This window comes from Bacillus rossius, chromosome 6, assembly GCF_032445375.1.
Source record: "Bacillus rossius redtenbacheri isolate Brsri chromosome 6, Brsri_v3, whole genome shotgun sequence".
Classification (NCBI taxonomy): Eukaryota; Metazoa; Arthropoda; class Insecta; order Phasmatodea; family Bacillidae; genus Bacillus; species Bacillus rossius.
In genome coordinates this window covers 81,183,920-81,256,008 of record NC_086334.1, presented here as the reverse complement: position 1 = coordinate 81,256,008, position 72,089 = coordinate 81,183,920, and the positions used below count along the sequence as shown (strand labels likewise).

Below are 72,089 nucleotides of genomic sequence, written 5' to 3'. Positions count from 1 at the left end.
GTGTTCTCTGTGATTCTTCATACTACATTAATCACATTATCATTGTGATAACATTAAAACACTAACGATTTGCTAGTTTTTTGCAACTATTCTGATATTTAGCAATTATTGTATTTTGTTAAAATGTTAGATGAAAACAAATTTGAGACACTCTCACAACAGTGCACTGCTGAATATAATAAACATTTATTTTTCATTTAAAATTGTTTACCTAAATGTAAAAACAAAAGTGGGTTGTCTGTAAAGTTGGTTTACGGACGATAATTTTACGTGATAACGTCATAAGAAAACATTGATGAAAAATTGCAGACTTTTTATTTTCAATTATTATTTAGAGTTTTTGCAAATTTAATTTAAATAATTTGTTTAAATATAATCAGGAACAGAAATTTACTGAAATATAATCAATGTCAATAAATTGTTAATTATAAATGACGAAATCGGACAGCTAAAACAATTTTTTTTTTAAATTGCTGCTTTTAAAAAGCCCGCCAAACCTGCTTGATATAAGCTATAGAAGATTTTCTCGCACGGTGGTTGGCCGGTTCTTACACACTCGGCTCAGGCGGAACGTGATAATAAGTCATGCTTTTTCGTGTGTGCAGTCGGCGTTCATCAATTTATAGGATGTTATCACGTCAAAAAAATTACAACCAAGAAATTAGCTACACAATCAGTAAAATAAGCCGAGATGACACTTGTAACTGCAGCATGATGGATGACGGCAGAGGACCAGCGGTCTTACAATCCACAGAATAAAGATTACACTTGTGACTTGAGCACGAGAGCCACAGTCTTACCATCCACAGGATGGAGATTACACTTGTGACTTGAGCACGAGAGCCACAGTCTCACCATCCACAGGATGGAGATTACACTTGTGACTTGAGCACGAGAGCCACAGTCTTACCATCCACAGGATGGAGATTACACTTGTGACTTGAGCACGAGAGGCACAGTCTCACCATCCACAGGATGGAGAGCGCTGCTCCGATGAGCTTCTGGCCCTCCTCCTGCGGCGAGCGCACGTAGAACATGACATAGCCGATGATGTAGTTGTAGAGAGCGAAGGCCGCCTGCTGCGGCAGCTTGGGCACGAAGCGGATGAGGTGCCGCAGGATCTTGAACATGAGATCCTGCTTGTCCCTGGTGAGTCGCTCCAGCACGTAGCGCAGGAACAAGGCGCTGTCCTCCACCAGGCAACTCCAGATCACCTGAGCAACAAGGCACATTGCTCTAATATCCCATTACAGCCAATTCTATCCTGTATGCACATTCTCTCCTGCTTTACAATAACACAAATTTGCGTTCTATGCGCACTGTAGTAGGTTTAATTCGTAAGTTCTGCAGCAGGGTGCTGGGTGCGGGTCAGTAACCGACCGCCATATTGGATTTCAATGTAAACCTTCACGTTTTTAATAAAAAAATAACAAAATAATCCTTAAAACTTTTTAAAACTTAGATTTTTTCAAGGAAAAATTCCCGTTTTAAAAAAAACGTTTCCCATTTTCCTCCTCAAAAATTTCAGAGGTGCCAAATTGCCTCAGAGACTTTCTAGAGTCTTTTAAATGGGAAATATATCCTTAAATGTCTACCTTCAGGTCCGAAAGGTTCCGATGACTTCCGAATGAGGGATTGAGAAATACTGACTTCGATATCTCGACGTTGGTGTTAGTGCCCGATCGTAGCGCGATCTACTGGGGACTGGCCGAACCGAGAAGTCGACTCCTACATATCGCACGAGAATACTTCAAAAGCATTGGGCTCAAGGAGGAGACTGGTGGAGCGCTGTACTAGCTCGGGGAAGAATGACATGTCGATGTTTGTTGCATGAGTCGCCAGGGGGCAGGGTGAGATTAACAACCGCTAGGAGTAGTTGATAATTTTGCCAATAGGGGTCAGAGGCGGTACGTTTGAACTCTAGAGTCCAGACCTTGATATAGGCCGTCGCTGGCTGGGGTTAAGCACCGGCCAATGCTCTGGGCGGTGATTCGTGGAAAAGAGGGAAGGGGTATGCTGGCTCGCGAGAAATGGTTTACCGAGAGCACCTACCCATTCTTGGGAGCCCTGAAATCGTAGAATAGAGCATGACAATAAGTGCTCACCTCATATGAGCTCTGAGAAACTGGCTGCCCTGTGAAGCTGCAGCCACAAGCAGACCTGATATCAGTGACAGACTGTGTTTCTGTGACCAGACGTGCGCCGAAGCGAGGATAAGATGTGCCAGAATGTTGTCTCGTGAGATAGTTGACAAAAATCAGATACGGTGCTAGGAACGATATGAGAAACTAGCCTGAAAAATGAAGTGGGAGTGTACAGTAAGTGGAAAAAGTTTAAGTTTTGGCTACAAAGTTATTGTTAATATTATAATTTAAAAATTAAAATTTATAATTGTGCCTAAAAATGCTATTTAGCAGCACAATACCATATATATTTAACGAGTCGAAATAATGACACAAACTATGGATTATAAAAAGAATATAATAAAACTGTTCATCGGTGCTTAAAAAATAGACTTTACCAGGAAATATCGTATGTGTAAAATAATACAAAACACATGGTACTGCAGGTCTGCACGAATTGCCGTTTTGCAGGGAACCTGAAGGCTCTTCTCACAAAGATTTTAAAAAGTTCAGAAAGCTTCTAGGATTGACTTAAGAGCATTTTCGAGATATCGACCCAGAAATTTGCATACATAATAATGAATATTATAAATAAAATTGTCATTCTTACCAATCTCTTCAGTAAACTAGCAGTGCAGGTTTAGAAGAGCTAGAAAGTCCTCAGAACTTCGACCATGGGTATTGGAATGCCCCAAAAGATTGATCGACGGGTTAAGACATTTACATGCTTCGCATTAGTATGCAAATTAATGTTTTGGTGCAGGCTTCAGGCTGAGGAGCAGAAGAGACAACCACCATCTTGGATGACATTGAACTTAACCTTTGGCCTTAACCATGACCTTGACATGCAAGTTTGCCAAAATTTGCCCAAAATTCGCCCAAAATACGTCAAAATCTACAAAAATGTTAAGATTTTTCGAAAAACAATTCCGCCAAAAAAAAAAACTGAACGCATTTGAAAAATAAAAAAATTCTCGATTTCGCGGGGGAAAATTCCAGTTTAAATGAATTACCCGTTTTAGTCCTTAAAATGTCATGCACTTTAAAAGTCCGTAATAAGGATTAAATTCCATATCTACACCCTCCGATAAGCATCTGATGTCATCTTGGATTATGGCGTCACCGTTGCATTTTCTGTTACGGCCGCCATAAGAAAATAATAATTATTATATTTTAATGAAAAAATTCCAAAAAATTATTAAATTATTCATTAAAATTTTAATAAAGTATTTTTTAGAAAGCGTACTTACATCATGGAGTACTCGGTTCCAAAACAGTAAAAGAAAAAAGAAAAATTAACAAATGTCGGGTCCTTCTTCCACTGAAGCCACCGAAAGACTGACTTCCCATCACTAATGCCAAGATATATATATATCGGCTTATAGTATGATGTCATTTCCGCCAACAGGAAAATCTATAATTATAATTCTAGAAAATCCACAAAAATCAGAAAATTCATAATCAAATTTGTTAATAAAACATTTATAAAAAAACATTTCAAATATCGTTACGGCGCCCTCTTGAATTCCAGAAACGTGGCACATTTCGTTCCGCCCGCCATCTTGGACTGTATGACATAATAGTAGCGCATTTCGTTACGGACACCATCTTGAATTCTAGATCGTTGCAACTTCCGTTGTTGCCGCCATCTTGAAAATCCATAATTCAAATAGGCCTACTATAAATTCAACAAAAAATCACTTATTTATTAACAGATTGAATTGTTGGAATCCTATCCTTGCTTCGATCCTTGTCCGGTGAAAAAATTTTAATTTTGTGTAAAAAAAAAACTTATTAATAAAACATGTTCAAAATCCTAAAAGAGGCCTCATTTTCTTATATACCAGCCTCCCAAAAACCGTCATGTCCCCTATCTTGTAAATTGTATTTATTGACATAGGTAATTTGGTAAAATTCCATAATTCATCAAAAAATCACTTATTAATATAATGATTGACGCGTTATATTTCCATCCATGGTTTGATTCTCGGCCAGTGATAAGGTGATAAAATATGTGGTCACTTTTCCTAACACAGAAGTCAAATTTTTTGATACTTATAATACAATTCGACTAGTTCATTTAAAATGCTATACATATAGGCCACAATTCATGATCAATGTCAGTTGTATAGACCAATTATTTCCGGACCATGAGGCCAATCATGTTCTGAGTACAGACAAAACGATCGACAATGAAAAAAGGAAGCACAATCAGAAGTAGAATAAACGAAAAGGAAGCACAATAAACAAAAAGGAAACACAAACAGAAGCACTATAAATGAAAAGGAAGCACCATCGGATAAAAATGAGTCACAATCGGTAGCACAACCAACGAAAAGGACGGACAATTGGAAGCACAATCAAACAACAGGAAGCAAAATCGGAAGCAAAATCAACAAAAATAAAGCACAATTGGAAGCTCAATCATCGAAAGGAATCACAAATGGAAGCCCAGTTACAAAAAATTCTGGTTTGTTCTAGATCTCTATCCCTGCTCAATAAGGGAAAAGTTTTCAAGCTGGCAAAATCAGTTTTGTAAATTTTAATCATTTAATTATGATTTTTTTTTTAACTTTTAGCTGTGTTTTTTTTGTATTAAGGAAAACGTTCTTTAGTTCTCTTCGTCTGTTTCATGTTATTTCTGTCACTATTTTGATTTTTTTATGTGCTCCTGATTATTCCTGTGGTTTCTGAAAAATATATCTCTGCATGAAAATTGTTCTACTTAATGAGACATGCAATTTTATTTTTGATTTATATTTAAATTAAAAATTTATGCTAACAAATTACATAAATAAAAATATTTTTCATCAGTTGGCAATCAAAAAAGAATCATCCATTACTCCGTCAAATAATAGATATGCTTTGATACAGCTGAGAAGCACTAGCATGCAAGACGAACTACCTTCTCCTTGGTGTCTAGCGAAGCCATCCTTCTCTTGCGATCGTTAGTGAGCATCCCGCATCCCACATTAAAGAAAGAAATATTTCTACCTCAACACAACACGTGACATCTGTTGGAAAGAATCGTTACTACTTGCAACAAGTTCATTTGCATGAGATAAATTAACTCTGGCTGATTCAATATTTAAAAAGTTCTATTTAAGATGTTTGGTTACAATTTAAAACTCTTAGTGGACAGCTGCTATTAGTGTCAGTAACTAATATGGATCCTTGTTCGGTGTCTGCCGCTGTATCGATACAGGTGTCAGATTTGATGCAAGAATTTTTTTTTTTAAAGAATTGAAGAAAACACGAGAAGAATGACTGTGTTAAAAATTCAATGTGGAATATGTTAAGATGTGTTCGTTGTAGCAAGTCGTTTACGCAAAGAGGGATCTTATTAATACATGATAAAACTTGTCATGCTAAGCCTGCATACAAGCTAGAGGACCAAAATAGATCTACTAATATAAAAAAAAATGCTCTGCATTACATCTAAAATTTTTCTTGTCTTAAAAGATATTATGTCAATAGCTCTTCCGATCTCAACAAAGAACATAAATTGAAGGACGTGGAAAATTTATGGAATAATGACGATAATGGAAAAATCCTTAATATGAAAAGCGATAATACGTTCAAGCCGAATTCAACTAGATCATCCGTACATTGTAAATAAGGCGGACTTTTAAAAAGGAAGCTTGAAGAAGCTTCGACATCAAAGATTTCTAATTCTTACAGTAATCCGGGTGATAAAGTCCTGAGAGCGCATCACTGGAAACATCGTGATAAAATAAATATTTCTGATCAAGCTTGTGATCAACACTGAGAAGATAGTAATCTTAAACAAATTAAGAACTGACTTTGCACTAAGATGGTGATAGAAGAAGAGATTGATTATATGTCTTGGGGAAGATCCTACCTAACATATCAGATGATTGCCTGAGACTGTTGGTGGCATCTGTTCGTAGAGGAAATTACGCGCACATCGACGAAGTAGCATCCATTAATAAAGAACTGCCGGAAGCTGGCTACATACAATAATCACTGTGTAACTTTCAGGTGTATAATATTTAAAAATAAATCAACTAATTAGATTTTTAAAAAATGTTTAATTTTTTGTAAACTGACATCTAACTAAGCCTTAGTTTTTGTAATGCAGCTACCTCTTCGATCATTAAGCTTCCAAATGTGCTTCCTTTTCAAAGACTGCTTCCAATGGTGCTTCCTTTTCGTTGTTTGTGCTTCCAATTGAGCTTCATTTTCGTTTATTGTGTTTCTGATTGTGTTTTCTTTTCGTATATTGAGCTTCCTTTTCGTTTATTGTGCTTCATATTTTGCTTAATTTTTCATTGTCGATCGTTAAGTCTGTTCTCATGACATGATTGGCCTCATGGTTCGGAAATGTTTGGTCTATAATCTGACATTGATCATGACCTAGTCTCGTGGTCGGAAGACACTTGACTTATACGTTTAAAATTTTACATGAACTGTTCTGAATTAATTCGAATTATCGAAAAATTAAACTTCCATTTTACTCATAGCGACCACTAACTTAATTCGTGGACAGGTTATTTTTCTAGTGATTATTTCGGTAGAGTGAAATATGAATAAACGCCACGAAAGGTAATGGGAAACTTAATGTAACATTTATTTTTATCATTAGTTAAATTTATCACTGGTCGAGAATCAAACCATGGTTGAAAATCTATCGTTCAAATATTTATTTTAAAAAATGAATTTTTTGATGAAATATGGAATTTTCCCGAATTTTGTAGGTCAATAATTCCAAACTTCCAAGATGGTGGACATGAGGGTTGATGGGAGGCTGGTGTGTGAGAAACTTAAGCCTCTTTTTGGATATCGAACATGGTTTATTAAATTAGTATTTTTTACACAAAACTACAATTTTTGCTTCGGTCAAGGACCGAAGCATGGGTACGATTCCAACAATTCAATCTCTTAATAAATAAGTGATTTTTTTGTTGAATTTATAGTATTTGAATTATGGATTTTCAAGATGGTGGCAACAATGGAAGTTGCAACGATCTAGAATTCAAGATGGTGTCTGTAACGAAACGCTCAAATATTATGTCATACAGTCCAATATGGCAGGCGTAACGAAATGTGCCACGTTTCTGTAATTCAATTGGGCGAACATAACGATATGTGCAATGGTTTTTTATATAAATATTAATTAATAAATTTTTTTATGAATTTTTAATTTTTTCTATTTTCTAACATAATAATTATAGATTTTAAAGATGGCGGACATGACATCATTCCTTGGCATTAGTGGTGGGAGGTCAGTCTGCCGGTATCTTTCAAGGAGGAAGTACATGATGTATTTTTTTTATTTTTGCTCTCGCCGGGTGCGAATCAAGGACTCCATGATGTATGTATCGTTTGTTTTAAATTTTATTTGATTAAAATTTTAATAATTTATTTGGGGAATTTTTGATTTTTTTCATTAAAATTGAATCATAAATAAAAATTTTCAAGATAGCGGCCATACCGGAAATGGCAACGGTGGGTTCATAATTCAAGATGACTTCAGAGGCTTATCGGAGGCTGTACATTTGGAATTTAAGCCTCATTACGGAATTTTCAAGCCGTTGGTATTTTTAAGGACTTGAACGGGATATTGTTTTTAAAGCGGTAATTTTTTCCGTGAATTCAATAATTTTTTTTTCATATTTTTTATGATTAATTTGGCGGAATTGTTTTTTAAAAAATTGGAAATTTTGGCGGTTTTGGGCAAATTTTGGAAAAATTTTGAAGGTCAAGGTCATCTTAGATGGCCGCCGTGATGTCATAATCCAAGAAGGCGGTCAGCTTCTCGGCTTCTCAGCCTAAATCCTGCGCTAGAACATACATTTACATACTGCTCTTCGCTTAGTGCAGGAAACTATTCGCATATCAACGCATTAGTCTCAATACTTAAAAAACTACGGGAAGCCAGCGTCATACAATTAGTCGAAACAGAATCGCTCTGGAAATTCATGCTCCTGCAAGACGAAAATACATTCGGCGCAAAGTCGTAGTGCGTGGGCTTAATGATTAATTCCAAACGAACCTTGTTGAGATGACACCATATTCCCGAATGAATAAAGGTTCCTCGTACATTTTGATGGTCATATATGTGTATAGTAAGTTCGCTTGGACCAGATCTGTGAAATCGAAGAATGCAATTCACATAACCAAGCCAATGACAAGCATTTTACATGATGAAAATGTACCATCGCCCTTACAAATAGATCTCGGCAAAGAATTCTACAATGTGTCTTACAAGGTTTTGATTAAGAAGTTTGGCATAACTACTCTTTATTTAGTTGAATAGTTTTTGAAAGGTTTAAAAGAACTTTGTGTATCAAGATGTGGCGATAATTCACGGCAAACAGAAATTACGAGCGTCTGGATATCTTGCCGAAACTAATAAGCGAATACAATTACATGGTGCACTCTACCACGAGAATAATGCCTAAATACGTGAAGGACTATCGCCTGCTACAAACAGTGTCTTCCAACGCGAAGAAAAAAATATCCACAAAAGTCTAAAGCTAAGGTTGGTTTTTATTGTGCGAATCTCCAAACAGAAAGGCATTTTCGTGGAAAGTTTTACTGCGAATCTGAGTCCCGAACATTTCCGTGTGACCCACATTCGCGAATGAGAGCCTAGAACCTACTACTTGGAAGATTTAGAACACAAGCTTCTAAGCCGAAGAGATTCAACCTAAAATGTATCCTAAAATTTACTTGGTATAGAAGTAGGTAATTATAGTATGTTCTGGGACACCGGTGGGTGGTGGGGGATTCAGGGATTCGAGGCGGCCATCTTGGATTACGTCACTTCAGCGGCCATCTTGGATTACGTCACTTCCGGCCGCCATCTTGGGTTACGTCACTTCCGGCGGCCATCTTGGATTACGTCAATTCCGGCCGCCATCTTGGATTACGTCACTTCCGGCGGCCATCTTGGATTACGTCACTTCCGGCCGCCATCTTGGGTTACGTCACTTCCGGCCGCCATCTTGGATTTGACTTTAACCTTTGACCCCGACGACCATTTTGTTTTCTAGAACATTCCACCTTATTATGATGTCATGTCCGCCATCTTGAAAATCCTTATTTATTATCCGATTTTAATTAAAAAAAATAAAAATTAATAATTTAATTTTAATTAAATGTTACAATTATCTAGCACCACACTCCTATACATTACGTTTACATCATCGAGCGCCCCACTCTTCTACATTACGATTACATCATCGAACACCCCACTCATCCCTGTCGCAATTTTTCGTAACACCACCATCTTTTAAAATAAATTTATTATAAAAACAATAATCTAAACCATTATCGTCTGCTGGAGGCAGCCATCCTGGATTCCGCCATATTGATTTCATCCGATGATGTCATCACCATCCTAAAGCACCTTAGTGTATGTAAGGCCGACTTTCTATCCCGTACCAATGTTGTTATGATCCTTATAGACCATAAAATCCTCAGTTATTTTGTTGTTGTGACAACCATTTATTCTTAAAGGCATAATCATTTACAGGTTTTAACTAACATATATGTTATTATTTCATTGCTGCGGATGCGATAGTTAAAGTAATTATAATTTTAAAAAAATATAAATTTATTACTCCATCTTAGCGGACCAGAAATTTTTCAGAGTCCGTGTTTGCGTACTCGTGTTTAAAAGCTGCATGGAAGCAGATATTTTAATGTTTGCGTACAATTTCACATTTTTTAAATTTTGATTAACTTGAATAAAGGTTCTATATTTAAAATAATAAGCAGTATGTAGGTAAAATTATATTTATTGAAATACAGCTAGACCTTCCTCCACACTCGAACAGGCATGCTCGACATAGCTTTCGTGTAAAGACATGCGTCTTTTTTAGTATATCTCCCGTATCTGATACAACTGAAGCCTGCTCCTAGCCGTCTACAGTTATATGACACCCCTTCCCCCCACGCCCCTCCTTGTTAGACCTGTCTGAGAACGTGCTCCCCCGTGACGTACACCCTCTGACGTACCTACTCCTGCCCTGTCACAGCCCTTCAACGCCCCTAATAGCCCGACCCTGTCGCCGCTCGTTCCAGCCTCCTAATACCATTTTAAGTACCACCCGCAAGTGCTCCGACGCTAAAGAAAAAGGTTTATACAGTACGGAAATAAATAAAACAATTATTTACAACATGTATTTATTAAACGTAAATATTACAATACATAAAAATGTACAATATTATAATTTACAAAACATCAGTAGTTTTTATCCAGCTGTTTTCAGATTTATCAAAACCTAACCACTTCACAAACAAACTATCATCTTTACGTCTTATTACTTTTTCTACTAAATAATCATTCAGGTACTTGGTAGGTTGAATTTCTTCCTCGTAGAATCCACCACGTATCAGTGAACCTCGTAAATCTTCCAAGTAGTAACATCTCGGACGGTAATTACGTATTTTAAAAATACGAAAGATCTCAGTCGACCAATTAGGAGTGTAACCTTTCTCAAATGTACGTTTATATTTAGAAATGCGTACAAATTCCCCAACTTGGGCTTTTGGCTTTTTAAACTCTAGTTTATTTATGTTAGAATAAATCGTTTTCAGGAGCGAGTTGTCTTTTACATCAGTCGGAGCCATACCAATTGTTCGATGTTTTCTGCTGTTATATTCATTTAATAATGACGGTAACATATCAATCCACTTATAACTGCCTTTTGCTGTGAACTCCCTCCACATAGCTTCTTTTAAAGTACGATTAAAACGTTCGACCACTCCACCTTTTATCTCGGTGAACGTAGAATAATGGTTGATTCCGTGTTTTTTCATAAGAGCGCGAAATTTACTATTATAAAATTCCTTTCCTGCATCAGTCTGTAAGTTCTTAGGTACGGAACTTAATTTTAAAACGCGCTCCATAGCTAAAGTCACATCATTAGCGTTTTTACTTTTTACAGGCTCTGCCCACGCTCGTTTAGAATAAACATCTATAACAGTAAGAAGATACTTATACCCACCATTCACTTTAGAATAAGGAATCATTTCAACCAAATCGGCCTGAAATAAGTCTAAAAGCCCTAATGTCAGAATACTTCGTCTAGGAAAAGTGCGTCGCGCAGGCCTATGTAACTCCTTTGCAATGGCTCGACGGCTCATTTCGAGATGTATCCGTCTTCCTGTAGTTCTTCAAGTATGGATATTATTTCGTTTTGATGAGAAGTATTCCCTGCTTCTTTAGAAGCTAGCAGCAAGCGGAGACGATTTACCAGCTCATTCGGGTCATTCCAAAATATGTAAGACAGTTTTTTATTATCAAATAATTTACTAACTAATCCCGATCCTGTTACAGTACCTACTTCAGGGAACATTTTAGATATGACATCGTATTTTATATGATTCTCGTCTTTAAACGAATTAGTTTTCGAACAGTTATTTTTGTAATGAGCACTTGTAGTTTTCAACATTTGCTTATATCGATCTAAATCTTCATTAGTATATCGCTGAGGATCTTTAAGAAATAGCAAATCATAAAGTCCAGGTGTCCCGGTCGTAGTAAATCCTCCTACTTTAATATTATCACCTGGTAAAAAATGCACTTCTAATTTTCCCATATACCACTTCTTATTACGTTTAAAAACACCATAAGTAGGATCACCTTTGCGTGAAGTACATGACAAGTATGTAGAAGCATTTTCTGACGAACGTATTTTTTTATGCTGTACTAAATATGAAATAGGAACATCTTCTTCGTTTACGTGTACGATCTTCCGCTTTCGACGTAAGATTTTAACAGGTGGTTTTTCTTTAGCTTCAGTTAAAACTTTCTCAGTTTTAACAAGGGTAGGAGATATGTTTTCATGTTTTATATTATCTAAGCGCGAAGTAATTGGCTCGAATATTCTTTCATTAATAATATCACAACCTAATTTTTCCTTCTTAGCAAGTAAATATTTTTCACGAATACTCTTGATTATATCATGCAGCTCTTTCGTAGATTCAGACATGGTAATACAGTGCGGCTTAAACTAATCATCGTCCATTTATATACCTTTTATGAGACTTACTTTCTTCCCTTTTGAGGTAAAAGTTTAGAATCTTGTAAAGGCTTATTAGCCACATATTTTTCCAACTTATCCATGCGAACACTCATTTCGGACAGAAACTTTTCATGTAAATTCATAAAACCTTTTTCAATTACAGGTTTCATTTCATCATTTTGTTTAAGTATCGTTTCACGCATGTGTTCGCAGTGTCTAAATAATTCGTCATCATGACTCAGAGCCAATATTTTCTCATTTAAGTCATCCATTACAATTTCAAGTTTTTTGGTTAGAATTTCATCAAACACATTTCTTATGTTAGTAAACAAACGTACAAAATTTTCATTTTGTTTTTCATTCGTAGAGTCCACAACTAGTTTCAGCCCTTGTAGTGTTTGTGAGTTTATTTCCTGCACGTACTGTTTAGTGCTAGCATCGTTAGAATGTACAGGCTGCCCTAGATTGCGTAATAATTTACCATTTGCCGACAAGTTCCCATCTCGCATTTCTGTAATACTAATGTTTTCACGCACGCGTTTCATGGCACTATGTCCGAACTTACTTATGGAGTCAGTCATCTCTAACAATATACTGATCCAATTGCCTTCTGAAACGTCCTTTATATAGTGGAAAATCCTTGAAAATCGAGAGGAAACCGTACTTATCACTCCAACACACGGAACACATTGGTTTAAACTCGTTAAATGTCATATCGCTCGAAATGTGGTCTTCGTATGCATGTTTAAGGTTTAGATCATCCATTTTGAATAGAATAATAATGTTCGCATTATCTCTTAGAAGATGTTTCGGTATTCTGGAGTATGTTTGACACAAGTATATGCAATCTACGTGCGAGTGTCGACCCATTGAAAAGTATCTTTGAATATTTCCCTGCTTTTCGCTAGCCACATCGTCAAAAATAAAAACAGAGTTATGTTTAGCTTCTTCGGGGGGAATGATTGCATCGTTATCGCTATAAGGATAGTACCCCATACCATCAATAGATTTTAGTATGTAACCGAGCCGTACATATTTAGGCTGTTGTAAGGATTTCGAGTAAATGTAAATGTTTTGAAAACGTAAACCATTCGGATGTTCTAGCAAGCTCATGAGCACACACGTTTTCCCGCACCCAGAGGGCCCTGCAATGATACATCTTACAGTATTTGGAAGTAAGCTGCCATGTCTACAATGTAGAGCACTACTATATCTTTTGTCGACTTCTGATATTTTCACAGGTAAAGTTAAATTAGGTTTTATAATTTTCATACCGCACCCTAAACTTTCAGTTATTACTTCATCAATGTTTGAAATATGATGATTAGTATTTGAGACATGAGTGTCAGAAATACTACACTGCTTTTGCTTATCCGTACAAGTAATACTATGTTTTCGCAAGTTACTAACTCTCTTGAATTCGCGGTAACATTTAGGACATCGAAACACGCGGTACGAATAATTCTTTAAACACACGTGTTTTTCATGATGGGAAGCATTCTGTTTTAAACCAAAACATTTCTTACAGTATTTACACAAGTAAAACATTCTGACTCAGGTGATGTAACTACTTCAACAATTAGTTTGCAACTGATCAACACAGGTATATAAGGACCTGTATTTATATGTTTCCCTTCAGTAAGCTTCAATGACTTGTGAGAGTAAGTCTAAACTTGGTGGCGGATTAGTTAATAGTTTGATAAACAAACTACCATTCGAATTACACATTCCAGGCTATAACTACTGTGGTCCGGGCACGAAATTAGCTAAGAGACTTAGGCGAGGAGATAAAGGTGTAAACAAACTTGATAATTTTTGTAAAAACCACGACGTTGCATATAGTAAAAGCGTTGATTTAAAAGACCGGCACGAGGCTGACAAAATCCTATCGCAGGCAGCGGAGAATTTGTACAAGGCAGGCGATACTAAACTAGGCGAAAGGCTAGCTTCATTTGCTGTTTCGAAAATCATGAATTCAAAAGTGAAACTTGGTATGGGACTCAAGAGAAAACGAAAAGTAAAAAAAAACTATTAAGAAACGAGTCAAGAAGGGTGGATTCTAACCACTTCTACCTGCTATTGCCGCACTAGCAGGATTGGTCGGTGCGGGAAGCGGTGTAGTTAGAGCAATTAACTCGGCAAAGACCAATAAAAAAAACTTGGAAGAAGCCAGACGCCACAACGAGAAGATGGAGGCACTAGCTATAAGTTCAAAAAACGGAAAGGGGATGTTTCTTCGTCCATATGCAAAAGGAGGTGGAAAAATAAAGAAAAAACATCGGAAAAACAAGAAGTTATAAACTCAATACCGACTCGAGCATTATCAAACACAGAATTAATAAAATATGCTCATAAACTAAAAATAAAGAACTTTAGAGGAGTTTTTATGAGAGATGGAATGCCAGAAAAACCTAATGTTAACGAATCTTCAATTGTTAATTTAGATAGTAACAGTAACGAAGGTACTCACTGGACGGCATATGTGAAACGAGGTAAAAAAGTAATTTACTTTGATAGTTTCGGGGATTTAAAGCCTCCAAGAGAACTCGTAATTTATTTAAAAGGCGTAAAAATATCATACAATTACAATAGGGAACAAAATTTTAACTCTGAAATTTGCGGAAAACTATGCTTAATATTTCTGTCGAAATATTCGTGAAATATTTCATGTAGCAGCCGCAGACAGTCACCAGTGTGTCGTCACCAAACCTTACGTGAAACATCTGCGCGACTAATGATAGTCTCCGCAAACTGGGGTGCGCATTCCGCAACTCTGACGTACACGAAATACGCACACGTTCCCCGACGAGCTGTGACACGCCAGGAGGTTATTTAACGACCTCTCTAACAACTTTCTGCAACCACAGCTTGCTACTTTATTTCCTAGAGTGCTGTGATACTTTGAAAACTCTACAGGTAAAATTTTTCACGTGTAAAAAAAGTATATAAACAGCTGCATGTAAATTTATTAGTCAGTTAGTTACAAACATGAGTATTACGGCGATATTGTCTGGCACGAGCAGCGAATTAAGTTCTATATTCTTTCCACCAATACAACTGTACGGAAACTGGTCAGTTGCGCTGACGGATTTACAAACTTTTAATTCTATAGCTAATGTCGACGAAACGAATAATGTTTTCAGATACAGACAGTCTGATGAAAACAATTTTAAAGAAATAAAAATACCCGTTGGATGTTACGAAATTAGCGATATTGAAGATTACTTAAAAAATATTTTACAACCGAATGAAACAATAATTCTTACCGGGAATATAAATACCATGAAAAGTATTTTAGTTAGCAGTTGCGATATAGATTTTGAAGGTCACAGTAGCATAGGATCGCTTTTTGGCTTCGAGCCTAGAATATACGAGTCGGGGAAAGTTCACGAATCTATTAATTCAGTAAATATTTTATCAGTAAATGTTGTTCGAGTAAATTGCAATTTGGTGGGGTCTTCCTTTTTAAACGGTAAACCAACTACAACGATACACGAGTTTGGAATAAATGTTCCTCCAGGCTACCGTTTGATTGAAATACCAAAAACTGTAATCTATATTCCGGTGATAGTTAAGTCAGTCAGTGAAATTACAGTTCAGCTCGTAGATCAAAACGGAAAACCAATACATTTTAGAGGAGAACAGATTACTTTGAGACTGCACTTGAAGAAAGATGGGAATTAATTTTAACAGAAAGTATAAAAGCGCGAACATAACTAAGAAAATAGTTAGTTTGCGAAAGAAGGTCAGAGGGTTAACAACTACTAATCAGACCTTTCTACGCGGTCTAGGATATAAAGTAAGCAAGTATGGAGTCAGAAATCCTCAATCTTAATGAGGGAGTTAGCTTTGATGATTCAATCACAAAGTCGGAGATACATAGCTACTCTCCTTATATTTCAGGACCGTATTTACAATCTTCCGAAGTTATAATAACTATTCAGAACGAAGATGTGTATACTCTTCCGAGTCAGTCTTTCATTCGAATAAGAGGTGTGCTTTTAAAGAGTAATGGTCAACACCCGACAACTACACGAATCATTCGAAATGGTGTTCTACACTTATTTTCTAAAATATCATATAATTTAAATGGGATAGAACTTGATTCTGTCAGGGATCCCGGAATTACAAGTACTATAAAGAATTATTTAAATCTTACGAGGAATGAATTGTCTGTAGCAAAGATGTCGGGTTGGGGTATCGAAGAAAATTTCAAAGTAGCTGTGTACGAAGGTGGTAGATTTGAAATTTGCATACCGCTAGCCACAATCCTAGGATTCGCAGACGACTACAAACACATCATAATAAACTCAAAGCAAGAACTAGTATTTTCTCTTGCAAATACATGGAATAATGCCGTACTAGCAGCTGAAGAAAATCCAGAAAATATGATTTTATCATTATTAACAATCGAGTGGATGATGCCACATTTGGAGGTTAAAACTCAAGAACGAATAAGACTGCTAAAGTTTGTAGAAAAGGGGAAAGATATTGAAATTGCTTTTAGATCGTGGTCGCTGGAAAGCTATCCGAGTTTACCTCAGTCACATAGCATAAACTGGAACGTTAAATCTACGTTTGGATCAGAGAGACCGCGATTCATTATATTAGGTTTTCAGAAAGAGAGGGAAAACACGATAACAGCCGATAAGTCTATTTTCGACCACGTTAATATAAAAAATGTTAAAGTGTTTCTCAATTCTCAGGCATATCCCTACTTGGATTTAAATGCTAATTTTAATAATGGTTTGTTCCTAATGGCGTATCAAATGTATTCAAGATTTCAACAAGCATATTTTGGTAGACAAGCATCTGCTACACTTGACCCGGAAAAATATAAGAACATGGCACCCCTTCTAGTTTTTGATGTTTCCGCACAAGACGATCGTATTAACTCAAATATAATTGACTGTAGGATCGAAATTACAGCCTCTGAAAATATTCCTAGAGACACGAAAGCTTATGCTCTCATAATCCACGATCGTTTAGCCACAAATAACTCGAGGGATAAAATGGTTAAAATATTAGTGTGATTACATCAGTCGTGTCTAAACACCCGAGCGAGCATGTACTGTAACATACAAGCCTTCCAGTCCCAGTTTGGTATTGTAGTGAAAGAACTTAGTGTAACTTACAGCAACGGAAATTCAATTACCTGTGTATTCAAACCTCCATTTGAATGGAACGACTTGGACAAAAAATCAAAGTCTACAAACCAATGGCTTACGAAAAATTTTCATGGCCTCAGATGGGACGATGGCGATATTCCACATGAAGAAATTAAAAACTATTTCAATAAGATTTTATTTGGTGATGTACATGTGGCGGGGATCGAACAAAAACGCCTGTTAAATAAGTACTGTAAACCGGAAATTAACATAATAGATATTCAGAAGGAGTATGACTGTCCCTCGCTTGCACAACTTCGAAAAGAATACTGTGGGCAGGTTGAAACAAGCTCGCGGATGAATACATGGGTTCTGTGGAAATGGTGCCAAAAAAAATAGTTCCGTGGTTATATAAGAGAGCGAATTCAAAACGGATGAGTCAGTATCAGAATGACGTGTAACGTGCAAGGACTGAACTCACAGAACGGGTTCGTTCTTAAAGAACTTGCATTTACGGGTAAAGATGGTGTGACTACAGTAAAAACATTTAAGCCACCATACGACTGGAACTACCTTCATCAGCGATGCAAGAAAACCAACATTCGACTATCCTGCACTCAACATGGGCTTCACTGGTGTCAAGGTGAACTTCCATTCCGCAAGATCGGTAACACTGTAAGAAATCTACTAAGTGGTACGATCTACGCGGCTGACCGTCAACAGAAGTTCTGGCTGCAGAAAATTTGTCGAGGTACTGTAAATAGTGTTAATATTGTCGACCTACAAAGCGAGTTTTGCTGCCCGCCACTTGCATACCTTGTTGTGAAATATGCCGATAAATTACATGAATGTCAACGGCGTAAAAAGAGGTTGCAGTGTGCAGAGTGTAACTCGAAAGCTTTGGACGAATGGCTGGCCGATAAGCCGACTTGGGCTGTTTCTGACAACGAGGACGATTCCAGTTCCGACAATTCCATGGATGTGTCAGACTAACCTGATTGTGCAACGACAAAAAATGTGCTACGAAAAAACAATGTCTGCCATTCTAGCATTTGGAAAGTGTGGTATGCTTACTGAACTCGACAAGACAGAAGAACTACCCTACTTACCTAAAGAATTTTTGCTGGTGTATGCAGCCAATCAAATAAAGTGGGTATTCGACTACTTGTCTACAAATTTGAAAAATGATCCGGACATAGTGGATTGCCTGCCGTGCACCGAGTGTTTCGACATTGACAGGCCTGAACAAGACACACCTTCAACACCGCACAGTCGTGGATGGTGCAAGAAACTACATGAAATTATTTAAAATAATGTGTGTTAACGAATAATGTCTCAGTCTGTAAAATGTTGCGCTACAGTGAGGACATGGATTATGTTATTTTATTAAAGTGATATAAAACTGTTACTTATAGTTCGGACGGATATGTTGTGTTCTCCGAACAGTGTAAAGATGGTTGTCATGTTGGTTATTTACATGGAGAGAAATCGGTAATAAAAATATTTGAAACTAAAACGTGTGATTCTTCAAAATGTCCTGTTTTTAATATTAATACTTTAGATAATGTACCTAATACAGAAACAAGTTCTACAGAAATTAATTGTTATTGTAACTGTCATCCCCACTATCATGGTTTCTGTGAATGCATTCGCCGACTGTTTGCATATATTTTTAAGCGATGAGTCATACAGACAGGTTTTAACCGGTTATATGTAAAAGCCGATCGGTAGTATATGTAAAAAGCCGGTCAGTACGAGTTTGGAAGCCTCAGAATGCAGACGTTTCATCCTGCTAATCCGTACGTCAGTGTGAAACAAGCTTTATCCCAGGTAAGCTACTCTTACTGGAATGGCGGGGACTTAAAAAGCTATACGGAGACATGTGACGGACTATTTCATACTATAGTTTCCGATGACTTGAATTCATACGAACATTGTCAAAATATTGTTAGCTGTCAAATTTACGGACAGTGCCCCGTGTTTTACATGAGGGAACAAACAGTGCTACCGAGTTCTATCGATCAAGTAATTGAGTTCGCCAAGAATCAAGAAAGACTACCTCTTCATTCACCTGAATGTGCTACTATACAATTCTACAATCCTGCAACAAACTGTATTACTACGAGTGAAATTGGTATTCAAACCACGAAAGAACAAATTTCCAACGTGCGAAAAGTGTACCAGAAAGAAAAGAATCCTCGCAAGCCTGCTAAAAACAATTTGAAAACTACAAGTACTTTCTTCGGTCTCGAACCAGCAGCCCTGCATACTGCGGATGTTCAACGGATTGTACGCAATGAAATGCAAAAGATTTTAAAAAGTATGTCGGAGATAGTAAATGTAGAATAAATTTTTAATGTTTTAGTTTTGTAATGTGTTCTTACTTTTAATAAATGTATTAAACTTACCTGATTTATTTATTTCCTTACATATCTATAATGAGTATTTAGCTGCTCGAGTGTCAGCTGGCGCCACAAAGTCGCAGACCTTTTGTAGAATGTGCGTCATGACTGCAGCTCGAGTGCTTGGACTGTTGACGAGCTGTTTGTGGCAGGCTCAGACATTCCTGAGCACCTCATGGCGCCACAAAGTCGCGGACTAATGGACCTGCTACGACATGCACGGTCACGTATATTGTTCGGGCCCCCCTCAGCACTGCGAGACGACATTCCTGAGTGATGAGTCACGATGCATGCAGTGCCTCGCCACCTTATCACCTAGGTCATTAGTGGTTTTACCCGACTCACCAGTGGTAGGGTATCTGCTCCACACCTCTCATAGACCTGCCACGACCTGCGCATGAGTCATGCCGGGTTTTTCCGAAGACAAAAGTACTTCCCCTCCACATACTACATTCCTATTGGTAGGTTCGGTAAAAATACTCTGTTCCTATTGGCTGTATTGGGAGGTCCGCGACTATAAAAGGACAGGATTAGAGGGTCGGAGCTTCAGTGTGTTCTTGGAGTTTGAGTGAGTTAATTCGTGTGTGAGTTTCGCTGCTATCACGATTCCTACCGCCAACGCTACATCGCCTTCTACAGCTCCACTGCACCATTTTCTGAGGTATGCTACATGTTTCGATATGTTTCTCAGCTTAAACTTTTTTGTAGGTTATCAGCTTAAACTTCTTTTAGGTTATTAGCTAATTTTTTCTGTATACTTTAACTTTTATGTATGCTAGCAGGAATATTTTTTTCAGCTTTGGATTTTCGACTAATTGTTTCTCTGTACTTAAACTTTTGTATAAGCTAGCAGGAATATTTTTCAGCTAACTACTTCTCTGTACTTGAACTTTTGTATAAGCTATCAGTAATATTTTTCAGCTAACTACTTCTCTGTACTTGAACTTTAGTGTATGTCAGCAGGACTTGGACTTAAACTTATGTGTGGGTAACCAGGAATTGTTTAGCTTAAACTTTTAACAGCACTTTAAATATTCTAGCATTGTTAGGTTGTGCATTAGACTAGTTTTGAACATGTTAAGTTAACATTGAATAATTTTTCAGCTTTAACTTTAATCAGTACTTTAAATATTCTACCATTTTTTTAGGATTGTACATGAAGGAGTAGCTTTAAGGTTATGTTTGTAACTTTTTTATTTAGTAAAATTGCTAACAGGTTAGGCTAGTAAGCTTGAGGACTAGAGTTTTGAGGGTATGTTTGCAACTTTTTTTATTTAGTTACATTGCTATCAGTTTAGGTTAGTAAGCTTGACGGCTAGAGTTTTGAGGTTATGTTTGAAACTTTTTTATTTAGTAACATCGCTATCAGTTTAGGTTAGTAAGCTTGAGGACTAGGGTTTTTGAGGTTATGTTTGTTTTTGTGTTAACATCTAGCATGATTGTATTCTTAATTATTTTGTTACAGTTCTCCGTACGTCGAGCTACCGTTACGTGTTCCGTAGGTCGAGACCGGACTACAGATAGCTGTGATGGCATCAACCATGCAGAAATGCCGTTTCTGTCCTGCTGTGTTTTCGCTGGGACACAACCGCTACCGGCACGAGCGTCAGTGTGCTGAGAATCAGCTTCGTGACTTCCAGCAGTGCCACCTGTGTGGGAAGATGGTCGCACGCAGCGACAAGATGCAGCAGCACCTTTCAACATGTACTGGTGCTGTCGCCACGACATCAGGCACCCGGTGTAGCTTCTGCTATAAGGCCTTCGCCCGTGCTGATGTCACCAGACTACATGAGAAGTCGGCTTGCGGACTAAACCCTAACCGCAAAGCACATTCATGTGAAAACTGTGCTAAGGAGTTCGACAGGGCTGACACTCTTCGCAACCACATTAAGGTGTGCAAGGGGCCTGCTCCGCCTCCAACAAAGAAGCAGAGGATGGCAGCAGTTAAGCCAGCAGTACTGCCTAAACCATCGACCAGCCGAACAAAGGTGGTGACCGGCGCGGGTTTGGCCAATACCCATGGCTTCATCACCGCCGAAGTGGGATTCAAGGGTAACTTGAAGACGTACGTGGCAGAAAATACCTCAAGTTCTGAGAAGGATATCTGTACGTACCTCAACTCCATCAAGAACAAAATAATAAGCCAGCTCATAGAGGAGATTGAAGAGAATGGACCGCTGAAGTTTAATGTCGTTCTTGAGTGCGACTACGAAAAACCAGTAGATGCCTGTGAAGACAAGAGGGCCTTCAAAACCATGAATGTCCCCCTCTACGCAGTTCATGAGGTGGAGGAAGCAGTTACTGAATCCATCTCTAAGATCTGCAAGGAGGAGGAAGACTACATGGGAAAGGGGTCCGGATGGACTTTGTCGGCCGTTAAGCGACTACAGCTTCGCATAAATAAGCTCGATCCACTCCGTACCAGCTCCTACATCGAACTGCCTACCACCATCGAGTCAAAACATGCAGTGATAAATCCGCAAAACCTCGAAGATCACATGTGCTTTAAGTGGTCGATTCTTGTGAAGTACGTTGAAGGCGAGCACCCAGAACGTGTCAACCAGCGCTACCGTGACCTGGAGGGGAAGTTCAACTTCAACAACATTGACTTCCCTACTCCAATCAAGCAAATACCGCTGTTTGAAAAACAGAACCTCGGAGTCTCCATAAACATTTACAGTATCGACGAGAATCTGAATGTTGTTCCTGCACGAGTCGCTCCTGAAGAGAAAGAACATCATTTCGATCTGCTGCTCTTGGTCAATGACAATTCGTCCCATTTCACCTACATCACTAATTTTTCTGCCCTGGTTCGCTCCCAACTCACTACACACACTGAGGCTATTCATGTTTGCAAAAGATGCTTTAAGCATTACGATGATCAGGATAGGGTTACAGGACTCGCGGGTCTTCAGTGTTTGGAAAAACACAGTGAGCTCTGCAAACAGCATGCTGCTGTTAGGATGGAAATGCCTCAAGTTGATGAAAATGGTCAGCCTCCTGTTCTGAAGTTCAAAAACTTCCACCATGCCGATAAGATGCCTATCGTGGTATATTGCGACTTTGAGGCTATTCTAGAGAAAATCCATACATGTCACCCGAATCCTGATGAGCCATACACGCTGCAGTATCAAAAGCATAAGGCATATAGCTACTGCATTTACATGAAAGTGGATAACACCATCATCCCTGCACACCTCACTTCTTCACTTCCTTCACAGCCTGAAGTGTATAGGGGTTGTGACGCAGAAGATAAGTTCATTTCTCGCATTGTGGAAATTGGACATGATGTCCAGAAAATCTTTTCCACATCTGTTCCAATGACTCCGCTCACGCATGCTCAAAACACCGCTTTTCTGCAAGCAAGATGTTGTTGCTACTGTGGAGGAAAGTTCGGGGGAAATTCAAAGAAAGTCCGTGATCATAATCACTTCACCGGCGAATTTATTGGGCCTGCATGTAATGACTGCAACCTTCTCAGGCGCAGACCAAAAATGTTGATTGTGTTCTTCCACAACCTGGCCTACGACCAGAACTTCATTATCAGGAAGTTAGGGTACGACACTAAAGAAATTTTCATAATTCCGAATTCAGAGGAGAAGCTGATAACTTTTTCTAAGAAGTTACATGATAAGTTCAGCATTCAGTTTGTAGATACGTTCCGCTTCATGAGTCGTGGTCTCGCTTCGCTCGCTGAGTTCTTGCCTGCAGACAAGTTTGTCAGTACTGCTGAGTTTTTCGCTCCTGATGAGCTGGAATTGGTTACCCGCAAAGGAGTATTCCCATACGATTTTGTAGATTCTTTTGTTCGACTAGACGATACTTGTCTTCCACCTATCGATGATTTCTACAATAGTCTGACTGATTCAGGGATTTCAGAGATGGAGTATGCTCATGCAGGGAAAGTCTGGGACAAGTTTCAGTGTGCTACTTTGGGGGAGTACGCTGACTTGTACCTAAAGACAGATGTCCTGATCCTGACGGATGTGTTCGAGAATTTTCGCAGTCTTTGCTTGGACACGTACAGTCTAGACCCCTCGCACTACATTTCTTGTCCAGGATTCGCTTTCGACGCGATGCTTCGTACCACAGGTGTAAAACTCGAGCTTCTGACAGATTATGACATGTACATGTTTGTGGAAGCAGGTATTCGCGGTGGTGTAGCGCAAAGCATCAAGAGGCATTGTGTGGCTAATAACACCTACGTGCCTGAGACATATGATGCATCCAAGCCATCCACCTATCTGGAGTACATTGATGCCAATAATTTGTATGGGTGGGCAATGTCTCTGCCGCTCCCCATTCGTCATTTCAAATGGTCAGACACATCCATTGATGTTATGTCTGTACCGGATGATTCTCCTATCGGGTACATTATCGAGTGTGATGTGGAGTACCCTCCCGAGCTCCATGAAAGTCACAAAGACCTGCCGTTTCTTCCCGTGAATCAATGTCCGCCTGGCTCAAAGCAATCGAAACTCATGACAACGCTGGAAAATAAGGAACATTACATTGTACACTACAGAAACCTCCAGCAAGCAGTATCACACGGGTTGATGGTTACTAAGATACACAGAGTCCTTCAGTTTGAGCAGTCAGCATGGTTGGAGCCGTATATTCAGCTCAACACCAACAAGCGCAAAGCAGCAGCCAACGAGTTCGAGAAGGAGTTCTTTAAGGGCGCCGCCTATGTCCGTGGGAAAATCACTTCGCGCGCTTGGACGGGCTCATCTTCGTGCAGGAATCGCGGCAGACGCTGGAACTACTCGCCGTGGCTTTCCGCCCCTCGAAAGGCGGGATGGTGTCTTCCCCCACCCGACCGCCGAGCAGACACCAGGGAGGGAGAGTGCGTGGGCAGGGGAAAGGGCGCGAGGCAGATAGTGAACGTGGTGTCCGCTTCCCGGCACCGAGCCGGCACCTCGAGACACTTGGCTGGCGCATGCGGCGGAATGTCATTGTTTAGGATTTCCGCGCTGAACTAAGGCCAGATTACACTTCAGAGAATCGTGAAAGATATTTTTATGCCATGATACTTTCTTTTGGAATGAAGAAACTATAATATAATTATTATTACCCATTAAACGAATGCTCTGTTGCTTTTAAAGTTGTGTTTGTATGCAATATTTTGCAGCTGATGAAACAATCGCCGTTTATTGTTCTGCAGTAAAATACATCTAGCATATTTCATTTCGGACGCTATTGTTTTCAGCCGTTCTTATAAATCATTAGGTCCGTTCTACAGTGAACGCACAAAAACGAATATTTTAATATACTTGCAACAGTGGACGCAAGCGGACACGGAAACGCTTCGGCATGAGATTGGCAACACAACTCTTGCGATTGCGTTTGAGTTTCCGTTATGCGTTTCCGTTGCTTACGGTTCCGTGTCACTATAGAACAGGCTTTAGTAAAAATGTTTAACGAATAAAGATATATTTTCCTATTCAAACTCGGAAAATATAAGTGGCCTTTTATTATGAATGCCGTAACTGCATGCAATGATATGAAAGGCTTAGAATGATAGTGGAATAAGGCACATTACCAATTTTTAACAAAACAATTAGTTGTTACGATATTTAAAAGACAGAACCAACTAAGTGCTTGAATGATTTTGAGAAAGTTAATAAATATTAAATAATTTAGAGGGGCTTTCGTATGAAACATATTTAATGTAACACTAGTGCTTCGGAATATAAGTGACTTACACCATTATCAATATTAGCCTCTCATATGTTACGTAAACGATGATTGCCTCACTCCTTATATGGTTGGCTGTGAATTAACAAATGGTGTTTCAAATTTGTGGTACTTTAAAACAACTATCTACATTTGCTATCAAATGAGATCGTTTTGTTTCTATTGCATTTAATAACAAATAATTTAGATTATTACCGACTGAACTATTAAACTTGCTACGCATTAGCCTACACTGATTGGCTAAATTTATTCTTATATGTTCGTCAGCCTGTGTGCTGCTTAGCGCTACAGCTCACAATTTTTAAGAGATAGTGCGGAAAACGATGTCTAGAAAGAACATAGCGAATGCAATTTTATTTCAGGACAAAAAAAAACTGTAAATTTCACTGCGGGTCATAAATAAACTTATGAAATATTTGATAAAAAATTAAGACATGTTTAGTTTTTGTTCTACTGTAAGTTAACTAGTAGTCTAATGTTTATTCGTTTGTGTACTCGTATAGGCCTTTCTATATTGCCTGAGTTTATTCTTATGATTGTCTTAGATTATTCAATGACCTAGTGAGTGTACTAAAGGATTAATTTGTCATGTAATATATGACAATGTTACTCAACGTACTACATCCCTATTTATTGTCGTCGGTCTTAAGTAATGTAAACTCTGTAATGTTTCTAATCTTAATGTATTTATATATTATTCTTATTTTAATATGGGTAATACCATGTGTGTTTGTGATCCTTCTTAATGTAACAAATACTATAATGTATGTTTTCTTCATATTCCTACTTAATTTTAAAGTACCAGATGTGTGAATTTAATATTCGTTCACTATTACAATAATAATGTACTACAGAGGCACATGTATCCACAAATGTAAACCTCTTGTAGGCACTTTGTACAGATTGGTAGTAAATCGTAATTAAACTTTTCCTTTGGCAGTGTATACAAAATGCCAAAATAAAATGGAAGGGTATGTAATGAAATCACTTGCTGCAAAGTGTGTATGGATATGTGTATATTTTACAACATATGTATATAAATATCTTTCTTGTAAATTACAACATTCATAACAAAATATATTATTCACACAACACCTAATGCTCATTCAACAATACCACATTTACATATTTTATTTACATTTTATATCTATGAGAATTGTTATGTTCATTCTTACTACAGGTTATACATCTATGTAATTTGTACCACAAAATAAGACAGTTGTCACCATGAATCAGCTTAAGTAAATGGTAAAAAACTGGCTTAATGTTTTGAAACTGTTGAGACAATAGCTACAATACAATAGCTCTGAACATACATACTAATTGTTCACACAAAAAAATATTCCACCTTACATATTTAAACATACAAAAATAAATATATTCATACAACTATTTCAGATTCAGTATAACAAATTATTTCGTTTCGAACACTCTTGATAAATAATACGGTGCAAATACAAATAATGAAACTAATGTTAATACATCAAAACCAAAAATAAAAATAAACAGCTGCTCGATACTAGTAGTAAACTATCAGCGCACAATATAACATGTAGAGTGAAACAAACATTTTACGTATATCTTTTAAAACGATTCACAATGAGATACGGCCCATAATAATATAATCTAAGTGCAAAGTTATAAGACACTGCATGCCAATTACACTGTTACATTATATTCATTTAAGTATTTCACAGCATACACAAACATAAGGTTTTTTTTTTCTGTTGGCACGGAAACTGGCAACTGGGCACTTGTCTGTATAACTGTATCATTTCAAACATCTTTCGTCAAAATAGTACGCCAATTTTCTATGTTTCAATTGTTTATTGGACTAGAAAACAAAAATCTATAGGCCTAACTGTAATCTTTATGAAATCATTTTTGTTGTTAATATCCTTCTTTAAAAATGGGAATTTACCTGTACTGTTTGTGGTAATTTTGGCTTACATGTAAGGCTATTGTCCATCAATTGTTTACAGTGTATTATCAGGTTCCCTGATTTCCATATTCCTAGGATAACGTGGATCTATTATTTCCGGTAGAAGGCACGTCATGTAAAACTGTGTCAGTTTGTTGATCATTTTTTCTTTCCAGAAACTGTTCTCTCTTTCAATTTGTTGCACTAGTAAGCCACGTGGTGTCCAAAGGACGAAATAACAGTACTTACGATTGGTAATATGCAGTTGTCCCTGCACTTGGTACATGTAAGCATGTCCTTTCTTCAGAAACATTTTACCATCCACAATGTTACAAAATGTTACTTTTTTCTGTTCCACTGCTTCTTGTGGAGACATTCTGGCAGCTACGGCAGGACATTTTACTTCAAGGATACCATCATCTCCAACAAGACCGTCAGGTGTTGCTGCCAGCCATGGGTGTTCCTTATCGACGAATAAGCCACAGCGAGCCACCTTCTTACCAAAGTTCACTTCAAAATCCTGAATGGCGCTATGCTCATTTTCCAATCCATACCTTGTGGCCTCCGTCCCTGAAAACCTACTGTACAATATACTGACAACGGATTTTGCTCGCTTAGTGGATTTCTTCATGTTACAGATTCTACCGAAATTTGATGCTGTCAGTCGCTTGATTCTTTCTGATTTCCAGAGAACAGAATCATTTTGCCCTTTGGTAGCGATTTGTAGATTTTCTCGTTCTTCATCCGTTTTACAAAGACTAGCGAGAAATTCCTGTGTCTGTCTTGCATATTCGTCTGGTTCCATGTCAGGTATGCGTTGTTCTACACAGCCATAATCCTTGTCAGGACCTGTCACATACAACTTTCTGCGCTTAAATGTTTGTGGGTTTGTCAGCCTCCTGAGCTTTCTTTTCTCTGATGAACGTTCCTTGCGCTGTATGTGAGCTTTAGTGATGTTTCCAGGACTACTGTTTGTTAAACCTTTATGGATAAAGGACTGTGTTTGAGGACCTGAATTAAAAGAAATTACAGAGAGCTCGCTTCTTGTTTGGTAGCCACCACTCAAACAAAAGTTTACTCGTTTACTTGAAACATGCTTGCAAACCACATTATTGAAAGACTCTGCTGTATTAGTATTGATATTATGTAAAAGGCTTACAGCATGATGTGCAACAATGTTTCGAGCTGCTATTATTTCTGACCATATACCTGCCTCTTGAAGAGGCGGTACAAGGTTTTCCTCGTTTTCTTTCAATCCGCTACAGAAATAACCTCTAATTGCGCATCCTGAGTGGTCACCAAATACGTGAAATGGACCATTGTAAATGTCAAGTTTTAACTCCTCAATTTTTCTGTGAATTGGAAACTCTTTTTGAGCACGCCTATGCTGCACAGCTCCGGTGACTGCAGCTCGAAGGCGGAGTTGTTTGTCAGATACAGCCTTTCGTAGAACAGGAGAAACGGAACCAATTTCGTTTTTCGTCTTTTGAGCAATACAACGTATCCTTCGAAGGTAATTTCGCAGTATGTGGTTAGTACATTCAATTTTGGTGATTGTAAAATTTGGACCATATGGCTGAGCCTTCACCAACTGGGTCATAATGCTGCTATCGCCATCTCCTGAAAATGTTTACAACACGCTACGTACTAATGTTATAAATGTATAGGTATTTATTTATATACGAAAAAAAATACAAGGCCATGTTGCAGCGTTTCGAAAATAATGAGTTAAATTTATCAGTTAGTTTCCAATGTAATGAATTGAGAAAATTCATGACTCCGTGAAATGAAACTGTGAACAAATCCTTAGAAGCTATTTAAATCTACCACGTATAATTCGGCCGCATACATTATTTTGTCATTCTTTATCTCATTTTCGGGCAAAAAATTGGCGTTAACTTATTTAGAAATATTGGAAAAAAACTGTTATGTTTATTGGTATGACAATACTTTAATAAAACGTTTAAGGTGGTATTGTTAAAACTGGGTGATTTTTCTGTATAGACAAAACATTGATTAAAAATTATTGTTTTTGAAGGGCCGTTAAACGCTGTAACAAGGCCTTAAACAAGATAAGACTTCAATACTCTATTTCTCACAAATATTAAAACTAAGGCCGCATACTTTACAATATTTTTGGGTCCTTTTTTCGGCTAAATGGAAAACTTTATACCTTGCATACCCTTTAAAAATATTCCTAAGAACCATACCAAGACATAAATCTGCAGTTAAGCCCTCAAAGAAGTACATATATTAACATAGTGGTAGGCTCTGAATTGTATGGCTATGCTATTTCTGGGGTATGAAATACAAGTGCAAGACAACATTTCTTTAATTAACACAACTACTTACATACAATGGCTCACTGAAAAATACCTACAGAAAACTACCAAATCATTTTTAACTCGAAATGGCCACATATGCACGTTCTTCTTGTAGGCATATCAGAGCGCTCGGTTACTGCTCTGAGGCTAACTATTTTCATATAGTTCACAATATTTAGTACCTACTCTTCGCGAGGTTACATTAATAAACATTGTAGAGCTAATACCTTTCTGTATATTTAGGAAGTAGCTGTTACAAAAGCGCTACATTTCAGTTCGTTACAATATGCAGCATTGTATGAAAACATATGAAACGTGCGACGTCGGAAATAAAAACATTAAATACCACACGGCATTGAAATTATTTCGAAAATATACTATCGACACAAATACATAATAATTAATAACATCTGAAATTAACTGATCACCTTGTGACTCACCAATCAGCTGATGATATTTCAGGTTATGCATGGAAACACTGCATTTGAAACCTTCCACTATGATGTCAGATTCCATGGCATTTGAAGACTTGTTCCAATTTTTGAAACAGACGTGGTCCTTTGGCGTCTCATTTTTACTGTTTGCTCGTGAACATATGCAGCAGTATCGATTCCTAGTGCTTGCGAAGATAACTTTTTTTGTTTCTTTTCCTACTATGCAAGCCTATAAGAAAAAAAAAAGCATATTTAATCTGTTCGCTGTAAAACTTAATGTAAGGTAACGAACATTGTATAATCAGGATAATTACATTATTTCGAATGTCTGGCATTATGCCAATAGGCTCTAAGTATATGGCTCTATGCCGGTAGGCCTAAAAGACTTTCATACTAGCAAACAGGTCTATCACAAAATAACTATACAATGTTTGCACTTATAAAGAATTTAAATTGTCGCATTTATCTACAAAAGAAGGAAATATTAACAAAATAACTATTACGTGTTGTTCACACTGTCATGAACTTATTTTAGTTACTATTAATACATAATTACTGATATAACACAGATTGCCTACAAATTATTATTCAACACGCAATAAGATTACGTAATACACAAACTTACCACCCCAGAAAGAGCATCATATTTGTTTCCATACGATCGTTTACACCAAGCTCCATCAGTGACAACTGCTATGAGAGGAACTCCGTCGACATCCACACTGCCATTTTCTACTGCCAATCTTGCTTCTTCTTTGCCAGCGGCTTCCATACTTTGACATGCGACATCGTGTATAACAGAAGATAGGGATTTTTGACATTTGTTGAAAGTCTCCTTGGCCATGCAAGGCATTTCCAAAGTTGAAGTTATGTCTTGTAACTGTGTAAAACTTTGGCCCGTTAACAACATACTGTTCACCCATGCCATGTTACAGTTGACTTTATTTGTTTGGGGGTCCTCCGAGAAAATAGATTCAACAGTACCACACATATTACACTTGAAATCAAATTTACTTATCATTCCATTTTTATGTTCTTTTATTAATCGCATATTTTCAAACGAACACTGAAACACTTTGTTATGTTGGCTGATGCGCGACATTTCTTTGAATAGAAAGTCAACATCAAACAGTCGACGGCCTTGTATCGGAAAGGTTGATGATTCAGAGCTGAAAGTTTTTTTAGGAGAGGTTTGTTCGGGTGAAGATGCTGGTGACGAAAGTTTCTCCACGCCTTCAAGAAGCTGAGCGTAGTCACTTGTGACCGATTTTGACTCTTGTTCCGTGTCTGAAAATATTCCAGTAACATCATATTCTTCTGTAGGATAATCAGTAGTTGTGACTTTCTGCGGTGACGCCAATATTTCGTTTGTCCAAAACGAACAACCTGCTCCATCGATGTCTACTTGATCATGTGAAGCAGTATCGCCGGGAGAGGTGGAACACCTAAAACAAAACAAAATTAAAGATATGATTTTCCTTGAAATAATAATCAAATACGCTATTAAAATTGTAAACAACTATTATTGTTGACATAATTAGTAGGCTAAAATTAATAATATATTTCATTAATTATGTCGCAAAGTTTGGCTCAATGTTCCAATTGTGAAATTACAACATTGCTGTGTAAAACAAAAATACCACGTCTCAGAATATTTTAATTATATAACCGTTAAAACAAAATAATTTATTAACTGTAGGCGTAATGGAAGATATGTTAAACAGTATTTTAATACAGCAAACAACAACACTTCCAACCGCTCAGCGATGGTAACAGTAAAAAGCTATAAACAAATAATATTTTGAAAACGCTCACATAAGTTATATACAATTGTTACTAGGTATAACCCTTCAACTTTCTTTTAACATAAAATGTAACCACGCAACTGAAGTACTATTTATAAGTGTTAATAAAGATCTAAATTTGAATCATAAGTAATTTAAATAAAAAATGAAAGATTATATTCTTTTATTTCTTCCATATTCCTATGTTTGTAGAATACTGTTACCTACTTTACAATTTGCTAACGAGTTTATCGGAAGAATGATTTGATCCGTGTTGTCTGCAGCCGAAAGCCGATGACCTGACCACTACGCTACCATTTTTATGATAGTAGTTGAGTTAGACATAATATTTAGGTTGAATTTAAAAGTATGTGGACTGAAAACACTAATATTATATTATGAAAAAATACCGCCTCATAAATTGAGCGCGAAATCTTACAAATTAAATTTGCGAATTAATATGTTTCACTATTTCAATTATTGGTTTAACAAAGTTAATATGTAGTTTTCTACAGTTTACTGATTGAGATGTTTCATCAAATTGAATCTGTGAAAAATCGTAAGTAATAACGAATATTCACTGATTCCGATGTAGAGTCAATTAATTTTCAGTTCTCAGTCATAAAATGATGGAACGTATTTATGTAAGCTATTATAAATACATACACACACGACATTTAAGAGAAATGTGTCAAGAACAGGCATATTACTTTTTTATTAATTTTCATTCAGTGCAGAAGTATTTGGAAACATTTAAGGAAACGTTTCATGAATCTCATACGGGAAAGCATGCTATAAAACTATGCAGTAATGTAGTGGACTATTTTATGTATGTGTATAGGCCTACGTAATATTCATATACAGGTATTCATGCGTTATAGACGTTTTATCCGTGCTAGAAAAGTAAGAGAGACACCTTCTTTCGGCATTTTGCCCTTTAATTATTCTTAAGTAATTGTTGAAAAAAACTATTATTCAAACCTTGCTGGAGACAACGTTATGTAGCAAGTCTCACTGTCTGTCTGGGTTTTCCTTTCAACAGCATTTTCTATATTCCCCGCGTGTTTGGATGTACTGAAAGACTCATGTGAAGTATAGTTGGAAAACCTTGTTTCATGGTTTTTCACGTAACGCAGCCTGTGAAAGAAAGAACATTTAAATTTAATACAGCTTAAATGGATAGTAAAGGAATATAAAAAATTATGCTATATAACCTTTTCAACTGAAAGTGAAGGCTTACATGTTTCTTAATAAATGTACAACACACTTACCTGCCGTCAACTAAACGTAAAACTTTCCCTTTGTTCCATTTCCTTTTCTTTCGAACTGCATTCAGACGCAAGTGACGTTTTTTACCTCTTCTTTTGTCTTCATTCAAAACTTGCTTTCTCGCAGATTCCATACCTTTGTAAATCAAACCTTTCTAAATGGGTATAAAGGCTAAACGTTCTACTGGCACTTGACGCGAGTCAATTCACCCACACACATTCACAAGTATCAGAGCACGCACGCAGGATGATGGATGTACGAACTATTATCTCGCACCTCGCACTGTGCCTCTGTCAAAGACAGCTACTGCCCTAGACTCAGGTTAGCGACACGCAGCAGCTGGGCACTCCCCCTACCAGCCGGATCTTTTCCCCCCGCATACCCACCTTCCCGCCGCTCAAGGCTACTTCCCCTCCTGGACTGATAGCGGCCGAGCGGAGCGCGTGGTGGCGCCACTTCGCTGGAGTGTCTTACTGGCATGCAGTGCTTTAGAACTGCATCGTAGAACCATCGATTTTCATCTACGAAACTATATTTTTTTATCACGCGACGCAAGACAAAGGTGCATTCTACGGGTCTATAATTTTCCGAAGCCCGGGAAAATGAATCTTCTTACCTAAATCTCGCCGCAAAAAGTGCCGTTTTAGTTATTTTCACAGTCAAAACTTACCTATTAGTAAGGGAAAATAGAACGTCTCACTATTATAGGCCTGTAAGCTGTTCCTTAAATGCTTTTCGTAGCCAAACCGCAAAACAATACGTGGAATAGTTTTCGAATAAAAGCCGGATTTCCAAGGCTCTGCACGTCTCTGCGCTCTCCAAGTAGGCGGCGCCCTTAAGTTGGCTGTGAACTCCACGTTCGGGAAACTTATGGAGAACAAGAGGCGGAGGCCCAAAATGGAGCTGGTGTGCTCCGAGAAGAGATTTAAGAAACTGGTGTGTCGCCCATCCTTCAAGGACCGCACTATGTATGAACCGAATTTAACGCTTGTCCACCTGAACCATGAGACCATCATTTTTGACAAACCGATCTATGCCGGACTAGCAGTACTCGACCTCTCCAAAACACTCATGTACGACTTCCACTACAATACTATGAAACCCCGATACAATGATAATATTCATCTAGCATACATGGACACCGACAATTTTGTCTACGAGATCCATACACAGGACTTCTACCATGACCTCAAAGCCGACTTCACAATAATGGCGAAGTTCGACACAAGCTGCTACCCTTCTGACCACCCTTGCTTCTCCCCAGTCAACAAAATGGTTGTTGGCAAATTCAAGGACGAGTGTGGAGGAGAAGTAATGAGCGAGTTTGTCAGTCTACAGGCCAAACTCTATGCCTACAAGTGTGGTGGCAAGGTCGAGAAAAAGGCCAAGGGCATCCAGCGTTGTGTGGTCAAAAACCGCATCACATTCGGTGACTACCTGGATGCCCTGCAAGTCCACCGCACAAGGAGGGCAGGCGTTAGAGCCATACGGTCGAGGCAGCATGTGCTGTATAGTGAGTATAGTAATAAGCTGGCCATCACGTGGGAGGATGATAAGCGACGTATCTGCGAGGATGATATCCGCACAATCCCCCACGGCTATATAGGAGACGACGAATAATTTTTTTCTGCAAATAGTTTGGGTGTTGCTGTTTCAATTTGTTGTATAGTTTCAGTTTTTTTTGTTGTATAGTTTCAATCTTTTGTATAGTCTCAATTTTTGTTGTATTGTTTCCATTTCTGTTGTATATTTTCCGTTTTTTTGTTTTATAGTTTCCATTTTTTGTTTTATAGTTTCCATTTTTTGTTTTATAGTTTCCATTTTCGTTGTATAGTTTCCATTTTTGCTATATGGTTTCATTTTTTGTTGTATAGATTCGTTTGATGTGTATGTATTATTCTTTAATCCAGAATTTGTTTTTGTAGCGTTCGAGGTTATTTAAATAAATATGATAATACCTACATACTGCTTATTATTTTAAATATAGAACCTTTATTCAAGTTAATGAAAATTTAAAAAATGTGAAATTGTACGCAAACATTAAAATATCTGCTTCCATGCAGCTTTTAAACACGAGTACGCAAACACGGACTCTGAAAAATTTCTGGTCCGCTAAGATGGAGTAATAAATTTATATTTTTTTAAAATTATAATTACTTTAACTATCGCATCCGCAGCAATGAAATAATAACATATATGTTAGTTAAAACCTGTAAATGATTATGCTTTTAAGAATAAATGGTTGTCACAACAACAAAATAACTGAGGATTTTATGGTCTATAAGGATCATAACAACATTGGTACGGGATAGAAAGTCGGCCTTACATACACTAAGGTGCTTTAGGATGGTGATGACATCATCGGATGAAATCAATATGGCGGAATCCAGGATGGCTGCCTCTAGCAGAAAATAATGGTTTAGATTATTGTTTTTATAATAAATTTATTTTAAAAGATGGTGGTGTTACGAAAAATTGCGACAGGGATGAGTGGGGTGTTCGATGATGTAATCGTAATGTAGAAGAGTGGGGCGCTCGATGATGTAAACGTAATGTATAGGAGTGTGGTGCTAGATAATTGTAACATTTAATTAAAATTAAATTATTAATTTTTATTTTTTTTAATTAAAATCGGATAATAAATAAGGATTTTCAAGATGGCGGACATGACATCATAATAAGGTGGAATGTTCTAGAAAACAAAATGGTCGTCGGGGTCAAAGGTTAAAGTCAAATCCAAGATGGCGGCCGGAAGTGACGTAACCCAAGATGGCGGCCGGAAGTGACGTAATCCAAGATGGCCGCCGGAAGTGACGTAACCCAAGATGGCCGCCTCGAATCCCTGAATCCCCCACCACCCACCGGTGTCCCAGAACATACTATAATTACCTACTTATAGAAGTTTCTTAAACAAAGAAATGGACGTTCCTATGTCACTTAGTTGGGCTTTGGTAGGGTAGTAGAGCAGAATACGAGTAACACTTGTAATTTGTTTATACTTGTAGTAGTGCAGAAATTATATAATTTTTTTTGTTTTGTTGTTATATTTCTCGAACTTTCACTTCTTTAATATAAATTAAAATGATTTTTTGTACCACCTAAGGAACGAACTAAGGTGATCGAATTAACGAGTATTTAAACTTAGTAATAATTGAAACTGTGCACTCTAGTGGCTAAAAATAAACTAATATGGCAGCAGTGCCATCTAAGAGATGAAACACAATATGTCTGATCCAAGATGGCGGCCTACAGCCGACAAACAAGATTGCCGCCATTAAGTAATACCGACTGACATAATATCTGCCTTGGCATTAGTGGTGGGAGGTCAGTCTGCCGGGGGCTTCCATTAATGAAGAAACCGTCACAATTTTTTATTTTGCCCTTACCGGGTTTGAACCGAGAAATCCATGATGATGCGATTTTAACTTCAACTTTTTAATTAAATGTTTTATTAATTTTAAAATTGTTAAATTATTAAAGTTTAAAATTGTTCTCATTAAAATCTGACAATTATTACAGTTTTACAAGATGGCGAACACAACAAATAGGTCAACATTATGGATTAGGGCACTCAATTCCAAGGTGGCAGAATGTTTCATTGTTTTAAAAGGAGGAATTCAAAATATAGAAAAAACATAATGGTGTACCGAAGATTGACACTTAACTAAAGGTCAAAGGATACAAAAAATCATGAAATTAACCAAACACTTTTTTTACCAGTTTGAAAATTTTCAACTTTAGTGGTGGGTAAAAGGGTATGTGTGTTTCTCAAACAACAACTACTACTTAAAATTCATTTGAATAATAAGTGGGAAATTAATAGAAATAATATAGAGTTACCGGTACGTATTGATTATATTGTCATGGTCTGAAAATTTCATTACTTTTTTTTCTTCAATTTATTTTACTTTTGTATCTCGTCTGGTTAACGTGTTGGTGTACTTGCGCATTTCCAGGCTCGACCGGTTGATTTCGACACACGGGTAGCGGAATATAAGTTGCTGCGATGGTAGTTTGCAGGCACCGCGGGCTTTTTCGAGGCTGCATGGTTTGCTGAATCTCGCGGGCCGCTGGCCAGGGCTCGCCGAGAGATTGCACCACGTTGTTCCAAAAAACCCGCTGCGCTACGCTAGTTTCTTGTTTGCCGTTTTGGTAGTTCTGCCACGCGAGGCTTTTGTGTACTCGTTTCGAGGACTCTGTCCTGATTAGTGTTGCCATCTTGCGCCCGAGTTTGGAAACGTAGGCATAAACAATCGAGCAGCGCGAGAAGGGGAAGGAGGAGGCTCGCTCGCGCCTGCGCAGAGGGAACTGTCTACTTCGCTTGTTTTTTTTTCCCTTGCGGGAAGAAGGGACAGCCATTTTCCCCATGGCTAAGTTTTTCCCGGTGTTCGTGTTTTTTCGGGGTGACCTCGTTCGTGAGGTAAAACTCTCGTCCAGGGAGTGAGCGGGGCTTTATGGCTTTCGAAACCTCGCGGGACGGGTGATCCACGACAGTACGGGGCCTTATCGCTGAGACAAAGTGAGGGTAAGTGGTTGGCAGTGATGGATAGTGAGATGGAGCTTCAGGCTGGACGATCTTCGTCCAGCACTTAATCTTTTTAAGAAATAATGTAGCGTCAGTTCCTTTCAGGCCAATTATGTTTTTAGGAAAAGTAGTTTGGGGAATCGACGTCTTGTTATAGGCATGCATGTAGTGGCTGGGAAGTAGACTATTCCTCAGCGGAGTCACGGCGACGGAAGAACGGCCATGTTGTTAAATGATTAATTGTTTGCCGGCCTACATCACTTTAATGTTTATTTAATGTATTTATTTATTCATGAATCTATTTGCTAACTTATTTGTTATCAATTTATTTGTTAAACTTTTTTCAGATTTTGTTTATTGTGTTTCTAGTATTTGGTCTAGTAAATAAAATCTGTGCTTGAATGAATTAATAATGTTTCTTTTCAGTACATAAATCTTACCCTACACTCCCTGTATGGGGAGGAGACTTGGCCTCGGGTACAGGTGCTCTACCATCTTAATTAACTCCCAATGTTATAGTTTATTTATTGTTTTCTGTATAGGAGTACGTGGGATGTCTGGCGGAGTCCCGTCACAAGTGGTGGAGGCGCCGGGTAGTCTCTTGTAGGGTTGTTTGTGCTTTATTTTTTTCTTCTCTTTTTCTTTCAAATTTAATAATGTTTTTATATAGAGCAGTGGAAGCATTGTCGTGTCGGAGCACGCGGCGGACGTGTTGCGTTGTGCTTCACGTATTTTTTTTAGTAATGTTACTGTTGTTTTGTTTAAATTTTATGAATAAAACTTTTTGGTTTAGTTTAGTTAAGTCAGTCAGTCAGTCTGTCAGTCAGTCAGTAAGTCAGTCAGTCATTGGGTCGTTCAGATCACCTATTAGGTTTTATTAAGTTTTAATTACGTTAATTTTAATTCCGGTTTAATGATTATTTAATTTTTTTTTTTTTAAATTATGTTACCATTAAATTTTTGTAATGAATCTAAGAGTTTGTGTAGACTTTTGGTTTAGGAACGATGTTAAAACTTGTGTTAAGTAATGTTGTAGACAGTGCTTGTTGCAGGCGAAGAAAGTTTGTGTCGCGGAGCTGGCTGGCTACCAACGACGGGAGCGTTGCATAGTCAAGCAGACATCGCGTGCTTTGTGTGACGGGCGCGACGCTTAGCTGTGCGCTGACCTTGAGCGGCGGACGGCCTGGCGCGACACGGCTCGGCACGGCGCGGCACGACTCGTTCCGGCCCGGTGTTTACCGGCTGGCTGGTCTTCCAAGGACTCAGATAAGAGTTTCACAGTAATTTTTTTTAATGATTTGTTTTATTTGCGTCATTGACTACATCGTCTATTTTTTTTATGAGTTAATTTTATAATGTTGAGAGTAATAATTTTTAATAGAATTTATTTATTTTCCATTGTAATAATTTTTTTTTTGATAATAATTAATTTTTTTTTGAACTTTGCATTTCGAATTGTAGGAGGTACACAGTAGAATGGATTAGCTCTAAGAAAAGTGAGGTTTGTTTATTTGTGTATGTTAATGGAATGAACTCCAGGGGAACAGTAAGGTATAATTTATGTTGTCTTTGAGGTGAAAGTTGTTGTTATTGTCCAGCCAGTGGAGCTGAGCTGGGACAATTTGAGGTGTCCCTGGGAGAGTAGGGACTGTAGCGCAGACCCATAGGAGATGGGCTGGCTACTGGATTAAGGGTCGGGAGAACCCTGAGTTGTTAGTAGTTTGGGGTAGGAGTTCCCCATGGTAGTACCGAAGTGGCTATCCCGTATGGGATAAGGGTACCACTTTAAGTAAATTTTGTTGGTGGGGTTAGAGTTTCCTGTTGTGTAGTGGGCCTATAGTAGATAGGCACTACATTGAAATTTTTGGTTGTCCTGGAGGTAAATTCCCTGGGTTAAGTTAAGGAATTGTGTTAAATTTAGGAAGGAGGGGGAAATGAGAAACATAAGTGAGTTAGTGTACTTGCCTAAGTATTTAATTGAATTTCATTGAATTAATTTATGAGAAAGATTATTGTGTTAATGATAATGGAACTGAGTTAATTTTTTTTTAAATTATTTTTCTTGAGGAAAGTATTTTAAGTAATAAAGTTAAATAATAGAGTGAGTGGGGACAGTTATGATTGAGTATTTTTTAATTTATTTTGTTTATCCTACTAGGAATGTAATGTTTTAATTTTATTCTCTCAACCTAATTAAAATTTAAATAATGTTTTTTTTTGTACGGTGTTCCTGATATTTACTTTTGACACAAGAGATAACAGTTCAAAGTATTTATTTTATTTACACGAAAATTTGTATTTAGCTTTGTGATACAGAGAAAACATTTTTTTTTAATGAGTTGTTTATTTTGTGCTTGATTCTTATCGGTTTTGTGAAAGTAGTGTTACAGTACTCAGTTCAGCGGTGATCTGTGACTGACTTCATGACTAAGAAGACTGAGCATGGTGTTGCTGGCGGCACATCAGAGTGAACCTGATGGCACCACCAGTAGCTGTTGTTTCGAGGTGTTGCTGTTTCCACCAGACGAGAACAACCAGCTGATTGCTGCCTACAGCATATCAGATGTTAAGGTGAAAGTATTTTAATTTTTTTTATCATGTTAATAATGTTTTTTTTTTATTTTGGTTTAGGATGTTTAATACAATTTTTATTTCAGCTTTCGTGGGTTATTAATAACAGGCAGATTTTAAGCGAATAAAGAAAAGAATTTTTTTTTGGGCAGTCTAATTTTATGATTGTTGATTCAGGAGTTTATTTTTTTCTAAGAGAGCAAGTTAAATAGTAAATAATGGTTAAAAGTAATAGACATAATTTTTGTTGATTTTGTGTATGGCCCTGGTTCGATTAAGTGGTTATTGGTTAACAAAATTTATTTGATGATGATGCCATTGTAGGAAGTTATGGAGTAATGTAATACAGACCCTGGAGGAAGGGGCTGTAGCGTGAGGCCATGGAGGCCCGGGTTGTGACAGGGTTTGCAGGGTAGGCGACCCTTAGTAAATGAGGAATGAGCCTGGGGAATGTTGTGTCCTTTTGAAGTAGCAGTGGCAACCAATGTAAGAGGCACGGAGGGGTAGAAGTGGTGGTTCAGGAATTGGCACCACGGGGATGATTGGTCGAGCCAACCCTGCCGCTGGAAATTTTTGTTGTTGTTGGGTTAGAGTCCCACAATGTGTGTCCACAGGAGGTGGATGTTAGGCATCTATTGGCTTTTGTTGTTTCGAAAATGTTGGAAGCATGTTGCTCAAGCGTTTATAGTCATCGATTTCGGGTTGGAGTCATTCGTGAACCAGGTGCCAGAGGTCAGACCGACAGAATAATTTAAATTTTGATTGATGAGATTATTGGGAAAATTATTTAGTTTTGGGTATTGAGGTTTGTACCTGTGGGTATGTTTAATAATTTTTTTTAAGACTTTTCAAATAGCTAGCCTGTGCTCATCTTTGTTTAGAATCGTTTAGCTATTAGTGTTTCCCAAGTACAAATGTATTTTCATTTGCCCATTCGTCGCTGTCACATTAACCAGGAGAACTTGTATGTCAAACTTAAGATACCTATTGTTCATGTTAATTCAAATTGGAAACTATTTCAGTTTGTGGCGGTACCTTTCCGCTGGAAGAATAACACTTGCCACTTAGAGCACGAGCCCAACTTTTTAGCAGTAAATAATGAGCAACTGGTGACCTTTCAGGGTCGAAATTTGTTGGATTGTCGTCCCTTCGAAGACAGTTTATGTTTTGTTCCCAGATTTTCAGGTGATGCCATGGGAAGTTCTCTATGTCCTAAAGCTTTATTTCAGGGAGTGACTGCAGAAAAACTTGGTGAACTGTGTGCTTACAGATGCCATTCGGGAACCCACCTCATGATTACTCAGGCTGGCCCTGAACGTTATTTTCTAACTAACCCTGTTGGTAAACTAGAAGTACAGTGTTTAGTGAATAAGAACCAAACTTGGTTTTTAGCGGCTGCGGATCGACCTGGCGCTGTGGACATTGAGGTCCCTTGAGATTGTCGCTTGTACATGAATGATGAGCTTAAAATTAATGAACTTTATCCATGTGATGTTCTTTCTAAAGATAAATTCCAAATGATTCATGTGATTCCAGCTGCCTGGACTAAATTAAAAAAAAAATTAAAGATTTTACCTTCAACAGCTTCTTCACACACAGTTTTTCCTTCATTAGAAGATTGTTTAGACGAGGATTGGCCTTCTGTTATTCCTCACTTGAATTTGGTAGTTTCATGTTCCTTTGCGAGGCCCGAAGAATTACAGCTGCGAGACCCGGTGGAAGTTGTAAGCTTTTTGTTAAATCATTTGCAAAGTATTTCATTATTTGTGATTGGTGGTACTTTATTATTAATTGTTGTAAGAAACCCTTATCTAGTGGGGATTGGTACATTACCCCGCGTATCAGCTTTTAGTGAAAACGCCATGTTAACAATGGAGATAAGCATAACTGTATTTATACTTGGTGTCATAATGTGTATGATTCTTTTTCTGCTATGGAAATGGTTGTCACTCAAGTGGAAATTACGGAAAACTGAGGAAATTTCACCTCCTGTACAGACTGTTGTTGCGTCTACAAGTGAAACCTTTATTTTACGTGAGAAATTTTCTGAGAATTGTCAATTAAAGACTAAGTTGGTTAGTGAGTCGGGTGAGGAAATCCATGTTTATCTCACCCTGTGTGATTAACAGAACTGTCGTTTTTGTTGTTTGAGTTGTTCAACCCATTAAGGGTACATTGTTGTTAAACACTTTGTGTTATTAGAGAATCTCTTTTGTGGTTATGATTTATAATGTTTTTGTAATTAACTGTTCAGTTCAGAGGTTTTACTTTTTGTTTAAAGAATAAAAACAACAATCGAGGATGAATCTAGGGGTCCAAGCAATTATTAACCTAGGGTTAATTTTTTTTCATTTATTTGTTAATGCTCGATTTTGACTTAACCTGGGTAGGGATACCTTGTTCCTGGTATATTCCCTCCCCTGTCCAAACCTGTGTGCCCTTGTGCCTCTAAAGAAAGTGTAATTTATTTTCCACAGACTCAAGTGAGGCAGAGTTGTTAGCAACAAGTGTTTGCATTTTCTTTTTCTTTCATGAAGAAGAGATAGTTCTTCTATGTACCACATCCAGAGACTTCAACGATTACGTAAGCTATGTGAATAACTTTCCTTCGTCATGTATGTCCTCCTGACTGAGGACCATGTGTTGTGCAGCCATTGAACTTGTGTGGGAGATGGACTACTGTTTCCTCCCCTGTTGTGTGGTGGTATGCTTATAACTGATGAGGAGTTATACTGTAGAGCCCCCCCCCCCCCCCCTAATCAATTTCTGTGTGTATGAGAACTCTCTGTCTTGAAAGAATGAAGAAACTGATGATCAGCATGGGGCTCGCTTTCATCGACTTGTGCCGAACGAAGAAATTAGTTACTCTCGGCCAACCAGTGACAATGCTATTTTTTTTATGTTGTGTAGCTAGTAGCTGCAGAGGCGTGTTTTGAAGATCTTGGACTTCACCTAACCCTATGGACATTTCAAATTCCTTTCCTGATGTTTATCCTTTGTATTCCTGACCTGCATAATCCATTCCTTTTCTCTTGGAGGCCAAGTTCCCATTTTTATTTAGCTGTATTTGTTTTCATTTTCTTGACGTATATATGATCATCATTGTTGTTGCTGTTGTTGTTGTTGGAGAATAACATGCCCCTGGACTCATCCTTGGTTTGTCTTACTGCTCATTGGTGTGATAAAGAGGAGATGTGAAATAAAAATTACCTGTATTACTCAATTGTTTTTCATGTAAAGTTAAAATATTTGACATAAATTGATAATTATTTAATAGGGTCACGTCACAGTTTTACTTAATGGAATAATTTAATTTTTTTTTGTTAATTGTTATCGACCTTGTATTAACATAATGTTTTGATATCATGTTAAAAATAACCCCTCCCCCCCTAATTAACTTGTTGAAATAAGCTTGAAAGTGTAGTGTATGTTCTTTGGTGAGAATCTGATACTGGTGTGGAAATGTTTGTTCAGTTTCACTGGGGATACATCCCCGATGACATGCTGCGAGGAGGGCGAGCTGAGGGCAGAACTGCTCTGAATGCTGGATCCTGGGTGTGAGCTGCAGATAACACTTCAAGGACTCTTCTCTCCAGCTTCAACTAGGGCGGATCTGTCCACGGTTCACGCCTCTCCTATTTGTATGTCGTACGAGTAGTCTTACGATGTGCAAGCCACCATCGATTCTAACAGGAAAGAATTGTTTCCTGGGCTTTTTACTTAAATTGTATCCTGTATTGGTTTAACTTTTTCAGTTTAGAGTTTGAATTTAATTGTTGTGATAAAACCCAACCTTAATGCGCTCTCTTGCTCAAGTAGGCAGATAACTTATAATTCTTTGCCCCTTGGTTTTATTCATTGTTAGGAATTTTTATGTCTTGTGGGGTACAAGACCTTATAGACCGGGGAAAAGTCACGGTCTGAAAATTTCATTACTTTTTTTTTCTTAAATTTATTTTACTTTTGTATCTCGTCTGGTTAACGTGTTGGTGTACTTGCGCATTTCCAGGCTCGACCGGTTGATTTCGACACACGGGTAGCGGAATATAAGTTGCTGCGATGGTAGTTTGCAGGCACCGCGGGCTTTTTCGAGGCTGCATGGTTTGCTGAATCTCGCGGGCCGCTGGCCAGGGCTCGCCGAGAGATTGCACCACGTTGTTCCAAAAAACCCGCTGCGCTACGCTAGTTTCTTGTTTGCCGTTTTGGTAGTTCTGCCACGCGAGGCTTTTGTGTACTCGTTTCGAGGACTCTGTCCTGATTAGTGTTGCCATCTTGCGCCCGAGTTTGGAAACGTAGGCATAAACAATCGAGCAGCGCGAGAAGGGGAAGGAGGAGGCTCGCTCGCGCCTGCGCAGAGGGAACTGTCTACTTCGCTTGTTTTTTTTTCCCTTGCGGGAAGAAGGGACAGCCATTTTCCCCATGGCTAAGTTTTTCCCGGTGTTCGTGTTTTTTCGGGGTGACCTCGTTCGTGAGGTAAAACTCTCGTCCAGGGAGTGAGCGGGGCTTTTTGGCTTTCGAGACCTCGCGGGACGGGTGATCCACGACAGTATGGGGCCTTATCGCTGAGACGAAGTGAGGGTAAGTGGTTGGCAGTGATGGATAGTGAGATGGAGCTTCAGGCTGGACGATCTTCGTCCAGCACTTAATCTTTTTAAGAAATAATGTATCGTCAGTTCCTTTCAGGCCAATTATGTTTTTAGGAAAAGTAGTTTGGGGAATCGACGTCTTGTTATAGGCATGCATGTAGTGGCTGGAAAGTAGACTATTCCTCAGTGGAGTCACGGCGACGGAAGAACGGCAATGTTGTTAAATGATTAATTGTTTGCCGGCCTACATCACTTTAATGTTTATTTAATGTATTTATCTATTCATGAATCTATTTGTTAACTTATTTGTTATTAATTTATTTGTTAAACTTTTTTCAGAGTTTGTTTATTATATTTCTAGTATTTGGTCTAGTAAATAAAATCAGTGCTTGAATGAATTAATAATGTTTCTTTTCAGTACATAAATCTTACCCTACACTCCCTGTATGGGGAGAAGACTTGGCCTCGGGTACAGGTGCTCTACCATCTTAATGAACTCCCAATGTTATAGTTTTTTTTATTATTTTATGTATAGGAGTACGTGGGATGTCTGGCGGAGTCCCGTCACAATATTCACATTTATTAAAATTCATATTTTTATGGACATGAAAACGGGGTTCATTAAAAAAATATCTTCAGAAATATTTAAGTAACATGTAAATTAATTATAATAATAATAAACCTTTAAATTATTATTTAACTTACTACCGAGATTCCGCCAATAAGGGCAGTAAAGTGGTTAAATTTAGTTAAAAAGAAAAAAATGCATATTTTTGAATATACTAGAAATATAGGGTTACAATTAAAGAATGATGATTATGCGTATACAGCTACAAATTGTATTTTTTAAAGTTTCCCAGGAAAAAGACGTCTTTTAAGGGCTTGAAAAGGGAGCAAGTTTTGTTTTATAAAAACAGTTAATATATCCATAGGTATTAAAGCCGGATGTAAGAATCTTAGCATAAAAAATGTAAATAAGTAATTAGGTACCTAGTGAATTTTACCATTTTCAAATGTTCGCTGCCAAAAGTAGTGCAACGTTAACACGATATGTTTTATAGTAAAAAATCATGTCCACAAAAATTTAGTTGAAGGTAAGAAACTAAGCAAGAAGAATGTACAAAATAATGATTTAATATCGTGTTTTAACCTTTACTATTTTTCAATATTCGACCGCAAAAGAGGTGAAAGGGCGGACATTTTTTAAGCATAAAGTAGTATCCTTGAAGCTAATCAAGCAGGATGTCAGTTATGTGGTTGGATTTATTAACATGCAAAATCAAATAACTCTTTTTTTACAATTTGCTGAAGTTAAACTTTCTGAAAGGTAAAACATTGTAAATATTGTTTATAATTTTTTATACATTTTCTTATTAAATCAAATGTAATTACGATATTGAAAATGATAGATGAACATACCTTAAGCTAACTGCTCTAATTCATTGTGATCCGAAATATCACCTCTTAATTTGTGACAGAGCTTAATATTATTTTTGAAATATGAAGTCCATTAAAAATGTATTGGCAACATAAATTTAATATTAATATAAAATAACATTATTAAAATAATTTTGTAAATGTGATTTGTTGTTAAAAAGAAAGAAAAATATTAATGGTATGAGTATAGATTTTGTTTGGTTAACAGATATTGTCATATTTTCTTAGTTTTGAATTTTTACATTTGCATCCGTGTGGGTATAGAGTAAAAGGGTTAATTGTCTGGATTTTGTTTAAGTAATACTAGGAAAAATAATAATTATAATTACATAAATAAAAAGTACTTATCTACTCTCTACATTAAAAAATTAGATTGTTTAAAATATCCTTAAATAAGAGAGATATTTGTAATAAGTTAAAAATATTTTACTTATTATAAGCATTGTTTTAACCAAAGTAAATAAAGTGGTAGAGTAAAATACTGCATAAATATAGTTAAAATGAAAACGAGGTCTGTTTAACCGTTTTATAGGTTGTCTACTTCATAAAATGGAAAGGAGATAAGTGTGATTTCATCAAGGTAAAATATATATCAGAAGACTCTAAAACAGAAGTATTAAAATCAGATACTATATTGTTACGAACGTAAGCAAGGCCGGGACACGTGCAGGTGCAGAGCTGGCTGGCGGCTGCCGCAACATGATATGCGCCGCGCGCGCTTGGAAGATTACAAGGATTGTCGCTTTCCCCACTCCTACCCCCCACTCCCCGCGCAGCGCCATGCCGTTGACACGTAACTGACAGCTGACAACTGCAGAGTTACGCGAGTCATCGACACGTTTTTCAAAAGATTTCTGCCATCGGGATGGCGCGGAATGACGCGACTGGCCCCAGCCACGCTCCAGAGTTTTGTAAGGTGTCTGGGCCTATATATATATATATATATATATATATATATATATATATATATATATATGTGTGTGTGTGTGTGTGTGTAGGTGTGTGTGCCCGTTAAAACGGCCTGGGGGCAGTGGAGTTGAGAGTTCAGAGTGGGAGTTCAGGCGGGAGCTTTCCCGCGGCGGAGTTTCCGGGGCGATAGTGCCGCGGGTGCGACAGAGTAGCGAAGTCCTTGGACGAAGGTTCCAGGGCAGGTGTTCAGTGGAGTCGGGAGTTTTCCCGCGGCGGAGTTTCTGGGCGATAAAGCGGCGAAGTCCCTAGACGAAGGTTCCAGGGCGAAGAGTTCAGTTCCGGGCGATAGTGTCGCGGGCGTGGCGTAGTCCCGAGCTTAGTTCCAAGTGAGGCGTCGGGCGGATCCTCGGCGAAAGCAATTGCGTTGGCGGCGGCGGAGTGCGGCGACGGAGTCCCGCGGCGGAGACCCACGAGGGGCGCTGAGGCGAGAGTTGCGCCAGAGGTGCGGCCCATCGAGGTGTGTGGTGTGTGAAAACGAGTGACTGCGGAAGCAAACTTTTTGAGTGCAATTGATTATTTGCCATTTTAGAAAATTAATTGTAAGTGACATAAGTAGTGGCCATCAATAAAACTTCGAAGTGTAATAAAATCTTAAGTTGGGCTATCCTTTACGAACCCGCGGTAAAATCGTTACGATATAAATACTAAAAACAAAAAGGCCTTTGCATATCATTTGAAAATTATCATTCTTATTGGTATTCGTTATGAAATAAAAGTTTAATGGACATTAAAAAAATATTATGAAATTTTTTTTATTAAATATATCTAGAACTGATCACATTCTTTTCTTTCAATATAAGACTTAAGCAATACTCTGAAATTGCACAAGCGAAGCACCGGGTATTAAACTAGTGTATTTATATAACTATGAGTCACATATCACGGGATTTACAATCGATACTTAAGTTATTTCTGTATAATAATTAATATTTATACATTATAATGTTGAAATAAATGTTAAACCAGGGAAGGAAACAAAGTGAAAAGGTTATTTATAAACGTATGTTATATTAAGGCAGTCACCTTATTATCCAAATAACTACATGGAGACAGAAAGTGCAATGGAGCACGCAGGAAACCAACCTGGTACGCCACCTCGTAAACTGCGTTGCCATCGGCGGAGACGGCCGCGTCGTCCAGCAGGTTGATTATCTGGATGACGGCCGAGCAGAGGCAGGACGGGAACAGAGAGTGTGCCGAGTGTATGTGGTGCATCACACTGCGCTGAGCCGTCTCCACCAGCTCCTCGTCGCCTGCACATGGAAGCACAGCTGCATCGACACTTGCCCGTGCTACTGTCCTGAGCAGAGGCAGGACGGGAACAGAGAGTGTGCCGAGTGTATGTGGTGCATCACACTGCGCTGAGCCGTCTCCACCAGCTCCTCGTCGCCTGCACATGGAAGCACAGCTGCATCGACACTTGCCCGTGCTGCTGTCCTGAGCAGAGGCAGGACGGGAACAGAGAGTGTGCCGAGTGTATGTGGTGCATCACACTGTGCTGAGCCGTCTCCACCAGCTCCTCGTCGCCTGCACATGGAAGCACAGCTGCATCGACACTTGCCCGTGCTACTGTCCTGAGCAGAGGCAGGACGGGAACAGAGAGTGTGCCGAGTGTATGTGGTGCATCACACTGCGCTGAGCCGTCTCCACCAGCTCCTCGTCGCCTGCACATGGAAGCACAGCTACATCGACACTTGCCCGTGCTGCTGTCCTGAGCAGAGGCAGGACGGGAACAGAGAGTGTGCCGAGTGTATGTGGTGCATCACACTGTGCTGAGCCGTCTCCACCAGCTCCTCGTCGCCTGCACATGGAAGCACAGCTGCATCGACACTTGCCCGTGCTACTGTCCTGAGCAGAGGCAGGACGGGAACAGAGAGTGTGCCGAGTGTATGTGGTGCGTCACACTTCGCTGAGCCGTCTCCACCAGCTCCTCGTCGCCTGCACATGGTAGCACAGCTGCATCGACACTTGCCCGTGCTACTGTCCTGAGCAGAGGCAGGACGGGAACAGAGAGTGTGCCGAGTGTATGTGGTGCATCACACTGCGCTGAGCCGTCTCCGCCAGCTCCTCACCGCCTGCGCATGGAAGCACAGCTACATCGACATTTGACTGTGCTACTGGCCTCTGTCACTCTTCTCCATAAAAAGAGAAATTTTCAGGAGATGGTATGCTGTCAGGTAGCTGAAGTCACTTTAATGTCGCTATGTTCCATCCGAAATATTGCGGAAATAGTGCTTGATAATGTTTGCCTTTCCTGGGAACTTTTCCCAGGGCACTGACCGGCCAGTAACCCTGGCCTGTATCAAGGTCTCAACACCGGTCTTCGAATTTACCACCTCTGCCCTCTCGTGGCGGATTTGTGAGTTATTTCCCCTGGATGTTTGAACGCCCACTAAACGCCTACCCCCTAGCGCCTCATTTTAAAAGCAGTGCCCCATAATTCAATTCCAAGCCACCAGAGCACTGCACTAGTCCCCTCCATAAGCTCCATCCTTCCAATGTCGCCTCGTGCGAGAGAGGTGTGAGTCTTGTTTCGGACACTCCTCAGAGATCGCGCTGCGATTGGCCACTATCACCAACATCGAGTTATCGAAGTCAGTATTTCTCGACCACCCCCTTCGGAACCTTTCGGTCCGGAAGCTGAAGTCCCCTCCGTTTCTTTTGAAAGTATCACATGTTTAAACTACGAGCCGCTACGCAGGGACTCCGTGCTGCGCAAGCAGACTGACCACCTCGGATCATCGGCCAGTAATCCGCAAAACTTCAGTCGGTCGTCTTAGGAAAATGTAGTCGTCTTGTCAAGGGATGTTGTCCCTAAACTCTATTTTTAACCTGTAATTAGTCAGTCTGCATTCCTAGAAGTTATAGTTATCCTTCACTAAATTTAACCAATTATTTTAGTTATTGAAATGTATGCTGCAACCGCGCGTGTTCGCGAACTTCAGATCCTGGCGGGCTACCTTCCAGAGCGCTAGGAGCCACTCCCTGTTTGGGTGAGTTTTTCACAACCTTTAATTCCCCGACCATCACCGGTTTTGGTGGGCATTTTTTGCCAACTTACTGACTGTCTGTGAACCAATTCTGATCATGTTTGATTTGGACTTGTTCACAAACAGGGTTCAAGAGCCTGGTGCGGACATGACTACCGACTCTCCGCTTCCTTCCTCGGGGATCCAGGACGGCATAGGCACCCTGGTAGCATGTGACACATCACCTTCGACCAGCTAACTTCAATTCCCAAGACCTTCAATATCTTTGTGATGCTTACAGTGTGACATTTTAATCACTACGTTGAAGATACTGGAACATCCGAAAAATTTTCTTACGGGTATTTAATTACTATAAGCAATAATATTTGAAAGATCGGTTTTTTATTTATTTTTATTGTTTTTGATTTATTTTATCTATGCCAAATAAAACCTAATAGTAATAGTTTAATTAGGGCCGGCTTAAACATAATAATGTTCTAGTATTAATATACTTGTCAACCCATTCAATAAATGTTATAATTTTAATCGTACTTATATGTTAATTAAGTAACCTTTTTTTACCTGTTTTTGGAATTCATGTTTTGTTGTTTAATATTTACTTAATCTATACTATAATAAAACAGTAGTTTTTTTCTGTTTGTATGCAGTGTTCTACAAATCTGCTATACAAATTTTAATGGGGTTTTCAATTTAACTTGAGCGTAGCAGAGAAATAAGCTTTATTTCATCAAAATCGGCTCAAGGAAAGAAAAGAAATCTTAATTTTATGACATACAATATAATCATTATAAGAAGCCATTAAGTTTAGCTATTGTAAGGAACTAAGTAGAGAGTACGAAAAAATAAAGATCCTGACAGTTTGTAGTGTCGCCATATTTGTTTCAATTTTCAATACCTTTTTTGTATATTACAATTTAAATTGCAGAAAAAAATAATGTTCCATAGACTCATAAATAGTGAGTCGGTGTCATTTCTCTATGTCCACGAGGTCTCGCCGCGTGAATTTTCTCCTTGGGGCGAACCCGTCTGCTTAAATAAACAGATTTTATCGTTGAATGATTTCATGATTTATTTCATGAAACTCTGCTCTCATAAAAAAAGTTAGTTTTATAGACATTCAATAGGTGTCTCTCTCGCTCTCTCTCTGAAGATCAATCTATGAATCGTTACAAATTTATTTCCTTTATTCATATCAGGATCTTTGTTTGTTGTGGTTGCATGTTTTTCTGGGAATTGTTACAATATGTAAGGTTGTGTTCAGTTGCAAGTTTGTGTTTTATTATCGTGTGAGTTTTCGGGTTGGTTTCCATCTCTTTAAGCTGCCAGCAAAGATAAGAAATCATAGCTGAAAGGAATGAGTATGCAAAGTAGGTTTCATTGTTTAATATTCACCAAAAATGTTACACATTATCTATTTTCCAATTCGATACAACCAAAACATTATGTTTAAGTGTTTTAAAAACTTGAAATCTGCATAGCTGCCGAGTACATGTTGAGAATAACTTTAATAATATCTCACCAATAAACTATATACCTTCTGAATCTTGCTATAAATGTGGATGATTACGAATTTATCTTTGTAGTTTTGTTATTTTTTTCTGGATTTAATGTAGGTAATATATTTTTAAAGATAACATGGATTAACATATTTTTTGTCTGTTTTGCAGGTTTGTAAAAAAATTACTCTAAAAAGGTCTAATCTGTCTTCTAATACTAGAGCAGCAAAAAGATTGAAAACTATTAGATCTCAAGAAACTAATGAAGAAAGAAACGAAAGACTAAGCTCTCAGCGGGAACGTCAGTCATCGTCTCTCCCCTCCGAGACTTTCACAGAAAGAGAGTGCAGGTTGAGCACTGACCGTGAGCGCCACTTGAATGTTGATCAATAATGGTACTCGCTAAACAGAATTTCCTTTTCATCTGAAGACTCTGATGATACCCAAGAAGCAGTTACGGAGCATGAAGTCCTTCCTTGGGTTGATAAAGAAAAGAGTGCATTTACTTATACAGAAATGATTAACTATGCTACCTTTGCATCAATTGGGGGAATGTTTGTTATCTGTCCGTTTTGTAAAGCTATGACGTGGCTAAAAGAAACAAGTGGGATGTGTTGCTCTAATGGAAAAGTGAATATCGAAATTTTTAACAACCCCCCTGAGATCTTGAAAGCACTACTAAATGGTGACCATCCACAAACACGACACTTTTTAGAAAATGTTCGAGCATTCAATAGTGCCTTTCAAATGACATCCTTTGTAGTAAAACAAAAATCAGAGGGAAATTTTATGCCTACCTTCAAGATTCAGGGTCAGGTTTGCCATCTTATAGGTTCGCTGCTGCCTGAAAATGAGCCAAAGTTTCTTAAGATATATTTTTTGTCAGGTTATAAAGAACAGGCAAATATTAGGAACCAAAACTTTCCACAGTTAAATGGTACCCTTATCAATATTCTTCAAAATATTCTGCATCAAGTGAATCCATATGTGCAAAGTTTTAAATCCGCATTGGAATCTATTCCACCAGGAAAAAACAATGATTACAAATTTGTCATTAACGCAGACAACCGACCCACTACTAAACATCATGGCAGATACAATGCTCCAGTCACAAATGAGGTTGCAGCTATTTTAGTAGATCAAAAATTTGAACATCGTGAAATCGTGATGCGCACTCGAGACGATCGCCTTCAACGCATCTGCAAAACACACCGGGCTAATGACACATTGCAGTACCCATTAATATATTGCCATGGCGAAAATGGATACAACTTTGGGATACCTCAATTTAACCCCAGCACAAGAGAGCCCAATTTGAAAAAAAAAAAGTATCAGCGCAACAGTTTTATGCTTTTCTTCTGCAAGTAAGACACGATAGCTTTGTCTACTTGCAAAGATTTCGGAGGTTCTCAGTCAGTTTATTGTCGATATGTATGTCAAAATCGAGACGGAGCGCTTAGTGTACATACGGACGAACCAAAAACAATTGCGCGCTGAATAATATGTGCAATTACGAGATGCTATGCAATAAAATGCTGACTTAGAGAATCTCTGCCGTTTAGTGATCCTTCCATCCAGCTTTACAGGCAGGCCACGTTATATGCACGAGCGTACGCAAGATGCATTCTGCTATGTCCGAAAATATGACCGCCCAGATCTATTCATCACGTTTACCACAAACCCAAAATGGCCTGAAATCACACAAGCACTTTTGACAGGTCAAGCATCTTATGATCGTCATGATGTGGTCGTGAAAGTATTCCATTTAAAATTGAAATTATTGGTGGATTTACTCACTAAAGAAAATGTTTTTGGGTCAGCATTGTGTTTTATCTACAGTGTCGAATGGCAGAAACGCGGCCTTCCTCACGTACATATCCAACTCTAGTTGCATAAAAAAATACGTCCCATTGATATCGACAGTTTGATAAGTGCTGAATTTCCTGATCCCAAAGAGGACCCAGTGCTTTACCACATCGTAAAAACACATATGGTGCATGGCCCCTGTGGTACCATAAATAGGAGCTCTCCCTGCATGGAAGGTGGCCGCTGTACGAAAATGTATCCCCGCGCACTTACAGAGCACACACTAACAGGTGAAAATGGACATCCCATGTATCGACGTCGTTCCCCAGAACAGGGCGGGTTCACTGGAGAAAGTAGAGTTTGCGGACAGCAAACTACAATTAATAATAGCTGGATTGTTCCTTACTCGCCCTTACTCTCTAAAACGTTTTGTGCACACATCAACGTGGAAATTTGCAACAGTGTTTCGGCAATAAAGTACATTTGTAAATATGTAAACAAAGGAAGCGACCAAGCGGCATTTGCTCTGCAAGGAACCGACCGAGACGAAGTTACCAGGTACCAAACCGGACACCACATAAGTACCTCTGAAGCCATTTGGCGAATACTAGGATTCTCTATACACGAGTAACATCCCACGGTCATGCACCTGGAGGTTCATCTGCAAAATGGTCAGCGGATATACTTTGACCGTGGAAATGTAAGAGACCATGTGGAAAATCCTAGGCAAACCTCACTTTTGGCTTTTTTCAAGCTGTGTCAAGAAGATGACTTTGCAAAAATGCTAACCTACGAAGAAGTACCATCTTATTACACTTTTGACAAGCGAAGACGTGTTTTCAATCGTCGACGACGCGGTCAGCTGATGGAGGGATTTACAGAAGTGTGTAGAGATGCTGCTTTAGGGCGAGTGTACACCGTTCACCCCAACAATGGCGAATGCTATTACTTGCGCATGTTGTTTCATACTGTTCGAGGGCCCACTTCATTTACCTTTTTGAAAACAGTCAATGGCGAAGAGCATGCAACATTTCAAGCAGCTTGCAGGGCACTCCATTTGCTTGAAGGAGACCAACATTGGGACGAAACTCTTGAAGAGGCCTGTGTCAGCGATAGTCCCAAACACTTGCGTCATTTGTTCGCTGTGATGTTGGTGTTCTGTGGTGTTTCAGATCCTTTGGCATTATGGCAAAAATACAAGACATATCTTTCTGAAGACTTCATACGCCTCCTACAACACAATTCATTCAAGGAAATTAATACGAATGACGAAAGAGCAATCAATAGTTGCCTTTGTTACATTCAAGATATTGTGTTTTCGATTGGGGGCAACTCTTTAAGTGAATATGGCCTTCCTGTTCCCCGAATTCTACCCGATCAACCACGCCTCAATCGCGAATATGTTGCTGAGACTAGCTACAATACTGCAGCACTGACCACCACAGTAAATGACCAGTGTGGTCGTTTCAATCTAGAACAAATGGATATATTTCAAACAGTCATACGAAGCGTACATCATAATGAAGGGAAGCTATTTTTCTTGGACGCCCCCGGTGGTACTGGAAAAACATTCGTGACAACAGCAATTCTCGCTGAGATCAGGCGACAAAGTAAGATTGCCCTGGCAGTGGTTTCATCAGGAATTGCAGCTACTTTACTCCCTGGTGGAAAAACAGCTAATGCTATGTTAAAAATTCCAATCGATTTAGACACTAATGAAGCCCCAACATGTTAGATAACAAGAAATTGTGATATGGAAAAAGTGTTACAAAATTGCTCTCTAATCGTTTAGGACGAATGCACGATGGTGAATAGAAAAGCAGTTGAAGCTGTAGACAGGACACTATGGGACATTATGCGCGATGAAAGACCAATGGGGAATGTCCCACTAATCTTTTCTGGAGATTTTCAGGAAACTCTACCAGTTTTAAGTCGAGGGACTAGATCCGATGAAATCAAAGCTTCACTGAAGAATTCTTACCTCTGGCCTCATTAACATTTAACATGAGAGCACAGCTGGGTGGTAATTCTCATGCGGAAGAATTTTCCGGTGTTCTATTAAAAGTTAGAGAAGGTTCCCTCCCTGAGCAACACGGTCAGGTGATGCTTCCAGAAATACTTACTTGGCAGAGTCGTATCTTCGGAAGACGAACTCATACGTTCGGTATTCGGGGATCTGTCAAACATACAACATCAGGACCATACGTGCTTATGTGAACGTGCCATACTCACTATAAGAAATGACCAAGCTGCTGCAATCAATGAAAATTTTTTAAATGAATTGAATGGGGCTGAAGTGGTTTACACATCGTTTAACAGCGTCCTTAATCAGGACGACACCACTAATTATCCAGTTGAGTTTTTGAGTTCTCACTGCAAGTGGTCTTCCTGTTCACAAAATTGTTCTCAAAGTCGGTGTTCCAATAATGCTTCTGAGGAACCTTACTCCCCCAAAATGGTGCAATGGAACCCGACTTAAAATAACTTAACTGCTCTACAACGAAATATAATCGAAGCTGAGATTCTTACTGGATGTGGCTCAGGTGAAACTGTTTTCATACCACGCATACCGATGATCCCGAATAACTTCCTGTTCGGGTTCAAGCGCACACAGTTTCCAATAGCAGTTTGTTTCGCGATGACAATAAATAAGTCTCAGGGTCAGAGCCTTAAGGCAGCTGGTGTAGACATAAGGTCTGATTGTTTTTCCCACGGCCAGATGTATGTGGCTTGCTCGCGGGTCAGTAATGCAGACAATCTTTACATTCTAGCTCAAGACGGGAATACAGTAAATGTGGTTTACAAAGATATTTTATGAAGTGTCTTCCCGACATTACATTTTAAAGTAGAAACATATTTACCCAAAATTTAGGTAGCAACATATTTTTATTGAAAAGACTGAAATAGAGGTGAGAAAAATGATCATTTGTGAACATAACAAAACTACTACAACTGAATCAACTGTTATGTTATAATGTTTAAATTTCTAAATGGTGCAAGATAATACAAAATTCCATGCGGAAAAAGTCGTGGGCAGCAGCTACGTATAGTTATAGGTATAGGGCTATGCATGCATATTTTTCATATACTGCATGGATGCGAACATGTAAGAATAATCTATCTATCTTACTATAATAAAACAGTAGTTCCTTTTTTTGTCTGTCTGTCTGTTTGTACGCGGTGTTCTACACAACTACTATACGAATTTTAATGGGGTATTGCATATAACAGTCATTACTTAATTATTTCCCTTCAATGCAGTTACCTTATTTCACGTCCAGCGAAGCGGGCGGATTCGCCTATTATTAATAAAATGAATATAGAGGCACTTATATAAAGACTAAATCACGTTTGTTATACTTTTGCATTTTTAACTTAAAGATCCACCAGTCTCCCACAGTTGTTAAAAGGGGAAATTTATGTTACACCAGCGAAAAGATGAGAGTATGTTGTAGCAAGTGGTAGCAGAGCTGATGGTTTCAAGTGTAGGTAGTATGATTTCGTCTATAAGCCATCCCAGTAAAATAACTAAAAAATAATAATTTTAGTTATATATATTTTTTTAATACAAATTTCTATGCTGGAATTTTATGTTTTTGCAGCACGATGACAAGAAACATGTCCATTTAAAAATCTCAATGTGATAATCCGTTCAGTCTCTCGTAAGATGTCACACGACGCGGCCCAGGCACTCCCCGCGCTTTACGTGCCTTATCTAAAGCAGGTTCCTCTCCACTGCCTTGTGTCATCGTAGCTTGGCCTCGCAAGGATGCTGCAACACTCGCACAACTGACAAAACGCGGCCACAACCCCCAACTCCCCCTCCTGCAGAAGTTCCGGAGGCCATCAACCTTTGGCCCACGTCAAAATGACGTACGAATTTAGACGTCTCCCGGCTGTCATTCTGAAAAACAAAGCATGCCTACATGCCTGATCAGTCTATGGTTTAATTATTCCTTCAAAAGGTAAAATAGATATAGTGGTCCTTTTGGACATTCTTGAGTTGTTTTCCTCACGGCACCTACGCGCGCCACCATATAATGCCCATGTCAGGGCCGCCAACCACACAGTAAACCTTCTCCAGGAACTCCCTCTCCCCTCCTAAAGGCGCCTCACACATGCCTCGTATTGGTAAACATAACCCCCTCCATGTGTTTGCATGTCCTAATAGTAGTATAGGAATGTATTTCCTGGGACAGGATTCCGCAGGCGGTGCCACAAGTGCCGAGCCACATCTCTGATTCTGATGTCACGGCGGCCATCTTGGATTAGTGTAACGGGACACAGCGTAACGGGACAAGTAGGACATTGACCTTTGAACCTCAAAATCCGCCAAAAATGGACAAAATTTGCCCAAAAATCCTCAAAAATCGCCAAAATTTCCATTTATGTGGGAAAAAATTCCTCAAATTAAGAATTTCTCTTTTCGAGGGAAAAATTCGAGTTTCGAGGGAAAAATTCCCGTTTTTAGTCCTTAAAAATCCCGGCGGCTAGAAATGTCCATATGAAGGCTTAAGCATCCATGTCTACAGCCTCCGATAAGCCTCTGATGTCATCATGGAATATGTCATCTTGGATAATGACGTCACCGTTTCAATTTTGTTATGGTCGCCATCTTTAACTTTTTTATTTAATATCCGATTTTAATGGAAAAAAATTTAAAATTTATAAAAAAATTCACTTAATTAAATATTAATAAAAAATATTTAAAAAACAAACATTTACGACACGGGGCTCAGAGTCCCCGGTTCGAACCTGGTGAGGGCAAAAAAATAAAAATATCATCCAATCCTTCTCTCACAGTGGCTGGAAGCAGACTGACCCCCACCACTTTTGTTTAAGTATATATATTGTCACCTAGTATGAGGTCATGTCCGCCATCTTTAAAATCTGTAATTTCAATGCTAAAAATGCGGGAAAAATTTCTAAATTTGTTAAATAAATTGGAAATAAATATACTGATTGATGCGATTGATTCCCGTCATTAGTACGATCCCTAGAGGATGTAAAACATCTGATTTTATGTAAATAATAATAATTTTAATAAATAATGATCAAAGTCAAAAAAACAGCATAGTTTCCAAATCAACCATCATCCTATAAGACAGTACGACCGTCATCTTAGATATTTGTATTTATTATAAGTTTTTAATGAGAAAAATTGAAAATTCATTAAATAATTCACTCATTAATTAACATATTGATTCGATCGATTCCAGTCCTTGGTTCGATCTCTGAACGAAGCTAAAAATACATTTAATTTAAATATCAGAAAAGTGTCAGGTTCGAGGAATTAAACACCGCAAGATCTTTTACAAACATAATATTTATTACATAATTTCTATTTTACTACACGAACATTTGCGAAAGCCAGCAATCTTATAATCATTTAGTTCCGCAGCGGTGTGTAATGACTAATTCTTAGCTCCAATCGGTTTATACTAGACAGAGTCCAGCCAGAACCTTTACAGACATAGTCATCCTCTTCTTGACAGAGTTTCTGGATACCATTTTTAACAGTTTGCTTCACATCGTTAAAACTGTAAATTACTGTAGCCGATGTCTTGAATGCACACTTCTTCACTTTGTCATCGAACGGATATGGCTTTCCATATATACAGTCCAACCACAAGTTATATTTCAAAGGTCCGTTTGTTGCTACATCATCAGTAAGCTGATTGATTATGTTCTGTCTGATATCATCAAGAAAATTACAAATGTCTTTTGACTCACCTAACGTATTTCGATAATAAAAGTCTTTCAATGTTCCACGAAATGCAGACTGCGCCAAGTAGAAGCCATTATCATTTACATGTAGAGCACCGATCACAGTCTTAGGTTAAGTTCCATGTCCAGATGCCATAACAATCGGTTGCTGCGCATCTGTTCTCTTGCTTGTACGCCTACGAGTCTCCAATCTAAAGTGAGGAGTAAAAATTTCTGCAGGTAGTTCAGTAGTAGGCGCACGGACTTCACATTTAGAGTTTTTCGCATGTCGACGCAAATTATCAATTCGAGTAAACCATTCATAACACTCATCACAGCGAAACTTCATGCGAGAAGGATTCTTCATGCATTTGCTCCGCTCATGTCTTCGTGCATCATGGGAAAATGCGAACGACGATTCACAGTAGCTGCAAGGATACTGCGGTGATAAAGACGAACCTTTCAGACTCGATCCAAATACTGACGTTGCCGCCGACGTACCATTTACAGGCATACTCTTATGCATATCAATCATTCGCTGTTGTATAGACACCTTTACTTTCTAGTGCAACAGGTCCTTTGCATGTCTCCAAGTGTTGCTGCAAATTAGCATTTCTTGTAAATTGCTTACGACATATCTCACAGCCAAACATTTTTCGATAAAGGTTCTTAGCACATTCTCTCTTCTCGTGTCGTCGAGAATTACTCTTGTTTGAAAAAATCTTGTCGCAGTAACAGCACCGATGTTCGTTGTTTGTTATCGAATCACCATCCATTGAAGTCACCATCGAGGGAGAAACAGCGTTTGTCGAGGTTTCCTGTACAGCCAGCACTACCGGAATTAAAGTCTCTTCTGCTGGCGGTATCATGTCTGATGAAGTCTCCTCCAGTGTTGTCGTCATCGTTGCCAAACGGATCTGCTCCTTCTCCGTCGTATCTGTCATCAAGGTTCCCGTAGACGATGGTACAACCTCCATCGAGTTCGTCGTTAAAGTCGATAAAGATGCCATCGAGTTCGCAAGAACTGGTAATTAATTACGTGACTAATGCACCAGAAGAAACAAACTAGGTGATCCGTACACCGTCGACGACAGTAACAAACTGAGCGACCTGCTGTCTAGGACTCTCTTATATACATATTCCGAATGGATTAATACGCTAGTCAAATCAAGATCAATTAATTATAATACTAGTGTCAAAACAACATTAAATATAGAAGCACCATCAACAAAAAAGGAAGCACATTCTGGAAGCACAATAAAAAAGCAGCACATTTGGAAGAACCGACCACGAAAAGGCAGCACATTTGGAAGCACCGACAACCAAAAGGCAGCACATTTGGAAGCACCGACAACAAAAAGGCAGCACATTTGGAAGCACCGACAACAAAAACGCAGCACATTTAGAAGCACCGACAACGAAAAGGCAGCACCGCCAACGAAAAGGAAGCACATTTGGAAGCACCGTCAACAAAAAGGCAACACCGCGAATGAAAAGGCAGCACATTTGGAAGCACCGCCAACTAAAAGGCAGCACCATCGACGAAAAGGAAGCACATTTGGAAGCACAAGTTACGAGAACTAAGTCTTAGAAATCAGAATACAAGAAATAAAACATTTTATTTTTATAATTCAAATTATTTATTTTACTTCTTTAGATTATACAAATGGAAGTAAAACAAGCTATTATTGTATGTAGCCAGCTTTCCTCAGTTCTTTGAGTATGAAGGATATTTCTTTGATGCACGAATAGTTTCCTGCACAAAGCAAACCATGTAGAAGTCTTAGCCGGTCAACCAATATGTTTGGATCTTTCCATGATGTGTAATCAATCTCTTGTACCACCATATTACTTGCTTGTTTATTATAAATTTTATGATATGTGGTGTATTCCATTTTAACACCAACCTCAGGGTAACTTTCATTATCGAGATAGTGATCATCACAAGCTTTATCAGATGTATTTAATATATCACGACGTTTCCATCTTTTTGGTCTTAGGACACCGACACAGTGTTCGATCTTGCCTGCTTTAGCTGCTTTATCACAGTCTATGCCTTTGTCAACAGCCTCAGAGTTGCTGTAGTAATCACCGTAGAAGGCATCATCTTCACCCAGATTACCGTAAGAATTCTATGCCGATAATGTCTAAGTATCTTCATTGTCTTCATGCTTCCATTTTAGTGGTCCATCATTTTTACAGAGTAGGAAAGATCTACTTGAATTCGGCTGGAATGTATTCTCACTTTTCACGTTAAGGATTTTTCCATTTTCTTCATTCTTCCATAAATCATCATCGTCCTTCAATTTAAGTTTTTTGTCGAGATCGGAAGAGCCGCGAATATAATCTCTCCCAAGACAAGGAAAATTATTGTCGTAATGCAAAGCGCTCTTCCTTAGCCTAGTAGAGCCATCGTTGTCCTCTAGCTTGTATGCAGGCTTGTCGTTACAAGTTCTGTTATATCTTTTCAAGTTCTCTCTCCGCGTAAACGACTTGCTACATCTTATAAAACTTATCATATTACGTAGTGGATTTTTAACACAGTCATTCTTCTCGTGTTGTCTTCCATTCTTTCTCAAGATAAATTCTTTGCTGCAAAACTTACACCTGTGTCCTTTCAATACAGCAACAGACACCGAATCAGGATTCATATTAGTTACTGAGACTATTGTCATATGCAAACTGAATAATTTAAATTAGATACATTACTTAAATATAATTTTTTAAATATTTCATCTGCAAGAATTAAGTTACCTCATACAAAAGAAATTGTTACAGGTGGTTTCGATTATTAGCATGAGATGTCGCCACGTGTTGTGTTGAGTCATAATATATTTAGTTCTTTTATGTGGTATGCGGGATGCCCACCAACGTTCGCAAAACAAGGATGGCTTCGCTAGACATCAAGGAGAAGGAAGTTCGTCTTGCATGTTGGTGCTCCACAGATGTCTCATGGCATATTATTAATTTGACTGAGTAATGATATTTTTTAAATTTCACCTGATAAAAATATATCAAGTTTTGATTTAGTAGCAGAAATTATCGAATAAAATGTAACTCCAAATAAAATGACATGTCTCATTAGACAAAAAAAATCCATGCAGAGAGCGGTTTCTCAGAATAGTCAGAAGCACTTCAAGAAACCACAGGAATGATTGCAAGAACACGGGAAAAACCATCAAAATATTGAAAAGAATAATCAGGAGCACACGGAGAAAAGAATCATAATATTGGCAAGAATAATCAGGAGCACACGGAGAAAACCATCATAATATTGACAAGAATAATCTGGAGCTCACGGAGAAAACCACCATAATATTGACCAGATTATTCAGAAGCACTCGGAGAAAACCACCACATGTTTTCTTTGATATCATAAAATTACAGGAAAAATATTTTAAAATAAAGATAAATTAATAAAAAAAATAAAAAAAAATAAAAAAATACATACAATTCTGGCTTGTACAAGAACTTTATCTTTGCTCAACAATGATAGGTTTACAAGCTAGCAGAATCTGTTTATGTATTTTTTTTTTTATTTAATTTTTTTATTAATTTATTTTTATTTTTAAATATTTTTTCCTGTAATTTTATGATATCAAAGAAAACATGTGGTGGTTTTCTCCGAGTGCTACTGATTAATCTGGTCAATATTATGGTGGTTTTCTCCGTGAGCTCCAGATTATTCTTGTCAATATTATGATGGTTTTCTCTGTGTGCTCCTGATTATTCTTGCCAATATTATGATTGTTTTCTCCGTGTGCTCCTGATTATTCTTGTCAATATTTTGATGGTTTTTCCCGTGTTCTTGCAATCATTCCTGTGGTTTCTTCAAGTGCTTCTGACTATTCTGAGAAACCGCTCTCTGCATGGATTTTTTTTATCTAATGACACATGCCATTTTATTTGGAGTTACATTTAATTCGATAATTTCAGCTACTAAATCAAAACTTGCAATATTTTTATCAGGTGGAATTAAAAAAAAAATTACTCAGTCAAATTAATAATATGCCATGAGACATCTGTGGAGCACCAACATGCAAGACTAACTTCCTTCTCCTTGATGTCAAGCGAAGCCATCCTTGTTTTGCGAACGTTAGTGGGCATCCCGCATACCACATAAAATATCTAAATAAATTATGACTCAACACAAGTGGCACCATCTCATGCTAATAATCCAAACCACATGTAACAATTTCTTTTGTATGAGGTAACTTAATTCTTGCTGATGAAATATTTAAAAAATTTTATTTAAGTAATGTATCTAATTTACTTCACTCAGTTTATATCGGACAATAGTCTCAGTAACTAATATAAAACCTGATTCGGTGTCTGTTGCTGTATTGAAAGGACACAGGTGTAAGTTTTGCAGCAAAGAATTTATCTTGAGAAAGAATGGAAGACAACACGAGAAGAATGACTGTGTTAAAAATCCACTACGTAATATGATAAGTTGTGTTAGATGTAGCAAGTCGTTTACGCGGAGAGAGAGCTTAAAAAGACATGACAGAACTTGTAACGACAAGCCTGCGTACAAGCTAGAGGAAAACGATGGCTCTACTAGCCTAAGGAAGAGCGATTTGCATTACGACAATAATTTTTCTTGTCTTGGGAGAGATTATGTTCGCGGCTCTTCCGATCTCGAAAAAAAACTTAAATTGAAGGACGATGATGATTTATGGAAGAATGAAGACAATGGAAAAATCCTTAACGTAAAAAGTGTGAATACATTCCAGCCGAATACAAGTAGATCTTTCCTAATCTGTAAAAATGATGGACCACTAAAAAGGAAGCATGAAGACGATGAAGACACTACGACATCATCGGCATCAAATTCATACGGTAATCTGGGTGAAGATGATGCCTTCTATGGTAATTGCTACAGCTACTCTGAGGCTGTTGACAAAGGCATAGACTGTGATAAAGCAGCTAAAGCAGGCAAGATCTAACACTGTGTCGGTGTCCTGAGACCGAAAAGATGGAAACGTCGTGACATATTAAATAAATCTGATCAAGCTTGTGATGATCACTATCTCGATAATGAAAGTTACCCTGAGGTTGGTGTTAAAACGGAATACACCAGATATCATAATATTTATAATAAACAAGCAAGTAATATGGTGGTAGAAGAGATTGATTACAAATCATGGAAAGATCCAAACATATTGGTTGACCGGCTAAGACTTCTACATGGTTTGCTTTGTGCAGGAAACTATTCGTGCATCAAAGAAATATCCTTCATACTCAAAGAACTGAGGAAAGCTGGCTACATACAATAATAGCTTGTTTTACTTGCATTTGAATAATCTAAAGAAATAAAATAAATAATTTGAATTATAAAAATTAAATGTTTTTATTTCTTGTATTCTGATTTCTAAGACTTAGTTCTCGTAACTTGTGCTTCCAAATGTGCTTCCTTTTCTTCGATGGTGCTGCCTTTTAGTTGGCGGTGCTTCCAAAGTGCTGCCTTTTCGTTCGCGGTGCTGCCTTTTCGTTGACGGTGCTACCGAAAGTGCTTCCTTTTCGTTGGCGGTGCTGCCTTTTCGTTGTCGGTGCTTTTAAATGTGCTGCCTTTTCGTTGTCGGTGCTTCCAAATGTGCTGCCTTTTTATTGTGCTTCCAGAATGTTCTGCCTTTACGTTGTCGGTGCTTCCATATGTGCTGCCTTTACGTTGTCGGTGCTTCCAAATGTTCTGCCTTTACGTTGTCGGTGCTTCCAAATGTGCTGCCTTTTCGTTGTCGGTGCTTCCAAATGTGCTGCCTTTTTATTGTTCTTCCAGAATGTGCTGCCTTTTCGTGGTGGGTGCTTCCAAATGTGCTGCCTTTTTATTGTGCTTCCAGAATGTGCTTCCTTTTTGTTGATGGTGCTTCTATATTTAATGTTGTTTTGACTCTAGTATTATAATTAATTGATCTTGATTTGACTAGCGTATTATTCCATTCGGAGTATGTATATAAGTGAGTCCTAGACAGCAGGTCGCTCAGTTTCTTACTGTCGTCGACGATGTACGGATCACCTAGTTTGTTTCTTCTGGTGCATTAGTCACGTAATTAATTTCCAGTTCTTGCGAACTCGATGGCATCTTTATCGACTTTAACGACGAACTCGATGGAGGTTGTACCATCGTCTACGGGAACCTTGACGACAGCTACGACGGAGAAGGAGCAGATCCGTTTGGCAACGATGACGACAACACTGGAGGAGACTTCATCAGACATGATACCGCCAGCAGAAGAGACTTTAATGCCGGTATTGCTGGCTGTACATGAAACCTCGACGAACGCTGTTTCGCCCTCGATGGTGACTTCAATGGATGGTGATTCGACAACAAACAACGGACAACGGTGCTGTTACTGCGACAAGATTTTTTCAAACAACAGCAATTCTCGACGACACGAGAAGAGAGAATGTGCTAAGAACCTTTATCGAAAAATTTTAGGCTGTGAGAAATATCGTAAGCAATTTACAAGAAATGCTAATTTGCAGCAACACTTGGAGACATGCAAAGGACCTGTTGCACTAGAAAGTAAAGGTGTCTATACAACAGCGAATGATTGATATGCATAAGAGTATGCCTGTAAATGGTACGTCGGCGGCAACGTCAGTATTTGGATCGAGTCTGAAAGGTTCGTCTTTATCACCGCGGTATCCTTGCAGCTACTGTGAATCGTCGTTCGCATTTTCCCATGATGCACGAAGACATGAGCGGAGCAAATGCATGAAGAATCCTTCTCGCATGAAGTTTCGCTGTGATGAGTGTTATGAATGGTTTACTTGAATTGATAATTTGCGTCGACATGCGAAAAACTGTAAAGGTGAAGTCCGTGCGCCTACTACTGAACTACCTGCAGAAATTTTGACTACTTACTTTAGATTGGAGACTCGTAGGCGTACAAGCAAGAGAACAGATGCGCAGCAACCGATTGTTATGGCATCTGGACATGGAACTTAACCTAAGACTGTGATCGGTGCTCTACATGTGAATGATAATGGCTTTTACTTGGCGCAGTCTGCATTTCGTGGAACATTGAAAGACTTTTATTATCGAAATACGTTAGGTGAGTCGAAAGACATTTGTAATTTTCTTGATGATATTAGACAGAACATAATCATTCTGCTTACTGATGATGTAGCAACAAACGGACCTTTGAAATATAACTTGTGGTTGGACTGTATATATGGAAAGCCATATCCATTCGATGACAAAGTGAAGAAGTGTGCATTCAAGACATCGGCTAAAGTAATTTACAGTTCTAACGATGTGAAGCAAACTGTTAAAAATGGTATCCAGAAACTCTGTCAAGAAGAGGAGGACTATGTCTGTAAAGGTTCTGGCTGGACTCTGTCTAGTATAAACCGATTGGAGCTAAGAATTAGTCATTTCATACCGCTGCGGAACTAAATGATTATAGGATTGCTGGCTTTCGCAAATGTTCGTGTAGTAGAATATAAATTATGTAATAAATATTATGTGTGTAAAAGAACTTGCGGTGTTTAATTCCTCGAACCTGGCACTTTTCTGATATTTAAATTAATTTTTTTTTTAAACTTCGGTCAGAGATCGAATAAGGACTGGAATCGATCGAATCAATATGTTAATTAATGAGTGAATTATTTAATGAATTTTCAATTTTTCTCATAAAAATCGGATAATAAATACAAATATCTAAGATGACGGTCGTACTGTCTTATAGGATGATGGTTGATTTGGAAACTATGCTTCTTTTAGGACTTTGATAATTATTTATGAAAATTATTATTTTTTACATAAAATGAAATGTTTTACATCGTCTAGGGATCGAACCAATGAAGGGAATCGATCGCATCAATCAGTATATTTATTTCCAATTTATTTAACAAATTTAGAAATTTTTCCCGCATTTCTAGCATTGAAATTACGGATTTTAAAGATGGCGGACATGACGTCATACTAGGTGACGATATATATACTTTAACAAAAGTGGTGGGGGTCAGTCTGCCTCCAGCCACTGTGAGGGAAGGATTGGATGCCATTTTTATTTTTTTGCCCTCACCGGGTTCAAACCGGGGACTCTGAGCTCCGTGTCGTAAATGTTTGTTTTTTAAATATTTTTTATTTAAATTTTATTAAGTGAATTTTTTTATAAATTTTAATTTTTTTTCATTAAAATCGGATAGGAAATAAAAAAGTAAAAGATGGCGACCGTAACGAAAATTGCAACTGTGACGTCATTATCCAAGATGACATATTCCATGATGACGTCAGAGGCTTATCGGAGGCTGTAGACATGGATTCTTAAGCCTACATATGGACATTTCTAGCCGCCGGGATTTTTAAGGACTAAAAACGGGAAATTTTCCCTCGAAACGGAATTTTTTCCCTCGAAAAGAGAAATTTTTAATTTGTGGGGATTTTTTGAGAATTTTTGGCGGAATTTTTTTACCACATAAATAGAAATTTTGGCGATTTTCGAGGATTTTTGGGCAAATTTTGCCCAATTTTGACGGATTTTGAGGGTCAAAGGTCAATGTAATACTTGTCCCGTTACGCTGTGTCCCGTTACACTTATCCAAGATGGCCGCCGTGACGTCAGAATCAGAGATGTGGCTCGGCACCTCTGGCACCTCCTGCGGAATCCGGTCGCAGGAAATACATTACTATACTACTCCTAATAATACTATTTTGAAGTCACAAAACACTCACTATAAATAATCTATTCTGCATTAAATTTAGCAGCAGGGTAATTATTTAGTTTGGGGTAACTCTTAATATAACATAATATGTAGGGGAGACCGGGGCAAGTTGACGATGTTTAGCTTTGAAATGGCCTTTAACAGATAAATAAGAATATATAATATCTAATTTGGTACCAATACGAAGTACATACTAATTTCTACCTAAATATGTAAATAGGTTGTATTACTTTGCGTAGTTCCGAAGTTATTGACAAGAAACCAATTAGTTAGCACATTCGTCATCTTGCCCCAGGAGTGGGGTAAGTTGACGAACCTATTGGGGTAAGATGATGAAACCAAAATATATATATTTATGGACAAAGTAAACAATAGTTTTATAGATATCCTACACTAAACAACGTGCAGGATGTAAAGAAGATATATTGTAACATATTTGAACGACTTTGATATAATTCCTTGACTTCATAATTGTAAATGTTTTCGTACCACCACTCAGAACATGTGGAACACTGAATCCAGTCTTCATTTGGAGGTTACACGTAAACTTCTTCACATGCAGGGCAAGAAACGCTATTTAGGCTTTATGGTTTTGCTACAGAATGATCAGAGCTTTGTTTTTCAGTTTTCTTAGTTTTTCTTTCATTTTTCTTCTCTTCATTCTGCTTCTTCTATCTATTTCTACGTCACTCCAACGCCCCCTTTCCGTTTTCCGCTTAAAATATGCCTAGGCATCTACAAAAAAATGAAACAAAATTGTTACGACTATTAAGACAGCAACTATGTATAATATTTTATAATTTCATTATTATTTTTATTTTACTTACATGTTCGTCATATCTGTACATCATTGGTTTAAATAACACATATAATACAAAATAATGCTCACACTGTCATTACCTATGGCAAGTTGACGATTGCAGGGGCAAGATGACGAATTCGTCATCTTGCCCCCGTCAACTTGCCCCAGCAGCCGTATTTTTGCTTTACCAAAATCACGAACAACATTAACAAATTTTCTTCAACAATCTATACACTAAAATACTCCCAAAAGTCAGCATTTCATTTTACATATATAAACATTTAAAACAAATGAACTCTTTTCTCGTAATAGCTTAACATACGTACCTTCAATATTACAACAATGGCTCACGAAACAGACTGCCTCTCAAAACTGCCACATTCAAACTGACTGGAAAATTCCCCTGCACCTGCCTAGTAGGTGCAGATGGTGACACACAAGGTCACAGGTGCGCCAACCGTCTATCTGTGTTTCTGGATTAGTTACATACGATTCGTCATCTTACCCCGTTCGCCAACTTACCCCGGTCTCCCCTATAACATATGATATGACAATAATTTTTTTAAGCTTATGTTAAGTTACTGCCATTGGTACACTTTCTAAGCATGTTAGTCTTAACTATAAATTTTGATATTACATAAGGGTCCATATATTACTTATTATAAATTAAACATATACTCCTAATTAAGATACACAAGTACTCTAATTGATTTGCCTCAATCACAAGCAATGAGAATATGCTTGATCATATCATTTAATTGTGTTACTACTTACTACTAATATAATTACCCATCCATTGGCATAGCTTTTGTTTAGATTGATTCATGATCACCCAACGAGAGGTGCAGTACCTCTTGCCTTTTACGAAAGGGTAATAAATTAAACTGTGTATATGTGAGTTGAAATTCCCAACATTTCCTAAGCTAGCACTGAGATCATGAATTTTTTTTAGGACGGAGAGCTACTTTTTTACGCCGAATTACCTGTATGCAATTAAGCTATAAAGTTTAAATTTTTCAGTGTTAATAAATAATAATAATTTTTGTAATTACGATTTTCTGAAGTAAACTATTTATTACTTTTATGTTTTGTCAACATTAAGTTTTTATCAGGTTATTTACAGCTACGTACAGAAAACTGAGTACCGCAGCTCGTACATATATGTACACAAAATTCAAAATGTTTACATTTTTCTATTGCATTCTCCCCCAAAGTTAGTAGTTTATTTTGCATCATTATGATTGTATGATTTTACATTGTTTTGCAATTTTGACCTCCAAGATGGCATCGAGGATTTTTTTCTATATTTCCTAAAAGTCGAGCTAGGTCAAGTTAGCCACCGAGTGTTCCCTGGGTAAGGTTCCCAGCACTCACCTTTTGGACGACCCATGTTCAAACCCCCTCTCAGGTAGTGTGAACTTTTGTGCCTGCCATGGAGAATCCGACGGCGAACTAAATGTAATTTAAATTTTAGTCATGATTATTAGGAACAGATATCAGGTTTCACGATTTTACATATATATTTTTTATTAATTAAATTTGAGTGCAAGGATAAATTAATTAATATTTAATTGCAATCAATAATAATACAATAACTTCATTTTTTTAATTTTAAATGTTCTAACATTATTAATTTTTCATCCAAATTCGGTGATCTTTTGGGGTTTCGAAGGCGAGCTAACTCAACGATTAAATTCCCTCTTGGGCTTCTTTGCTTCAGCCTGTTGGTCTGATCAACCTTCAGAGCTTGAACTCACTGATCCTAGGTGAATGAAATAAATGTGGGAATCCGAGACTGGGGTTTTGCTTTGCTTTGTTGAGCAAGCATCACATGTTTTTCGGTCTTATACAGTTCAAGAAAGTGCGAGCAAAGACCCAATACCTTAATCTGGTTTCTCCTTGAAATATCCACTGTACAGGGGTTCATATTCCCATATCTTTTGCAAGTTACAAGGCTATCATAACCACATACAGGGTCACCATACCCATATACCTACCAGGGTTACAATCCCCATTCGTCACTGAGTTTCGTAGGACACAGTTCCGTCAGTGCTTTTCGGCCTCCCTCATAGCGCCTATTTTGTGACCCTACATGATGTCCAATATCTGAGATCAACATGATGAATATTACTTCATTTTTATAGCAATGAATAAATATTTAAAGTTATATATTTTCTTTAAATTTAAGATTTTTTGTAAATAACTAAACAGAGTTTTAATTTGACCCATTCAGTGATTAATAATATTTATAATGTATCACCGCCAACTTTAGCCAGCGAGCTCATCGTTTATTGTAAGTAGTTAACCTTAGTAAATTCTAGTACAGGATAAGTCTGTCAGTTCCCCGACGTTCCACTCTCAGTGTTGGTTGTTTACCCTGACTACGTTGAAGAGACTGGAACATCCGAAAGTTTTCTTTACGGGACTTTAATAACTATAAGCACTAATAATTTAAAGTCTGGGTTTGTTTATTATAACCTTTCTATTGTTTATGATTTTGGTTATCTAAGTCAAAGTAAAATTTTTAGTAATATTTTAATTAGGGCCGGTTCAAATATTAAAATGTTTTAGTTTTAATAAGTGTCAACCCATTTGTTAAATAATACAATTTTAAAATATATTTTCAAATCATTAATAAAATGTTATAATTTTAATATATTTGACAGTACGTATATTTTATTTAAGTTACCTTTTTTACCAATTTGTTGAATTCATTTTTTGTTGTTTTATATTTACCTAATTGATAGTGATATAAATTTATAGGCACTTATATCAAGACGAAATCACGTTTTTTTTTTATTTTGCATTTGAAACTGAAAGATCCACCAGTCTCCCAAATATATTTAAAGGGAAAATTAACGTAACACCAGCGAAAAGAGGAGAGTATGTGTAGCATTATATTATACTCTATCTCACAGTCTAAAATTTTCTCTATCTGCATGCGTTCTTTTCGTTTCCCAAAAATAACTGATGGACAAGTATACGGAATGAGTCTAAATTTAACTGAAGAAATTTGGTTGCAAATCCATAGTGACGAAATAAGTTCAAAACCTTTATACTACTTATGGTTTAAAGTGCTTCCCAAGTCTAATGTAGGCTTTTGAAGTTGGGGCTAAACATTTTATTGTAATTTATAGATAGTGAATTTAATATTAAAAATTGAGTGTCTGAATTATGTTTAAATAAATGTAGTTCTACAAACCACTGCAAATTATGTCTCTGTCGCCAAATAATTCATTGACATTATTGGTTTAGCACTTTAATTTTTCACCGACTTTTGTAAACAGTTTGAAACATTGAAAATGCGCAGCACGTTTAAAAACTATCCACGCTTACATCACATTAACGTTATAACTTTGAACCCATCAACAGTATGATGCATGTAAATGATCCACATGTAAATGGGAAGAATAGTTTCCAGCCGCTGTCTCTTGTGGCTTGGTGACATCGATAATTGGAAATCATTCC

General features: G+C 38.0%; 1 protein-coding gene across 2 annotated transcripts; it reads right to left on the bottom strand.

Annotated features, from left to right (window-relative positions):
- Positions 1-29,793: 29,793 nt before the first annotated feature.
- On the bottom strand, positions 29,794-33,335 carry LOC134533333 (uncharacterized). Of its 2 annotated transcripts, XM_063370848.1 has the most exons (4): positions 33,063-33,335; positions 32,773-32,928; positions 30,633-31,452; positions 29,794-30,236 (listed from the first exon to the last, which is right to left on the bottom strand). In XM_063370848.1, the coding sequence occupies exons 1-4, from the start codon at positions 33,191-33,193 to the stop codon at positions 29,853-29,855; spliced, it is 1,491 nt and encodes a 496-aa protein (XP_063226918.1). In that variant the 5' UTR covers positions 33,194-33,335; the 3' UTR covers positions 29,794-29,852. The 2 variants fall into 2 exon arrangements, with proteins under 2 accessions (XP_063226918.1, XP_063226919.1); XM_063370849.1 differs by lacking the exon at positions 29,794-30,236 and having other exon boundaries at positions 30,566-31,452.
- Positions 33,336-72,089: the final 38,754 nt, after the last annotated feature.

Bases quoted from the DNA above. Each gene is read 5' to 3' on its own strand.
- LOC134533333 (XM_063370848.1), bottom strand. From the start codon at position 33,193: ATGGAATCTGCGAGAAAGCAAGTTTTGAATGAAGACAAAAGAAGAGGT. The intron at 32,929-33,062 runs GTAAGTGTGTTG...TTTCTTTCACAG, and splicing joins TTACGTTTAGTTGACGGCAG to GCTGCGTTACGTGAAAAACC. The intron at 31,453-32,772 runs GTTTGAATAATA...GTTTTGTTTTAG, and splicing joins ATAACGTTGTCTCCAGCAAG to GTGTTCCACCTCTCCCGGCG.